This window comes from Pecten maximus, chromosome 7 (assembly GCF_902652985.1).
Source record: "Pecten maximus chromosome 7, xPecMax1.1, whole genome shotgun sequence".
Lineage (NCBI taxonomy): Eukaryota > Metazoa > Mollusca > Bivalvia > Pectinida > Pectinidae > Pecten > Pecten maximus.
In genome coordinates, this window is record NC_047021.1 from 275,044 (window position 1) to 335,991 (window position 60,948).

At 37.4% G+C, this 60,948-nt stretch overlaps 1 protein-coding gene across 2 annotated transcripts; it reads right to left on the bottom strand.

Annotated features, from left to right (window-relative positions):
• Nucleotides 1-19,647: 19,647 nt before the first annotated feature.
• LOC117331264 (betaine--homocysteine S-methyltransferase 1-like) lies at nucleotides 19,648-53,895 on the bottom strand. 2 transcript variants are annotated; one of them, XM_033889863.1, is made up of 7 exons: nucleotides 53,868-53,895; nucleotides 36,344-36,534; nucleotides 31,107-31,301; nucleotides 26,621-26,732; nucleotides 25,990-26,168; nucleotides 25,689-25,770; nucleotides 19,648-20,242 (listed from the first exon to the last, which is right to left on the bottom strand). In XM_033889863.1, the coding sequence occupies exons 1-7, from the start codon at nucleotides 53,878-53,880 to the stop codon at nucleotides 19,965-19,967; spliced, it is 1,050 nt and encodes a 349-aa protein (XP_033745754.1). In that variant the 5' UTR covers nucleotides 53,881-53,895; the 3' UTR covers nucleotides 19,648-19,964. The 2 variants fall into 2 exon arrangements, with proteins under 2 accessions (XP_033745754.1, XP_033745753.1); XM_033889862.1 differs by lacking the exon at nucleotides 53,868-53,895 and adding an exon at nucleotides 52,540-52,637.
• Nucleotides 53,896-60,948: the final 7,053 nt, after the last annotated feature.

A 60,948-nucleotide genomic window follows, 5' to 3' on the forward strand; every position in this document is an offset into this window, starting at 1 on the left:
TAAATGTTCTCATTGTTTTTGATAAAATTTTGCCTAGATATTACCAATACAAAACGTGTTCTCATTGTTTTTGATAAAATTTTGCCTAGATATTACCAATACAAAACGTGTTCTCATTGTAAATAAAGTCCGGCCTAGACATTACGTAAACGAGTTTTCGTACGCATTAAATTGTTAAAGCCAAATAACATTTTTCAAAACCAAGATAGTTCGACGTGTTACTAATATGAGCTTCCGTAAACAACTTGTCAAATAAGACTGTTAAAACACCAAATGGTTTATATGCAATATACAATATATTGCTCTCGTGGGGTCTAAATGGAATTTTTTTTTAAAAAAAAAAATCTACATTAACTAGCGGGACTCAATGCAGTCATTAAATTTACATAATGACATAACAACTCGAGTCTTATGACCCTGATAGTGATTTTGTTAGATAGGACTGCTACAGTCATAAAGACAGCTCAGAGTATATCGACAGCCGCAGTGGATTTCGAAGAGATTACGGGGTGTGCACCAAATGCCTAAATTGATTCAAGAAAAGATACTTTTTAAAAGGTTAAGGAAATGCGTAGATAAATATCAAGGGAAATCTTCAAAATGATTCGCTGACATTCAAATCGATATTTTCCATAGATAATTTGTACATACAGGAAGAAACTATCACTACATGGGGTGTTTGGATAGCTCTGTGATATGTGTCAGAAATTCCTGCTTAGTTGGTGCTATTACCTTCGGAGTATCCGTTTGGTTTCCCAGTGTCTTTGACAGAAAGGATAGTTTTGCCCAATTTGCTTTCAACTAGAAAGGAACGGGAAACAATTCATTACCAATTTCATTATATCCCAGTTTGTATCTGTGTATATATATTCATATTGAATATTGCATGTTCATCTCTACAAGCAGTTTCACATTGAGACCCGTTTGATACTATTAATGTACAGCCAATGATCGATGGACAATGAGACTTTGTTGTGACTTTATGTCGTACAGCTGAGTCTACATTAGTGTAGGAGTTTATCGTGTAGCGGGCGTATATCTCGATTATATTACTCTCGGTTCGTTCTTCATATTTATTAAAGGTGTTTAAAACAAATATGCTGAAGCATACAATAAAAAGTGGATATCTTACAGTGTCTTCAGTAAAACGCGCACGAATAAAAATATAAAAATATTAGCCACACGAGAATTAATGAAGATTCAAAGGTACGTCACAGTGACATCGCCTATTGTATTTCATACAATAAAGACAATACATAATGTCAAAATTGATAATTTATATGAATATCTATAATACATGTTCAATTCGCATCCATGTATGTACATGTAAATACATTGCGATCCAACTACATATTATATTCATATCATCTAATAGACGACTTCCACTATGATCATGTCAGGATATCGGGCCGACCATCACTGCGCCATTGAAACATTCTTTTCAGACGCCGATGTGTCGCGCAGATATAGGCTGTGGGTATTTCTGGTGCCGTAGATCAGGAGTTTGAGACCCGGTCAGGGCAGGAGTCATTAAGTTTTCTTTGTACATTATGTACAATATCTGGTAACCTAGATATATAGGTCGACACTCCTTTACCCGCCTCTCCATGTCCTGAGTCATTCCTGGCAAATAAAAGCGTCCATGTAGCAGTGACAATGTCCTATCACGTCCGGAGAATCCGTCAGAATTGTGAAGTCCTTATCAGGATTGTTTCCAAATAGCAGTCATTGCTGATCTTCCGTGACTCTATCCATGGATAGATCACACCCTTCTCGGTCCTAAGTTTGTCGAATGAACGTAACGATCACTGTTGGTAAGGATCTGTCGTCTGTCTGGCCTCCGGTTATTCCGAATACAGAATATCATCTGCCGGAGTGCTGCATCGCAAATAGCCGTGACAGAATATATCCTTAACAGATATAGACTCCTAAGTCAAACGCAGATAATACAGCCAACAATCTGTGTCCTGTCGCGTCCAACTTGGCAGAAGTTAAAACATATGTCAGTGGATTGTTGTCGGTGGTAAATATTAATGGGACATGAAAATTCCGCTCAGATTTTGTCAATCCTCTGCTTGCATAAGCAATGACACGATGTCTTCCATTCTGATAAAATATCTCACCTAGACCATGTCTACTTGCATCTGTATGCACTTCACATGGGATGTCATATAATGGATACCTAAGACGGTGAGGATAAAACACTTTGTGAGACGCTGTTTCCTGTTCTGTCTCCCATTTCCATTGGTGAAAGCAGTCCTCGACTTATGTTCCTCGTGGAGTTCGACCTGATGACCATACCAAGTGTGGAAAGTATATTCATCCCAGAAATATTTCACTGTTCCTCACTATAATCTCCACCCAGCGCTGAACCCATAACATCATGATCATCTATGATAGGGCTTGTTTGTCCAACCCTGCCTACTGGTGTCCCAAGCTTATAGGCGTTCGAGCGTTTAACGACTTCCTGTGGTACTCGACAATCTTGTCCTGGCTGTCCACATCTCCAGCATACTAGTCTATCACTATCTCCTCTATAAGGTTTGTCCTGCCTCCTATAGTCATGAGGTACCTTATAAGGTCCACGTACAGGTAGACGACCATGGCCTGATTCCTATAGTCCTGAGCTACCTTATAAGGTCCATGTAAGGTAGACGAGTATCGCCTGACTCCTATAGTCCTGAGCTACCTTATAAGATCCACGTACAGGTAGACGACCATGGCCTCCCTCCTATAGTCATGAGGTACCTTATAAGGTCCATGTAAGGTAGACGAGTATCGCCTGACTCCTATAGTCCTGAGCTACCTTATAAGATCCACGTACAGGTAGACGACCATGGCCTCCCTCCTATAGTCCTGAGCTACCTTATAAGGTCCATGTACATGTAAGGTGGACGGTCATGGCCTGACTCCTATAGTCCTGAGCTACCTTATAAGATCCACGTACAGGTAGACGACCATGGCCTCCCTCCTATAGTCCTGAGCTACCTTATAAGATCCACGTACAGGTAGACGACCATGGCCTCCCTCCTATAGTCCTGAGCTACCTTATAAGATCCACGTACAGGTAGACGACCATGGCCTGACTCCTATAGTCCTGAGCTACCTTATAAGATCCACGTACAGGTAGACGACCATGGCCTCCCTCCTATAGTCCTGAGCTACCTTATAAGATCCACGTACAGGTAGACGACCATGGCCTGACTCCTATAGTCCTGAGCTACCTTATAAGATCCACGTACAGGTAGACGACCATGGCCTGACTCCTATAGTCCTGAGCTACCTCATAAGATCCACGTACAGGTGGACGACTACAGCCTGACTCCTATAGTCCTGAGTTACCTTATAAGATCCACGTACAGGTAGACGACCATGGCCTGACTCCTATAGTCCTGAGCTACCTTATAAGATCCACGTACAGGTAGACGACCATGGCCTGACTCCTATAGTCCTGAGCTACCTTATAAGATCCACGTACAGGTAGACGACCATGGCCTGACTCCTATAGTCCTGAGCTACCTCATAAGATCCACGTACAGGTGGACGACTACAGCCTGACTCCTATAGTCCTGAGTTACCTTATAAGATCCACGTACAGGTGGACGACCACGGCCTGACTCCCTATTCTTCTATAACGCCATTAAATCCTGTTGGACACTCAGTGGTAAGGTACCTTGGACACCCAGTGGTAAGGTACCTTGGACACTCAGTGGTAAGGTACCTTGAACACTCAGTGGTAAGGTACCTTGGACACTCAGTGGTAAGGTACCTTGGACACTCAGTGGTAAGGTACCTTGGACACTCAGTGGTAAGGTACCGTGGACACCCAGTGGTAAGGTACCTTGGACACTCAGTGGTAAGGTACCGTGGACACCCAGTGGTAAGGTACCTTGGACACCCAGTGGTAAGGTACCTTGGACACCCAGTGGTAAGGTACCTTGGACACTCAGTGGTAAGGTACCTTGGACACCCAGTGGTAAGGTACCTTGGACACTCAGTGGTAAGGTACCTTGGACACTCAGTGGTAAGGTACCTTGGATACCCAGTGGTAAGGTAGCTTGGACACTCAGTGGTAAGGTACCTTGGACACTCAGTGGTAAGGTACCTTGGACACTCAATGGTAAGGTACCTTGGACACTCAGTGGTAAGGTACCTTGGACACTCAGTGGTAAGGTACCTTGGATACCCAGTGGTAAGGTAGCTTGGACACCCAGTGGTAAGGTACCTTGGACACCCAGTGGTAAGGTACCTTGGACACTCAGTGGTAAGGTACCTTGGACACCCAGTGGTAAGGTACCTTGGACACTCAGTGGTAAGGTACCTTGGACACTCAGTGGTAAGGTACCTTGGATACCCAGTGGTAAGGTAGCTTGGACACTCAGTGGTAAGGTACCTTGGACACTCAGTGGTAAGGTACCTTGGACACTCAGTGGTAAGGTACCTTGGACACTCAGTAGTAAGGTACCGTGGACACCCAGTGGTAAGGTACCGTGGACACTCAGTGGTAAGGTACCTTGGACACTCAGTGGTAAGGTACCTTGGACACTCAGTGGTAAGGTACCTTGGACACTCAGTGGTAAGGTACCTTGAACACTCAGTGGTAAGGTACCTTGGACACTCAGTGGTAAGGTACCTTGGATACTCAGTGGTAAGGTACCTTGAACACTCAGTGGTAAGGTACCTTGGACACTCAGTGGTAAGGTACCTTAGACACTCAGTGGTAAGGTAGCTTCATTTCCTCAACGTCCTGGTTGTGTGGTATGGCAACCTTAACATATTTAGACTTCTCTAGTGAGACACCAGTATGATCTATTTACATTAAAACAATGCGAAGTCTGCCATAGTCCTGACTGGTATCAAACGTGTGACCTGTAGAATCAAGCAGCAACTTATCAAGCCCACTCCAAAACTTTACGTAACATTTCCTGTGGCTGGGCTAGCTCACGTCTGGTCCTAGTTTTTGTCTAAAATATCCAATAGCATTAAGTCTGCTAGACTAGGATGTCACACCGTATCACCTTGCATGGCAGAATAAAAGTTAGCTAGTAAGTCTTCAGCTACAGCTTGTTAAATAGCTGCTGAAGGATTGCTGTAAAACCTACGGCCATATTGAAACAGAAGAGAAACCCGTTCTTCGTGGACCTATGGAAAACAGAGGAGAATCTCGTTCTTCGTGGACCTATGGAAAACAGAGGTGAATCTCGTTCTTCGTGGACCTATGGAAAACAGAGGAAAATCACGCTCCTCGTAGGTCTATGGAAACAAAAGAGGAGAATCATGCTCATCATGACCCTATTGAAAGAAATAAGAGATCACACTCCTAACACCCATGTGGAAACAAAATAGAAGAATCACGCCCCTTGTAGCACTATGGATAGGTTTGGTGTAAAATATCAATAGTGTTAGTGTCATGGATATGTTGTATGTAAAATGTCAATAGTGATAGTGTCATGGATATGTTGTATGTAAAATATCAATAGTGATAGTGTCATGGATATGTTGTATGTAAAATGTCAATAGTGTTAGTGTCATGGATATGTTGTATGTAAAATATCAATAGTGATAGTGTCATGGATATGTTTGGTGTAAAATATCAATAGTGATAGTGTCATGGATATGTTTGGTGTTAAATGTCAATAGTGATAGTGTCATGGATATGTTTGGTGTAAAATATCAATAGTGATAATGTCATGGATATGTTTGGTGTTAAATGTCAATAGTGATAGTGTCATGGATATGTTTGGTGTAAAATATCAATAGTGATAGTGTCATGGATATGTTTGGTGTAAAATATCAATAGTGATAGTGTCATGGATATGTTTAGTGTAAAATGTCAATAGTGATAGTGTCATGGATATGTTGTATGTAAAATATCAATAGTGATAATGTCATGGATATGTTGTATGTAAAATATCAATAGTGATAGTGTCATGGATATGTTTGGTGTAAAATATCAATAGTGATAGCGTCATGGATATGTTTGGTGTAAAATATCAATAGTGATAGTGTCATGGATATGTTGTATGTAAAATATCAATAGTGATAATGTCATGGATATGTTGTATGTAAAATATCAATAGTGATAATGTCATGGATATGTTGTATGTAAAATATCAATAGTGATAGTGTCATGGATATGTTTGGTGTAAAATATCAATAGTGATAATGTCATGGATATGTTGTATGTAAAATATCAATAGTGATAGTGTCATGGATATGTTTGGTGTAAAATATCAATAGTGATAGTGTCATGGATATGTTTGGTGTAAAATATCAATAGTGATAATGTCATGGATATGTTTTATGTAAAATATCAATAGTGATAGTGTCATGGATATGTTTGGTGTAAAATATCAATAGTGATAATGTCATGGATATGTTTGGTGTAAAATGTCAACTGCGACAATCCATGAAAACAAACTGAGCATCAATCAGTGATGACTTGATATACTTCTAACACATGAATGAAAAATGAATTGTTACAATAAGCAATAATTTGCCTCATGTTCTGGGACACGCGACATGGCAATACACCGGGGAAATCCCTGTCAATCAATATCCTCGTCATAAAGTGGCAACATTGTATTTTTTTCCGCTTTTATTGTCTTTTGTCGTGTATAAGGGGCATTAAAAAACAACTCTGTCAAAACTAGATAGCCGGGAGCATTGTAGCCGTTCTGTAAGGACCTTAAACATTGTTAAAACCTCACCCTACCGGAAACGGAAAAAAGTATCGACTTTTCCCGATTTTGTTATTACTAATATCTTCACCGATTACGCACATGTTGTACATGTTATGATTGGTGTTACTCTATTGTATTACAGCTAATAAAATAATGTTTCTGCTAAATTCCCTATATCACCTTCAGACCTATTAAACATGGATTGTTTTAGAAACCAAAGCCAGTGAATATCCTTTATAGAAACTGCTTTTAAAGACTCTTCATATAAAAAGTGCGCTTCTTTCTTAATTTGTCGTAGGTCTTTCAATATGAGGCCGCTTCATGGCATTTTGTACATGTCGGTTCTCGCTGTGCCAGGAACAAAACAGATTTGATGCTTTAAGACATGTCCAGAATTTAGAGGTAAATAACTTTGTTAAAGTCGACATGTTTAACTGTTACGTTGCATTGTTTCTGCATGACAAAGTGCAATCAGCGTGTAACATAGCAGTTGATTCGGATGTTTTGCCAACACTTTATTGGACCCAGACATGTCGAACTATGTTAGACTCTCATCATTTTTACCATTTATGATTATTCCGGCTGCCAATACGCCATGTTTGTGGAGTAAATTACTGACGGAAGCTACGGTCTGATGTATATAACCAAACTGATGAGTCCGACTTTTGTAACTTCTAAAGGATCTCTGTATTTTATTACTATATAAATCAACACAGGAAGCCCGCAGCGAAACACCATCTCTTTTGTACCTCACGCCACGCGGGATTTGTAGAGTAACTTGATGGCAGCGGAATGATTGACCCAATACCATGCCATGAAGTCTTTACGATGATGATAGTGAAAACTACCAACGTTTACAGATGCATTAGATGATTGTCTGCTTCATGCTAATATCATTTTTAAATCACTTCTACTTTTCACTTCGTTGAATTAAAGAAGTTCAAAAATGCTGCTGTATATTCATTTAAAGCATAAATACTGTATACCAAATATTACAATGTAGCCACTGCCTTGGATCTGCCTTTAAGAATGTAGTATAACATGGATATTACTGACTACATATGATCGAGATGTAGCCGACGTGGACGTGTTCCCTTCAGTAACGCACGTTCTACTGTTTAGCCAATACATGCTCAGGTTTAGTATCAATCGTTTTATCCTATGTTGTCATCTATTAATGTGTTTTATTATTTCTATTTACACTCTTGTGTCATGATTTATTACCACGTGCCAACAGTCCTCCTTCTTTAAACAACAAAAATACGTCACATTGAAAGTACTTAATCGTATTAGTTCTAACCATAATAACGTCACAATCAATATATTAAATAGTAATAGTTCTAACCAAAATAACGTCACAATCAATATAATAAATAGTAATAGTTCTAACCAAAATAACGTCACAATCAATATAATAAATCGTAATAGTTCTAACCAAAATAACGTCACAATCAATATAATAAATCGTAATAGTTCTAACCAAAATAACATCACAATCAATATAATAAACAGTAATAGTTCTAACCAAAATACCGTCACAATCAATATAATAAATCGTAATAATCCTAACCAAAATAACGTCACAATCAATATATTAAATAGTAATAGTTCTAACCATAATAACGTCACAATCTATATACCAAATCGAAATAGTTCAATTTCAATTTCAACAAATTTTATTGACATGGATGAAAGTCAATAGGATTAGACATCAGGCATAGCCTATCTAAGTCTTCTCCTTAGTAACAACATAGACATCAGACATAGCCTATCTAAGTCGTCTCCTTAGAATCAACAGGTGGCAAGAAATACATACAAATATAATGTATAATTATGTACACATTGATATGACAAATTGACTTAAGGGGAAGTAACTCCTTGAGGTTGATAGACTTATTCAATATTGTTTAGGAGAGTAACCCTTTGGCAAAGGGTACTTAATTTTAAATACTAGGTTATTATATTATCAGTGAATAATAGAAAGTAATAAAATATTAATATTCATATATACGTATATTGTTAAGAACAAATATTTGTTGAAATTGAATTTATCCCCCAAACAGATACAGGCCACACATAGTTCTAACCAAAATAACGTCACAATCAATATAATAAATCGTAATAATTCTAACCAAAATAACGTCACAATCAATATAATAAATCGTAATAATCCTAACCAAAATAACGTCACAATAATATAATAAATCGTAATAATCCTAACTAAAATAACGTCACAATCAATATAATAAATCGTAATAGTTCTAACCAAAAAAACGTCACAATCAATATAATAAATCGTAATAATCCTAACTAAAATAACGTCACAATCAATATAATAAATCGTAATAGTTCTAACCAAAATAACGTCACAATCAATATAATAAATCGTAATAGTTCTAACCATAATAACGTCACAATCAATATAATAAATCGTAATAATCCTAACCAAAATAACGTCACAATCAATATAATAAATCGTAATAGTTCTAACCAAAATAACGTCACAATCAATATAATAAATCGTAATAGTTCTAACCAAATTAACATCACAATCAATATAATAAATCGTAATAATCCTAACCAAAATAACGTCACAATCAATATAATAAATCGTAATAATCCTAACTAAAATAACGTCACAATCAATATAATAAATCGTAATAGTTCTAACCAAAATAACGTCACAATCAATATAATAAATCGTAATAATCCTAACCAAAATAACGTCACAATAATATAATAAATCGTAATAATCCTAACTAAAATAACGTCACAATCAATATAATAAATCGTAATAGTTCTAACCAAAATAACGTCACAATCAATATAATAAATCGTAATAATCCTAACTAAAATAACGTCACAATCAATATAATAAATCGTAATAGTTCTAACCAAAATAACGTCACAATCAATATAATAAATCGTAATAGTTCTAACCAAAATAACGTCACAATCAATATAATAAATCGTAATAATCCTAACCAAAATAACGTCACAATCAATATAATAAATCGTAATAGTTCTAACCAAAATAACGTCACAATCAATATAATAAATCGTAATAGTTCTAACCAAAATAAACAGTCACAATCAATATAATAAATCGTAATAATCCTAACCAAAATAACGTCACAATCAATATAATAAATCGTAATAATCCTAACCAAAATAACGTCACAATCAATATAATGAATCGTAATAATTCTAACCAAAATAACGTCACAATCAATATAATAAATCGTAATAATCCTAACTAAAATAACGTCACAATCAATATAATAAATCGTAATAGTTCTAACCAAAATAACGTCACAATCAATATAATAAATCGTAATAGTTCTAACCAAATTAACATCACAATCAATATAATAAATCGTAATAATCCTAACCAAAATAACGTCACAATCAATATAATAAATCGTAATAATCCTAACCAAAATAACGTCACAATCAATATAATAAATCGTAATAGTTCTAACCAAAATAACGTCACAATCAATATAATAAATCGTAATAATCCTAACCAAAATAACGTCACAATCAATATAATAAATCGTAATAATCCTAACCAAAATAACGTCACAATCAATATAATAAATCGTAATAATCCTAACCAAAATAACGTCACAATCAATCTGATCAATCGTAAGTCGAGGGCGTCATGGGTCCTGTTATTAACTTTAACCAGTTTTCTTCTTTGTTTTTAGGGTTTAACGTCCTCGTATCAACTTTAACCAGTTGTCGTCTTTGTTTTTAGGGGCTTAACGTCTACGTATTAAATCTAACCAGTTGTCGTCTTTGTTTTTAGGGGCTTAACGTCGTAGTATCAACCTAACTAGTTGTCTCCTTTATCAGGGGTTTAACGTCCACGTATTATATCTAGCCAGTTGTCTTCTTTGTTTTCAGGGTTTAACGTCCTCATATTAAATCTAACCAGTTGTCGTCTTTGTTTTCAGGGGCTTAACGTCCACGTATTAAATCTAACCAGTTGTCGTCTTTGTTTTTAGGGGCTTAACGTCCTCATATTAAATCTAACCAGTTGTCGTCTTTGTTTTAGGGGCTTAACGTCCACGTATTAAATCTAACCAGTTGTCTTCTTTGTTTTTAGTGTTTAACGTCCTCATATTAAATCTAACCAGTTGTCGTCTTTGTTTTAGGGGCTTAACGTCTACGTATTAAATCTAACTAGTTGTCGTCTTTGTTTTTAGGGGCTTAACGTCGTAGTATCAACCTAACTAGTTGTCTCCTTTATCAGGGGTTTAACGTCAATGTATTATATCTAGCCAGTTGTCTTCTTTGTTTTCAGGGTTTAACGTCCTCATATTAAATCTAACCAGTTGTCGTCTTTGTTTTCAGGGGCTTAACGTCCACGTATTAAATCTAACCAGTTGTCGTCTTTGTTTTTAGGGGCTTAACGTCCTCATATTAAATCTAACCAGTTGTCGTCTTTGTTTTAGGGGCTTAGCGTCCACGTATTAAATCTAACCAGTTGTCTTCTTTGTTTTTAGTGTTTAACGTCCTCATATTAAATCTAACCAGTTGTCGTCTTTGTTTTAGGGGTTTAACGTCCACGTATTAAATCTAACCAGTTGTCTTCTTTGTTTTAGGGGCTTAACGTCCTCGTATTAAATCTAACCAGTTGTTTTCTTTGTTTTAGGGGCTTAACGTCCTCGTATTAAATCTAACCAGTTGTCGTCTTTGTTTTAGGGGCTTAACGTCCTCGTATTAAATCTAACCAGTTGTCGTCTTTGTTTTAGGGGCTTAACTTCCACGTATTAAATCTAACCAGTTGTCTTCTTTGTTTTAGGGGCTTAACGTCCACGTATTAAATCGACGGCCGGTACCAAGTAGACACCGAGAGTAAGACCAACAAAGAACATAAAGACAGATTAGTGATGGAGAAAAGGAAAGATTTAAGATCCCAATTGTTGTAATTAGTGTAGAAAATATATGTAAGTGTCTTCAATGTCCCCTAAATAAAAGCCCCGATAGTTAGGGGACCTAAATGATTTGTCTTCTATCAACACGCATTTGGATATACAGGGAACTTATTATTGGGTTCTGCGGATTTTTTGTCTTCTCTTAGCTACAATACAATGATGACGGTGTTAGTAGTTTGTAGACTACAATGCGCATTCAGTTTAGCCGTTGTATGTACCACACAACAAGCAGCTGACTAAACTTACACATATACAATTTACAATAACACACTTGAAAGTTTATATGACAACATTTGCATTGATACAAACATCATCTTATATGTGAAGTCTATATCTTTATAATCTTGGCAGCAATCATGTACAATGTATATAACAGAACAGCTGTTAAGATGTACTTAAACCATATACAGACCAGACAGAATTGGGCAGTCCTAACCTAGGTCAAAAAGATAGAAAGGCGGTGTTATTGGACAGTCCTAACCCAGTTCAAAAAGATAGGTAGTCGGTGACAGCATTAAATCAAATATTGAAAACTAGTGTGGATTTTTAGTGAAATATCATGATTTTCATCTGAACTAGTTGAACGTTTAAATCCTTGTTTGACCAAATACTAATGTTCGCTCCTTATTTTGTACGTACATGTACACTCTATTTCTTTATTGAGGTTATGGTTTATAGTTACTTACTTAGATATCATATCTATTTTTATACTTTGTCTCTCTCATTGTCTGACAGCAGTACGTGTTTTCGCATAGCTTTCTATTAAATACAAATAATAAAATGTTGACGGTTTCATCTAAAAATATTGTTTAAGTGCAAGAACAAAGTACACGTTTGTAATAGTCATCAATCAGAGGTTATTTTACAGGGGCGGAAGTGTTGCGCTAACAAATACCCGTGAGATGCTCTAGAGCAAACACCTTTCTGATCCAGATGTTGAAAATTGGGTCCCGTGTGGATATTTGCTATCGCCATGTATCAAACCCTGCAACTCTGCTCGGCTATATTGCGATAGAGTTGGTCAATCTATATTGTCTGGCGTGTAATACGGCTAGATATATAGGGTCAGGTAATATATCAGTTGTTACCAAAGGCAATATTTCAAATGCTCTGTTAAAGCATCGACTATTCTCATAGAATCAATGTAACAAGTGTTACTTACCAGTAACAGTAATATATCTAATGTTACCTACCAGTGACAGTACCAGACCTAGTGTTACCTACCAGTGACAGTACCAGACCTAGTGTTACCTACCAGTGACAGTACCAGACCTAGTGTTACCTACCAGTGACAGTACCAGACCTAGTGTTACCTACCAGTGACAGTACCAGACCTAGTGTTACCTACCAGTGACAGTACCAGACCTAGTGTTACCTACCAGTGACAGTACCAGACCTAGTGTTACCTACCAGTGACAGTTCCAGACCTAGTGTTACCTACCAGTGACAGTACCAGACCTAGTGTTACCTACCAGTGACAGTACCAGACCTGGTGTTACCTACCAGTGACAGTACCAGACCTAGTGTTACCTACCAGTGACAGTACCAGACCTAGTGTTACCTACCAGTGACAGTACCAGACCTAGTGTTACCTACCAGTGACAGTACCAGACCTAGTGTTACCTACCAGTGACAGTACCAGACATAGTGTTACCTACCAGTGACAGTACCAGACCTAGTGTTACCTACCAGTGACAGTACCAGACCTAGTGTTACCTACCAGTGACAGTACCAGACCTGGTGTTACCTACCAGTGACAGTACCAGACCTAGTGTTACCTACCAGTGACAGTACCAGACCTAGTGTTAGTAACAGTACCAGACCTAGTGTTACATACCAGTGACAGTACCAGACCTAGTGTTACCTACCAGTGACAGTACCAGACCTAGTGTTACCTACCAGTGACAGTACCAGACCTAGTGTTAGTAACAGTACCAGACCTAGTGTTACCTACCAGTGACAGTACCAGACCTAGTGTTACCTACCAGTGACAGTACCAGACCTAGTGTTACCTACCAGTGACAGTACCAGACATAGTGTTAGTAACAGTACCAGACCTAGTGTTACCTACCAGTGACAGTACCAGACCTGGTGTTACCTACCAGTAACAGTACGAGACCTAGTGTTATCTACCAGTGACAGTACCAGACCTAGTGTTAGTGACAGTACCAGACCTAGTGTTAGTCACAGTACCAGACCTAGTGTTAGTCACAGTACCAGACCTAGTGTTAGTCACAGTACCAGACCTGGTGTTACCTACCAGTGACAGTACCAGACCTAGTGTTAGTGACAGTACCAGACCTAGTGTTAGTCACAGTACTAGACCTAGTGTTAGTCACAGTACCAGACCTAGTGTTAGTCACAGTACCAGACCTGGTGTTACCTACCAGTGACAGTACCAGACCTGGTGTTACCTACCAGTGACAGTACCAGACCTAGTGTTACCTACCAGTGACTGTACCAGACCTAGTGTTACCCACCAGTGACAGTACCAGACCTAGTGTTAGTGACAGTACCAGACCTAGTGTTACCTATCAGTGACAGTACCAGACCTAGTGTAACCTACCAGTGACAGTACCAGACCTAGTGTTACCCACCAGTGACAGTACCAGACCTAGTGTTAGTGACAGTACCAGACCTAGTGTTACCTACTAGTGACAGTACCAGACCTAGTGTTACCTACCAGTGACAGTACCAGACCTAGTGTTAGTGACAGTACCAGACCTAGTGTTACCTACTAGTGACAGTACCAGACCTAGTGTTACCTACCAGTGACAGTACCAGACCTAGTGTTACCTACCAGTGACAGTACCAGACCTAGTGTTACCTACTAGTGACAGTACCAGACCTAGTGTTACCTACCAGTAACAGTACCAGACCTAGTGTTACCTACCTGTAACAGTACCAGACCTGGTGTTACCTACCAGTGACAGTACCAGACCTAGTGTTACCTACCAGTGACAGTACCAGACCTAGTGTTACCTACCAGTGACAGTACCAGACCTAGTGTTACCTACCAGTGACAGTACCAGACCTAGTGTTACCTACCAGTGACAGTACCAGACCTAGTGTTACCTACCAGTGACAGTACCAGACCTAGTGTTAGTGACAGTACCAGACCTAGTGTTACCTACCAGTGACAGTACCAGACCTAGTGTTACCCACCAGTGACAGTACCAGACCTAGTGTTACCTACCAGTGACAGTACCAGACCTAGTGTTACCTACCAGTGACAGTACCAGACCTAGTGTTACCTACCAGTGACAGTACCAGACATAGTGTTAGTAACAGTACCAGACCTAGTGTTACCTACCAGTAACAGTACCAGACCTAGAGTTAGTGACAGTACCAGACCTAGTGTTACCTACCAGTAACAGTACCAGACCTAGTGTTACCTACCAGTGACAGTACCAGACCTAGTGTTACCTACCAGTAACAGTACCAGACCTAGTGTTAGTGACAGTACCAGACCTAGTGTTACCTACCAGTAACAGTACCAGACCTAGTGTTACCTACCAGTGACAGTACCAGACCTAGTGTTACCTACCAGTGACAGTACCAGACCTAGTGTTACCTACCAGTGACAGTACCAGACCTAGTGTTACCTACCAGTGACAGTACCAGACCTGGTGTTAGTGACAGTACCAGACCTAGTGTTACTTACCAGTGACAGTACCAGACCTAGTGTTACCTACCAGTGACAATACCAGACCTAGTGTTACCTACCAGTGACAGTACCAGACAGTGTTAGTGACAGTACCAGACCTAGTATTACCTACCAGTGACAGTACCAGACCTAGTGTTACCTACCAGTGACAGTACCAGACCTAGTGTTACCTACAAGTGACAGTACCAGACCTAGTGTTACCTACCAGTGACAGTACCAGACCTAGTGTTACCTACCAGTGACAGTACCAGACCTAGTGTTACCTACCAGTGACAGTGAAAATGAGTTATCTTTGTGCCATGAAGATCGCCGTAAGTGATCTTTGTGTCATGAAAATTGACATGAGTGATCTTTGTGTCATGAAAATTGACATGAGTGATCTTTGTGTCATGAAAATTGACATGAGTGATCACTGATCCATGAAAATTGACATGAGTGATCTTTGTGCCAGTAAAGTTTACATAAGTGATCACTGATCCATGAAAATTGACATGAGTGATCTTTGTGTCATTTTCAAAAGCAATGACTATTTGAAAAAATTAAGAAGGCAAAATACCACTATTCTTTCTGAATGTTTAGTGGTTACAGAGAGAATCATTTTCTAGATGAGAGACTTAACATTAAATTATAAAAGTTGTACTCTTGAGAGTATTTCATTACACTGAAATATGGATCTTTGAACATTGAATGAATGAAATGATAGATTACATGATTACAAAAAAATATTGATGATAGAAGAATAGAAGGGTGATGAGAAAAAATCAACAACAGTGTGGCTTTTATTATATTCACATAACGAGTAGTCTCCCTTGAATATTTGTTTACCTAGATCTGTCGTTTTCCTGGTATCACAAACCAATATGCACCAGCGCTCACAGGGGGAACAACTCTTACAGGCTGTACTCTAAGGTAAACCTGATGTTTGGTTGGAAATGTTTTTTCTCATGAGATAGTATAGTCTTCCACGTCCCATTAAGTTGTTTTCCCTTCGTTTCCTTTTCTTGAAACAGAGATTTCGTATTTGGTGTTGTTAGTGTTTACATTTGTCCCGACTTCCCTCCTTTGTTGTATTACTTCCAATATTTCGCAGTATAAATTTAACAATTGTAGCAATACGTCCTTCGTAAGCGTAATTTATTTCAAAACAAAGCAGACATTCAAGTTGCTCTTCTGTCCACGGACCTATGAAACGTTAATCATATATTGACGCTGAGTAGACCTGTTTGTCTTACACCCTAACCATGTCTCCTCCCTTGTCACAGCTCTGTCGGTACTTATTACGGTCTTCATTTTGGCCATTACTAAAAATTCTTCGCAATATGTATTCTTTTAATTAAACATATACCACGTGCCTAATAGGTCATAGATCTTTAAAATATTCTGACTTGTATTATAAATCTTAAACAAAAAGGGTAAAATTCCCCGTATATCAAAACATTGACGTCACTAAGTTAAAATCAAAGATCAGCCGAAAATTCCAGGAAAAAGAAAACAGTTCCTCATTCATTCGTTTTTGACAAGAAATATTTCATTTTACACTTTCGCAAAGCTGCTCTAATTTTTCGTAGGACAATATTGCATGCGTTTCTGTACCTATCCATCAAAATGTCGACAACAGACTCTTTCCAGATGTTATTGCACTGGAAAATTAATCACTTTTCTGTTACTTTCATTTAAGTCAGGTGAGGTCAATTTGTTTTTCAGACACATTTAAGAGGTGAAAATATTGTAAGATACGGTCGAGGTCAATGTGTCTCCGAGACAGCTTACAGGTGAATTATCTATTGAAGAACAACAGTCAAGAAACACATCGTATCTACTCTCCCCTGTGAAATGATTATGAATAATTCATGAACATTCATGAATAGTTCATGAATTATTCATGAACAAAATTCATGAACTTAAAATTTCATGAATAATTTTTTTTCAAATTACGTTCATGAGGATTCATGAGTTATGTAAGAAAGTTTTTCATTCGTGAAATCAACATAGTTCATGAATGTTCATGAACTTTTTCTTTCATGACCGTTCATGATTAGTTCATGAATATTGATGAACTTAAAACTATGATGAATATTGATGAACTCAAATCTATGATGAATACTCATGAACTTTTTCATTCATGACAATTCATGATTAGTTCATGAATATTCATGAACTTAAAACTATGATTAATATTCATGAATGAAATATTTCATGAACATTCATTATTCCTGAAATCAAAATTTTCATTCATCTAATCGTCATAGTTCATGAATATTCATGAACTTTTCTATTCATGACAATTCATGATTAATTCATGAATGAAATAACAATCCAAAAAATTGTTGTTGTTTTTTTAATTCATGAACATTCATGAGAATGAATTTGCATGCATGTCACCACTTAATTTCATCAAAGTTTGTCATGAACTGTATCACTATGCATGTTTGACAATATCCTTGTAGTCCTTCCATTAAAAATTGCATTCAAATTGATCCATCTCTTTCTTCAAATTTTTACCTGTTTGAAATGGGTATTGTACACAATCATGTGGACCAAAAATCCTTTTAATTTTCTTCAGATAAGAGTGATTTATGTTCATTATTGCATTCATTCTCATTGTACATATGATGTATATTTGTACAATTTAGTTAAATGGGCAATATGCAATTTAAGAAATGCCAAAGCTGTTTGAATATTATGTGCACTATCTGAAGTTAGGTCACATACATGGTGATTGGTTTCAAGTTAATTCTTACCTATAAACAGGTGAAGTAAGTTGAATATTTCATTTCCTGGTCTAGTCTGGTATTGATCTTTAAGTCATGGCATGAACGATAAATACTTCCCTTCGTTTGTAAAATAACATGTTGTTCATCTGTGTGAGAAAAGCCTCATGGCTGTTATGTATTGGAACTCTCCTGGCGGGAAAATTTGGCGGAAATTTGAATTCTTATTGTAAAGGGGTTTAGTAAGCCTGTACAGTTTCTTCATTCTTCTTTAAAGCCAACAACAAAATTGTAATATAAACATGGACATTTAAAAACATTTTAGATATTAATGATATGTGTTTTTTGTGTGTGTGTTTCTTTTTTCACTTTTTAGTCTTCTCATATAACAATTTCATTACTTTTAATAAGAAAAAGATAGATAAAAGAACCATTAAGTACCTACATCTAGGAGAAAGTGCAGCTGATATTTGTTTAAGTTATTCAATTAAAAAAATAATAAAGAAAATGTTCAATTCGAAAGTAAAATTCTAATTCATTAAAATTCTTCAAAATTCATTATTAACTGTTCTTACTATTTTAATCACTTTGGTGAATTTTAATGAATATCATCTATGCATAAAAATACATGAATAGTTCATAATCACATAAAATTCTCATTCATTAAAATTCTTCAAAATTCATTGTCAACTATTTTTACTATTTCATTCATTTGTTTGCTAACTTTTGAACACGTAGATATTTCTAATTATATACACACACAACCGTTTTGGGTAACATATTCTGTGTATAGGCCGACGTCTTTACTGTTTTGGGTAACATGTTCTGTGTATAGGCCTACGTCTTTACCGTTTTTGGTAACATATTCTTTGTATAGGCCGAGGTCTCTACTGTTTTGGGTAACATGTTCTGTGTACAGGCCGACGTCTGTACCGTTTTGGGTAACATGTTCTGTGTATAGACCGACGTCTTTACTGTTTTGGGTAACACATTCTGTGTATAGACCGACGTCTTTACTGTTTTGGGTAACACATTCTGTGTATAGACCGACGTCTTTACTGTTTTGGGTAACATGTTCTGTGTATAGACCGACGTCTTTACTGTTTTGGGTAACATGTTCTGTGTATAGGCCGACGTCTTTACTGTTTTGGGTAACATGTTCTGTGTATAGGCCGACGTCTTTACTGTTTTGGGTAACATGTTCTGTGTATAGGCTGACGTCTTTACTGTTTTGGGTAACATATTTTGTACACAGACCGACGTCTTTACTGTTTTGGGTAACATGTTCTGTGTATAGGCCGACGTCTTTACTGTTTTGGGTAACATGTTCTGTGTATAGGCCGACGTCTTTACTGTTTTGGGTAACATGTTCTGTGTATAGGCCGACGTCTTTACTGTTTTGGGTAACATGTTCTGTGTATAGACCGACGTCTTTACTGTTTTGGGTAACATGTTCTGTGTATAGGCCGACCTCTTTACTGTTTTGGGTAACACATTCTGTGTATAGGCCGACGTCTTTACTGTTTTGGGTAACACATTCTGTGTATAGGCCGACGTCTTTACTGTTTTGGGATAACATATTTTGTATACAGGGCGACGTCTTCATATCTAAGAACAAGCAAACTTATCGTGAAAACACCAAATATCATTGTCATATTTACTTCAATCTGAAATGAAACAGGTTTTGCATAATTCATTTTTATATGAGCACTTAAGGACAGTCATTGTCACTGACTCTACACACTCACCTACTTTAAATCATTCCGATTACAAACACAAATGAGTTTGTTTTTTCTTTTATTATTTTTAGTCGCAGTTGCTTGCCACATCAGTAAATGGGCTGAAATACCCCCACCACCTGTACTTTGATATTTAATTTTTTCTGTAGCTATGAATCCTGAAATATCCCCACCACCTGTACTTTAATATTGAATGATTTCTGTAGATATGAATCCTGAAATTATTTAGCGACGATTTTAGATTTAGCGTTTTTCGTGTAATAATCTTGAAACTCTGACTCATCGCCAAATATAAAATGCTTGTGCATTTCAGGGGCGTGTTTGTTTGCTGGTGGGTTTTTGCCGTACACATCTGCCACGATTCTGAGTGTGTGAGAGGTCCCCCCACAGCACAATCCGATGTAGGTCACCCCTGCCGCCTTAGCCTCCTGCGCAAATGTCCGGATCTCCTCGCGAGAACTTAAGCACGTCAACAGTTCTAGCGGAAAGGCAGGCTTTTCTGCAATGTAATGAATAAAAATCTCATTTCTACAATATAACTCACATACTCATTGTGTTGATGACAGTTGTACCTGCATTTATAATAGAACTTCATTTGCAGAAAATAAAGACATGCAGGCCCGCAACATAATTCTATTTTTTTGTGTTTCTAACACAAAATTTAGGTTAACGTTCTACTAAAGTAACGACTACTTTAAGCCTTATCAATTTGCATCATAGCAAATTTGACAGCAAAACAAATATTTTTTTCTACAGCAAAAACCGAATATACCTTTTTTATATTTTTTTATTCCATTATCATCAGGATTTTGTTTTCAATTTACACTTTTTGTTTTGGTTTTGTCCACTCCCTGATTATATTGTTTTGTGTGCCAATTACTGGCTAATTAGTATCTGTTTGACCACTACGTTAACTAGCCAAACCTGACCAACACTTTAATTAAGTCTCCTTTCAGAACTTTATACACCATGAGTCTTCTCTGTAATTAAGTTTGAGCGAAATATTAAATCCTAACTTAACAGCTGATTTATTTACTGCAGTACTTTACCGGAAGTGATCTTGAGCATGTACTTCTACGACAAGTGTGTTACACGAAGGATACAATCAAACTGCTCGAACCTTCTACACCGCTCTGTTAAAGTCAGCGGAGACTGATCACATTAATACCACTGTATTCAGCATACTACTTGGGGGGGTAATAACTTTATATATATATATATTTCTCAACAACTTGGATTAGTGTTGTTTGTTAAGTGTAACGAATGTAAACATCCGTCATCCCACAACCCCATTTTGTTTCACCGTTTACTGCATACTATCCTTATTCTTGTTAAACTAAAATGGTTCTCATTAAATATTCAGTCATTTTAACTTTAACATTCTAAGATCATCATTCGATACCATCTCTTTCACATTGACATTGACTTTTACATGATGTAGAAACAAACTATAATTTAACTTTAACATTCTGTAGTAACAGACCATAATTTGGCTATAAACATTATGTAGTAACAGACCATAATTTGACTTAAACATTATGTAGTAACAGACCATAATTTGACTATAAACATTATGTAGTAACATACCATAATTTGGCTATAAACATTATGTAGTAACATACAATAATTTGACTATAAACATTATGTAATAACAGACCATAATTTGGCTATAAACATTATGTAGTGACATACCATAATTTGACTATAAACTTTATGTAGTAACAAACCATAATTTGGCTATAAACATTATGTAGTAACAGACCATAATTTGACTATAAACATTATGTAGTAAAATATCATAATTTGACTATAAACATTATGTAGTAACAGACCATAATTTGGCTATAAACATTATGTAGTAACAGACCATAATTTGGCTATAAACATTATGTAGTAACAGACCATTATTTGACTATAAACATTATGTAGTAACAGACCATATTTTGACTTAAACATTATGTAGTAACAGACCATAATTTGACTATAAACATTATGTAGTAACAGATCATAATTTGTCTAAAAACATTATGTAGTAACAGACCATATTTTGACTTAAACATTATGTAGTAACAGACCATAATTTGACTGTAAACATTATGTAGTAACAGACCATAGTTTGACTATAAACAATATGTAGTAACATACCATAATTTGGCTATAAACATTATGTAGTTACAGACCATAATTTGACTATAAACATTATGTAGTTACATACCATAATTTGACTATAAACATTATGTAGTAACAGACCATAATTTGACTATAAACATTATGTAGTTACAGACCATAATTTGGCTATAAACAATATGTAGTAACAGACCATAATTTGACTATAAACATTATGTAGTAACATACCATAATTTGACTATAAACATTATGTAGTAACATAACATAATTTGACTATAAACATTATGTAGTAACAGACCATAATTTGACTATAAACAATATGAAGTAACATATCATAATTTGACTATAAACATTATGTAGTAACATATCATAATTTGACTATAAACATTATGTAGTAACAGACCATAATTTGGCTATAAACATTATGTAGTAACAGACCATAATTTGGCTATAAACATTATGTAGTAACAGACCATAATTTGACTATAAACATTATGTAGTAACAGACCATATTTTGACTATAAACATTATGTAGTAACAGACCATATTTTGACTTAAACATTATGTAGTAACAGACCATAATTTGACTATAAACATTATGTAGTAACAGATCATAATTTGTCTAAAAACATTATGTAGTAACATACCATAATTTGACTGTAAACATTATGTAGTAACAGACCATAATTTGACTATAAACAATATGTAGTAACATACCATAATTTGGCTATAAACATTATGTAGTTACAGACCATAATTTGACTATAAACATTATGTAGTAACATACCATAATTTGACTTATTTATTATGTATTACCAGATACCAGTTTGTGCTTTACATAGTTAGTCAGAGGCCATAATTTGCCTTTAATGTCCTGAATTAACACTTCAGAGTTTTATTTTAACATTATGTAGTAACTGACAACAATTTGACATTAACATTATTTAGCAGCAGACCATATTTTGATTTTAACATTATGTTATAAAAATTAGTTTAACATTTGAAACATAGCATCAATCTTGAGGCATGGATTGATGAAGAATTATTACGTAACGTGATTTCAATAATAGTTGAAGTACAATATTGGAACTTTTTTTCCCCTTGCGATATCAAAATTAATCACATGTCAAATGCCTGTGATCGAGTCTCCTGTTGCCGGAGAATGCATCTATTTGAACGCACTGGCTTGTCATTCTTAGAAGAATTATTGAATGTCAAGGAATGTCGATCTGACAAAAAAACAACAACTTTCTAGATATTCCTTAACAACGGCATTGAATCGGTGATCGTTACTGTATATGTCTAGTAGCCTAGGGAATCGGTCTTATGGTCCTCGTTTAGTCGCTGTTACTAGCAGCAAGGCGGCGATAAAACGTCAGCATTGTATCCAGCGAACTCATTGTTTCTGGCCAGCTTACAGAACTACAACGTCACCGAGCGAATTAACAATTTTCTGTTGTTTGATATCTGTGTTGAATGAGATAAGTATTGAAAAGGGCATTTACTCCGAGTTCCCACTGGTTATAAAGCTGCATGACATCCATATTTCTTACATTGTACTAGTATTGTACTTATGTTGTACTAGTTTTGTACTTATGTTGTACTAGTATTGTACTTAACACGATTTTAGTGTCAACCACCTGATTTGGACCCGCCATAACTTCGTTGATGTTTATATAATTTACAGGTGTTACATGAACATGTTCAGTGTATGTTGTACTGGTAAAGTACTTATATTGTACTGGAATAGTACTTATATTATACTGGTAATAGTACTTATATTGTACTGGAATAGTACTTATGTTGTACTGGAATAGTACTTATGTTGTACTGGAATAGTACTTATATTGTACTGGAATAGTACTTATGTTGTACTGGAATAGTACTTATATTGTACTGCAATAGTACTTATATTGTACTGGAATAATACTTATATTGTACTGGAATAATACTTATATTGTACTGGAATAATACTTATATTGTACTAGAATAGTACTTATATTGTACTGGAATAATACTTATATTGTACTGGAATAGTACTTATATTGTTCTGGAATAGTACTTATGTTGTACTGGAATAGTACTTATATTGTACTGGAATAGTACTTATATTGTACTGGAATAGTACTTATATTGTACTGGAATAGTACTTATATTGTACTGGAATAATACTTATATTGTACTGGAATAGTACTTATATTGTACTGGAATAGTACTTATATTGTACTGCAATAGTACTTATGTTGTACTGGAATAGTACTTATGTTGTACTGGAATAGTACTTATATTGTACTGGAATAGTACTTATATTATACTGCAATAGTACTTATATTGTACTGGAATAGTACTTATGTTGTACTGGAATAGTACTTATATTGTACTGGTAAAGTACTTATATTATACTGGAATAGTACTTATATTGTACTGCAATAGTACTTATATTGTACTAGAATAGTACTTATATTGTTCTGGAATAGTACTTATATTGTACTGGAATAGTACTTATGTTGTACTGGAATAGTACTTATATTGTACTGGAATAGTACTTATATTGTACTGGAATAATACTTATATTGTACTGGAATAGTACTTATATTGTACTGGAATAATACTTATATTGTACTGGAATAGTACTTATATTGTACTGGAATAGTACTTATATTGTACTGGAATAGTACTTATATTGTACTGGAATAGTACTTATGTTGTACTGGAATAGTACTTATATTGTACTGGAATAGTACTTATATTGTACTGGAATAATACTTATATTGTACTGGAATAGTACTTATATTGTACTGGAATAATACTTATATTGTACTGGAATAGTACTTATATTGTACTGGAATAGTACTTATATTGTACTGGAATAGTACTTATATTGTACTGGAATAGTACTTATATTGTACTGGAATAGTACTTATATTGTACTGCAATAGTACTTATGTTGTACTGGAATAGTACTTATATTGTACTGGAATAGTACTTATATTGTACTGGAATAGTACTTATATTGTACTGGAATAGTACTTATATTGTACTGGAATGGTACTTATGTTGTACTGAAATAGTACTTATATTGTTCTGGAATAGTACTTATATTGTACTGGAATAGTACTTATATTATACTGGAATAGTACTTATATTGTACTGGAATAGTACTTATATTGTACTGGAATGGTACTTATGTTGTACTGAAATAGTACTTATATTGTACTGGAATAGTACTTATATTGTTCTGGAATAGTACTTATGTTGTACTGGAATAGTACTTATATTGTACTGGAATAGTACTTATATTGTTCTGGAATAGTACTTATATTGTACTGCAATAGTACTTATATTGTACTGGAATAGTACTTATATTGTACTGGAATAATACTTATATTGTTCTGGAATAGTGCTTATATTGTACTGCAATAGTACTTATGTTGTACTGGAATAGTACTTATATTGTACTGGAATAATACTTATATTATACTGGAATAGTACTTATATTGTACTGCAATAGTACTTATGTTGTACTGGAATAGTACTTATATTGTACTGGAATAGTACTTATATTGTACTAATATAGTACCTGTATTGTACTAGAAAAGTACTTATGTTCTACTAGTAATGTACTTATGTTGTATGTATAACATGCTAGTATTGTACTTATGTTGTATTTATAATATACTAGTATTCGAATCAACTTTCAATTTCATGTTGACATTGTTCTATATCAGAACACTCAGTGATTTCTTTAACATCTGTTTTAGTTTTGTTTTGTTATAGTTTTTTACTGACTTTGACCATAACGTCTCTAAGTAACATACCGGATCCTGGAACTGTTAAGGAGAAGAATGTAGGTTTGGCAGGAGACGTTCTGTAGGTTACCGGCAGACAAGCAATAGGTCCCTGTCGGATATAAGAAGGTATTACCTAGTTATTATAAAACGATAACATTTTTGTTGATCGGATGGTTGTGTCCTTACATATCAGACTATTGAATAATGTAGTGTAATGTATATAGGAGGTGATGAATATGTTAAATGGTAGCATGAACCTTTTTTATCTGGTTTATACTGCAATGTGCTCTCGTTAACTGACGCTCAATCCAGCAGTAATATAACGTACCTTACATGCCTTCCTAACACACTTAATCGTCTCCATGATGGTGACAGGACCACGCCCACAATTGAGTCCCACTACATCGGCACCGTTGTTCTCCAGCATACGACATGCTTCTCCGATATTGATACCGTCCTGAGTGTCCAAACATATCGTGGGTTGAAGTGTGATCACGGCAGGTAAACCTTACAAAAATGAAAACATATATAGTATATTTAACAACATGTTTGTGCTTTGATAAGCTTGTTATGAAGAAATATAACTAGGGAGTATTATGATTAAATATAACTAGGGATTATTATGATTAAATATAACTAGGGATTATTATGATTAAATATAACTAGGGATTATTATGATTAAATATAACTAGGGATGATTATGATAAAATATAACAAGTGATTATCAAGATTGAATATAACTAGTGTTTATTAAAGGAAATCAGGAAATCTCAATTTGGTTTTCATTCGAACGTTTCCCTGGAAAATTTTGAAAAATCAAAAATGGCCCATTATTCAACAATTATCTGTATTTATAGATGGCAACATTATCGGTAATTGATAAACAACGAAACTTTGTTTGCAATTACGTCGCCTTTTTCTCTAATACTCATCTTACATGTTACGCAGCAAATACGAACCATTTCCATATTTCTTAATGGCTTCCAGAGCGAGAGCAGCTTCGCCATACTCTCCAAATGTCTCACCCAAAATAAAATCGGCTCCACCCTTGACCGCCCACTCGACCTGTTCCTGCCAAAATGAATAAAACTTGAGTCAACTTCCGTCTTGGGAGCCAGTATACCACAAATAACTGCGCCGTGGTGTTAGTGTGTATATCACTAAGGGAATTGATCCATTATAGTATTGTTGAAAGATACCAAGGACAAATGTCTCATTCTGACAGCCGATCTTATGTCAAAAACAAACCTTGTCTTCATGCCGACAGTCAATCAATAAAAGAAAACTCCTGAAACATTTCAAATTAGGTTTATTCTTGGATTACTTAATAAATCTGCGGTTGTAGATGTTTTCTTTCCTAAATGGCGACAATGTCGTTAGTGACATCTTGCCGGCAGTGTATAAAGGAGTTAAATGAAGTTTATGGCAGTAAGTTTTGAAATGACGGCAGTGTATACAGGAGTTACATATAGTTAGGCAGTGTATACAGGAGTTACATGTAGTTAGGCAGTGTATACAGGAGTTACATGTAGTTAGGCAGTGTATACAGGAGTTACACGTAGTTAGGCAGTGTATACAGGAGTTACATGTAGTTAGGCAGTGTATACAGGAGTTACATGTAGTTAGGCGGTGTATACAGGAGTTACATGTAGTTAGGCAGTGTATACAATACAGGAGTAACATGTTGTAAGGCAGTGTATACAGGAGTTACACGTAGTTAGGCAGTGTATACAGGAGTTACATGTAGTTAGGCAGTGTATACAGGAGTTACACGTAGTTAGACAGTGTATATAGGAGTTACGGCAGTGTATATAGGAGTTACATGTAGTTAGACAGTGTATACAGGAGTTACATGTAGTTAGACAGTGTATACAGGAGTTACATGTAGTTAGACAGTGTATACAGGAGTAACATGTAGTTAGACAGTGTATACAGGAGTTACATGTAGTTAGGCAGTGTATACAGGAGTTACATGTAGTTAGACAGTGTATACAGGAGTAACATGTAGTAAGGCAGTGTATACAGGAGTTACATGTAGTTAGGCAGTGTATACAGGAGTTACATGTAGTTAGGCAGTGTATACAGGAGTTACATGTAGTTAGGCAGTGTATACAGGAGTTACATGTATTAGGCAGTGTATACAGGAGTTACATGTATTAGGCAGTATATACAGGAGTTACATGTAGTTAGGCAGTGTATACAGGAGTTACATGTAGTTAGACAGTGTATACAGGAGTTACATGTAGTTAGGCAGTGTATACAGGAGTTACATGTAGTTAGACAGTGTATACAGGAGTTACATGTAGTAAGGCAGTGTATACAGGAGTTACATGTATTAGGCAGTGTGTACAGGAGTTACACGTAGTTAGGCAGTGTATACAGGAGTTACATGTAGTTAGGCAGTGTATACAGGAGTTACACGTAGTTAGGCAGTGTATACAGGAGTTACATGTATTAGGCAGTGTATACAGGAGTTACATGTAGTTAGGCAGTGTATACAGGAGTTACATGTAGTTAGGCAGTGTATACAGGAGTTACGGCAGTGTATACAGGAGTTACATGTAGTTAGACAGTGTATACAGGAGTTACATGTAGTTAGACAGTGTATACAGGAGTTACATGTAGTAAGGCAGTGTATACAGGAGTTACATGTAGTTAGACAGTGTGTACAGGAGTTACATGTAGTTAGGCAGTGTATACAGGGAGTTACATGTAGTTAGGACAGTGTATACCAGGAGTACACGTAGTTAGGCAGTGTATACAGGAGTTACATGTATTAGGCAGTGTATACAGGAGTAACATGTAGTTAGGCAGTGTATACAGGAGTTACATGTAGTTAGGCAGTGTATACAGGAGTTACATGTAGTTAGGCAGTGTATACAGGAGGTACATGTAGTTAGGCAGTGTATACAGGAGTTACATGTAGTTAGGCAGTGTATACAGGAGTTACATGTAGTTAGGCAGTGTATACAGGAGTTACATGTAGTTAGGCAGTGTATACAGGAGTAACATGTAGTAAGGCAGTGTATACAGGAGTTACATGTATTAGGCAGTATATACAGGAGTTACACGTAGTTAGGCAGTGTATACAGGAGGTACATGTAGTTAGGCAGTGTATACAGGAGTTACATGTAGTTAGGCAGTGTATACAGGAGTTACATGTAGTTAGGCAGTGTATACAGGAGTTACACGTAGTTAGGCAGTGTATACAGGAGTTACATGTAGTTAGGCAGTGTATACAGGAGTTACATGTAGTTAGGCAGTGTATATAGGAGTTACATGTAGTTAGGCAGTGTATATAGGAGTTGCATGTAGTTAGGCAGTGTATACAGGAGTTACACGTAGTTAGGCAGTGTATATAGGAGGTACATGTAGTTAGGCAGTGTATACAGGAGTTACACGTAGTTAGGCAGTGTATACAGGGGTTACATGTAGTTAGGCAGTGTATACAGGGGTTACATGTAGTTAGGCAGTGTATACAGGAGTTACATGTAGTTAGACAGTGTATACAGGAGGTACATGTAGTTAGGCAGTGTATACAGGAGGTACATGTAGTTAGGCAGTGTATACAGGAGTTACATGTAGTTAGGCAGTGTATACAGGAGTTACACGTAGTTAGGCAGTGTATACAGGAGTTACACGTAGTTAGGCAGTGTATACAGGAGTAACATGTTGTAAGGCAGTGTATACAGGAGTAACATGTAGTAAGGCAGTGTATACAGGAGTAACATGTAGAAAGGCAGTGTATACAGGAGTTACATGTAGTTAGGCAGTGTATACAGGAGTTACATGTAGTTAGGCAGTGTATACAGGAGTTACACGTAGTTAGGCAGTGTATACAGGGGTTACATGTAGTTAGGCAGTGTATACAGGAGTTACATGTAGTTAGGCAGTGTATACAGGAGTTACATGTAGTTAGGCAGTGTATACAGGAGTTACATGTAGTTAGGCAGTGTATACAGGGGTTACATGTAGTTAGGCAGTGTATACAGGGGTTACATGTAGTTAGGCAGTGTATACAGGAGTTACACGTAGTTAGGCAGTGTATACAGGAGTAACATGTAGTTAGGCAGTGTATATAGAAGTTACATGTAGTTAGGCAATGTATATAGGAGTTATGGCAGTGTATACAGGAGTTACACGTAGTTAGACAGTTTATATAGGAGTTACGGCAGTGTATATAGGAGTTACGGCAGTGTATACAGGAGTTACATGTAGTTAGGCAGTGTATACAGGAGTTACACGTAGTTAGGCAGTGTATACAGGAGTTACATGTAGTTAGGCAGTGTATACGGGAGTTACATGTAGTTAGGCAGTGTATACAGGAGTAACATGTAGTAAGGCAGTGCATACTGGAGTTACATGTAGTTAGGCAGTGTATACAGGAGTTACACGTAGTTAGGCAGTGTATACAGGAGTTACATGTAGTTAGGCAGTGTATACAGGAGTAACATGTAGTAAGGCAGTGCATACTGGAGTTACATGTAGTTAGGCAGTGTATACAGGAGTTACACGTAGTTAGGCAGTGTATACAGGAGTTACATGTAGTTAGGCAGTGTATACAGGAGTTACACGTAGTTAGGTAGTGTATACAGGAGTTACATTTAGTTAGGCAGTGTATACAGGAGTAACATGTAGTTAGGCAGTGCATACTGGAGTTACATTTAGTTAGGCAGTGTATACAGGAGTAAGGCAGTATACACAGGAGTTACATGTAGTTAGACAGTGTATACAGGAGTTACATGTAGTTAGGCAGTGTATACAGGAGTTACATGTAGTTAGGCAGTGTATACAGGAGTTACATGTAGTTAGACAGTGTATACAGGAGTTACATGTAGTTAGACAGTGTATACAGGAGTTACATGTAGTTAGACAGTGTATACAGGAGTTACATGTAGTTAGGCAGTGTATACAGGAGTTACATGTAGTTAGGCAGTGTATACAGGAGTTACACGTAGTTAGGCATGGTGTTTCGTCTTTCGGCAGTACAGTGCATCAATATATGTTTTGCACTATAAGTTGGATATCTTGATAGAGTCAGAGTAGTCTTCGTTACTACATTTGTTTACACCGACAGAGATTTTAAGATTATAATTAAAATACTGATTTAGATCGTTTTTTAAAAGAAGCAATAATACATTAATCTGTAACAATTTATTTCCCATTGAAGATCGACTAACAGAACGACTTGATTTCTTTTTCATTTCGAATATATGACACACATAGCTGGAGTAACGTCGACTGTTAATAATCAGTCACAGGAAAAATGTATGTAAATAGTGTCCAATGGAAGCTTTTGTTATTTTTTAACGCCAAAGTAACTTTCGTAACAGCTGCTGTGGTGGGGTAGAGGACCGAAATCCACAGAAGAATTTAACAATTTGTTTGTAAATAACCAGACTCGGCAAATTGTGACAATGTATGTTCTATAATAAAAATCTGTACCTTAAACATCGCTTTAGTCATTGCGATAGATGGTTCGTCGTCCTTCTTGTATATCGTAGAATTGCAAAGGTTTCCCGCCATCAATGTACCAGTGTCGTCTGCGACTTGACGCGCAATTCTGAGAGCCTCCATGTTCATTCTTTCTAGGTCATTTTCCCGCCCAACTAGGCGTAACTTTTCTCTGTGGGCATAGTACTGTAACACACGTCTTTAATCATCGTTTTGCTATTATTTAAGATTTAACAATATTCAATACTCAAAACACTAAAATGGAGGTATTTCATATCGTGTGGGGAAACAAGCTTAGAGGTTAAATTATCAGTGCCATACCAGTCAAGGGTGCCAAGATATTTAGAGTTTCTAATATTTGTACATAGCAAAAAGTCAACATATGAACACTATTATATCAGTTATAAATTATCTAGATGTACTGTTACTCAGTACTTTATATATTCCTGTCTGAACAAAGTTATGGACAGCGACAGTTTTTATTTCATTCAAGTTTATCTTTCTAATTCTCGATATGGGGTGATTTAGCTACAACGCATTCAAATCTACCATGATTGTTTTTAATGAAAGCAAAATTGTCTTATCAAAGATAGCACGCAATTGGAACCTCCGCAATGAAGCTGTCTGTGAATCTATCAATTGTAAACATGTCGGTATCTTTCTGATCAAGTTCAGACAAGGCTGTCAAGATGTCAATGAGATTGTTCACAAGCTACGTGGTCAATGTGTTCCTTTGCTTAATTGTAACTATTTGACTGTGGAATCAACCCTTTGACCGATTCAAAGCTGTATAAATTGTGTCCTATTGAGTAAGTACTCCTCGCAGTGAAGTGAACGTCTCGATGTATGTAATTAATTTTCTAGATTCCAACGTCTACCATGTGACATAGACCATTTACCACTATGGTACATTGCTAAATGTTTCCCTTATCTCAACAAAATCTGTAAAAAATGTCGCAAAGCTATGTGGTATTCCACCTAACTGCGAATTATCACGTGTACAGTGTAACACCTTTGTAGAAGATACAGTTTTCTCGTTGTATACTCGATTGCTATAGTCCCTTGGTGCTAACTTTACGTTACGTACTTTCCACCAAATACAATTATGTGAGTCGACCACTAGCCGGTCCATGTGTACGTATTACTCGCTAACTCCTATCGAGAGATACAAATTGAAACGACCCTGTAATAAAAGATATATTTAAACATGAAGATCGTCTTTTTGCATCATTTGCAAGATATTCGATTTTTGCCGAAAAAAAGTATCCCTTTTTTACGTTTAGTTAACAAAGACAAACTGCTTGTGTATAAACTACATACGCATGTAATATAAATGTATATGGTTTCATAATGGCAAGTTGGAAGCCATTACGTTCTATGCATAACTTCATATTTTCTTATACATTCCAATATATCTCTCTAACTATTAGGTAATCCTATTTTTTTTCTTGCTCGATCTCCTACAGTTATTTTCATTATCACTCTTCATTTTTGTCATTGTATGTTTATCTTTGTAACATATTATTGACGTAATGTTTAGCTTGTTATTTTGTATATTTGGAGGAATAAAGATATGAATGAATGTACAGAGACCTCTGTATCATATCACCTGTGTTATATGTATAGGGAAAATAGTCGGTACCTTACCGTGGAAACGTAAAGTACGATATCTGGGAGAAGACGGCCAACTACCAAGGGCAGAGACATGAGCTCTTAAACATGAATTATAACAAACCATATTGATCCAACAAATGAATTTAACAATGTGATTATTAAGTAAGCGTTACAATGACTGCTTAACTTATTTTAACACGGTAACGAGATTACCACCACTGACCGCTAGTGCAGTGTACCTTCAGTCACATATAAGTTATAAGGCAGTCCAACATCAATCAACTGGAAATAACCGTATTGTCGTTGTAACAACTGACAGTAGTAAATCTTAACATGCTTCTTTAGTACGGTTGCATATACCATTAATCTTTTTACTGACATCTAGATTTTAACCCGTTTTTTACTCATTATGTATACACAAGTAGATACGTTACTTTTGCATGTGTCATTACATGATTAACGTATATTAAAGACTCCCTTCATATAGAACCTACACAATAAGTACTTGAATTTATTGGCATTTTGTCCATATTTACAAAAATCGACATGGATATGTTAGAACACAATGAACATGTCTTTCTTATTTTAGGTATTAAATACACCAAGCCAAAAAAGACGGCCATTACAAACGGAAAGTAGAGGTTTACCACAGACCTATTTTGAAATAGTATTTGTCATTTCCATTGAATTGCAAAAACGTGTTACCTTAACTTTTACCTGATACAAAAAAAATCACATTTTTTTAATATCAAGTCAGTAGAACGATGATTTAGAAATGCTACAAGATGTAACCGCTAACTTTGGGCCCGTGAATAAGTTTGACTTAGAAATGAAGCATGATCGATACCCGTTAAATAAAGAAGACTTTAAGAGTAGTGATAAACTTCTCAATACATCAGGAATCAGATCTCATTCTATGATCAGATTGTGTTAGTGGATAAGCGTAGAATACTTTTCGCTATTAATACCTATAGTTGTATTGGTAGTAGTTGAGTTTAGTAAGTGATGTCACTGGTTCAGAATAGCTTTGTATACCATACTTAATGACATGCTGACTTAGAGTCGAGGTTTCAGAGAGAGCTAGCCGTTTGAGTTTTGATAGATTTTAGAGGGACTTGGAGAAGAGGAGGTCAGACATACAGAGAGCACAGAAAAATGTCGAGTAGTTTAGCTTAGTTTCGTTGTTTGATTATTAAGTTATTGTTTTGCAGTTAATTAAAAAGACCCGTCATGTTGATAATTTTTGATGTTTTTATTTCGGTTTTATCTCAAAGGATTGTGTACGTTTTCAATTTACTGCTACAATTGGAATTTATTTGATAACAGTACATGTTTATTAACTAATGATTGGTGAATATGTCTTCTCCTGGGATACGATACTGGGTAGGAATTTAATCTTAAACCTTGATTGGGAAGTATTTTGAATTAACTTATATTTTAATAAAATGTGTAAGAAGTAACCATAACCATGACCTAGGAAGCACGAACTGGTTCGAGGAGTTCTCATTCTTCACCAATAAATGAAATTCGATTAAAATCATTTCAAAATGAACCTGTTTCAAAACTGAGAAATATTTTCTATTAATAGTAAAAGTAACTGAACTTGACAATTACAAAATGTGAGTACACGTGCGTCGAAGGGAATGTTCCTTACCCGACTATGTGGCGAGGGGATAACAACCAATACCGTCCTACTAACAGGTGAAAGTAGACTTAAAATTGTGCACTGCACGTTACCACAGGCGCTTTCATTGAAAATCGAATTTCACACTTTTTTTATAAATAGCGGCAGTGGTATGGGTACTGTTAAAAGTCTAAGGTTGGCAACGAGCTAAACGACACCCCACCGGCCGTACTTTATACGACCGTCATGTAGAAACATTCATCTTTAACCTACCGTATCACTCAATGCGAATTGCTACATTAAAAACACAGTAATCCTTGAAAACATCGCCGAATTCCTCCTTCACCACACTACTTTTGAAAATGTTCCCACAATTTGTCAAGATTCCAAATACGGGATTGAAGGGTCATGTGCTTATATTATCGGCTGTCGCCAGGTGCACTTTTTGGGGCCATCTCCGCTTGCATTTTACAACCCGCATATTGTCTGGAAAACGGTTAGGCTATTTGAAGAGTTTCGTCTAATTTACGATTATTTGAAGAGTTTCATCGAACACACGATCCTTTATTATCATAGATCATATATTAGTTCAAACGTGAAAGTCCCGTGCACCGAATATGACAGTACACAGGAAAAGCAAACGAAGTCAAAAATGCCAAAATCAAAAAGGGGGGGGGGTGAAATAGCATGTTTTTGCCACAAAGGTAGAACTTAATGCTTATTTATATAATTTACTTTCGTCAGTTTGCTGAAGTCAAAACAAACAAAAAGAAAAGTATTTCACGAATAAGACTGTCATTAGGTTACTGGCACGTGAACCAACATTGCTTACTTCAGACATGTTTATGTATTTCCACAAATTTTACAAATATCACGTCGTCGTCAAAAACGAGTATCATACTTCAGACCAGCCAAACGATTTGTACATTATGTGATCAGTGATCAATTTACAATTTATCTTCACGAGTCCCACAATGTTAGATGTGTGATTATCGAAATATTGAGGATGAGTTTCATTTTATTTTGAACCATTTTTTTATTCAAATGTTGAAACTGTTTTGCTTACTTGACTTCAATTTGTATAAGCTTGATATCATTTTGCCGCGTGTCGACAATTTCAAAGAGTTTAACGCATTGTTAAATATTCTTCGTAATACAGATATGTAATTGCACGCTACTGAACATCGCATGATATGTAAGTTTGATGAATTACTGGATTCACTTATGCAAGTGTAATGGCGTGTGTCAGCACCAACGCTACTCTCATATTATCAAAATCAATTAAGCTGGCTGTAGGGCTTACATAATAAAGAAACTGAATTGAAATGAGAAAGAAAAGATAATACTTAGGAGTATTGCCAGTAGTTATTTTGTGTAAACGCCAGAATTTTAAAGCATTCGGTGCTAACGCCAGAATCCCTTCCACAACCCCCACCTGAAAAGTGACCTGGTGACAGTCGATTAGATAAGCGCATGACATTTCAACCCCGTATGTTAATGAGGAATATGGACAGGCTGAGGGAGCAGTTTGAAAATGGTGTCCTGAAGGAGGAATTCGGCGATGTTTTCACGGATTATTGTGTTTTGGATGTAACAATTCGTATTTGGTGACACGATAGGTTAAGATGAATGTTTCTAGATGGCGGTAGTATATAGTATGCGCCGTGTCAGTTTTAATAAATGTGTATTTTAGTCGATTGAAGTGAGGTGGGGACTCGTTTTGCTCGTGACGGAGTTTCTGGCCTTGTACTTTACAGTACATTGTACACATACCACTGCCATGATAATCACATTTTACAATGCAAGCGCCTGTGCCCGTTACTAGTGTGAATGTTTCACGGCCATGGTTGTCTACCTATAGTCCGCTAGTAGTGCGGGGTGGGTAAAGGTTAGTCTACACACTGTGTACCTCTCATTAAACATACAATGACGCCAGTAAAGTGAGATTATAACAAACTACTATTTGAAGATAATAATAATAAAAACGTACTGTAAACGCCAACACAACGTCACTTCCTGCATGAACAAACTCTTCGTGTAAACTCTTCACGAGCTCTGGATGTTCGAGAATAACTTCTGGTACAAATGTTCCTGCTGTTAGATACCCTCTTCTTTCGAATTCAAATATGTAGCCCTCCGCCACCACCACGCTTTCTCCGTCTCTCAGACGCTCTAACAACCCTGTGGGGGAATACAAATGCATCGTTAACATTTTTCAAGTTGATCGCGTAACACAACTTGCCGCAAATCTTTCAACATTGGGGTGCTTCAAAGACATGCCTGATACGACATGTTTATAAATATTTTCGTACTTTGACGATTTGAAAAAATTCCATTGAACGAATTAAGTCATTTGTTAGATATAATTAAACTCATCATTTCACACTCTGGTTGTTTTTATTTGTCATTATTTTTCTTCTGTATGAAGCGGAATCGAACGTTAGGGTTCCCCCTAAAATTTCAAATCAGCGAAAAATAATCAATATTTCTCTCCAAATTGTACTCGCCTGCATTGGTTCTTTGCGATTGATGGATGGATTTAGAGGTCAAAGCAGTGCTTTTCTTTATTATAATGTTTGACCGACAACAGACATTTTATTAATGTAGTTCATGGCGTCGCTTTTATGTCTCCTATTGTCTAATGGTACAAATTCTATCCGTGGCCTTGTCCTAAGTTAACAGGATGTCCGCCTGTCAAAGTACGTACGACGTATCGAAGGAGTTATGACAGCTAGAATGAATGAAGTCCTATCTTATTGTGAAGATTGGCTTTGATGTGTTAATGGTACTAGACGCGTGTTGAATAGTGACACATTACCTATAATGTATTTCATACGTCGACGTGACAATGAAGTGTTCGCAAATAAATACAGAAACGCTTATAGACAAAGGTGTTGGTTCCTTATGACGAAATTCCATTATGTCTATAAATTGTTCCCATTGAAAAAGAAGTGTGACAGCATCAGTCGTGATGTTTTTGTCTGATAATAAATCATCTTCAAAGTAAACTGTCGGTTCATCTCGCACACTCTTCGGTTTGTTAGTCATGACAGAGTCAAATAAACTTCAAGGGGAATTCATCTCGTGCCATGCCATGAGTATTTCCGTCATTGCTGTTTGGTAGAAGATACATTATCATTGGCGCGTTCAAAATTAATTACTGTACCATACCAAGTTAAACGTCCATAGTTATTGACGTATTGTGACGATTAGTTACTGTACCATACCAAGTTAAACGTCTATAGTTATTGACGTATTATGACGACCTTTGTGGCAATGAAAGTCGGCGATGTTCATTGTTTCCTAAACAAATTTAAGAAACTTGCTGAAAACGACGTATGGACGGACTGTCCTTGACCTTTGATTGGGAATCTATTTCATGGCAGAAGGACAACATATTAACGAAGAGGTCAAACGAACCTTATGCATTGTTAGACAAACAAGTCTATACTTATCTTCAGTCTACCTTAAACCCTGATCAATCTTAAATAACGGATATCGCAATCATTCTGTAGAGGTAGAAATATTGTTCTCGGACTCAATATCTTAGAATATGGACTTCATGTTTAAGTAAATCGTCTTGACATGTTAGTCTAAATAAACTAGTCTATAGCCATGACATGTTAGTCTAAATATTTTAGTCTATGACCCTGACATATCAGACTCAATGATTTGGTCTATGACCCTGATATATCAGACTCAATGATTTAGTCTATGGCCCTGAAATATCAGACTCAATGATTTAGTCTATGGCCCTGACATATCAGACTCAATGATTTAGTCTATAGCCCTGACATATCAGACTCAATGATTTAGTCTATGGCCCTGATTTATTTACTCTAAACTAAACAGCTCCTTAGCTTACTTGATTGTCTACATGCCCTAGACAGTACAGAGGAACTGACATAAATAACTGTTAATAGCCTGTCTTTAGTTTCCACTGGAATCAAATGAAGATATATGCAGACCTTGGAATGCGCAGTAGAGTGTAATTTTATTAGCTTTGATATACCTCTTTCGAAATAATAAGGATTGATCGCTCTTAAACATATCTTCTGGGAATTAGTATTATGCATTTCTACAAATACACAAATACGATCTGTTATTGCGCTAAGATAAGAATGGCTCCACATTTTCACAAACGCTGATGGCCATGACGGATGTCTACATCATTATATAGACAAGAAGTCCATTCACGGTTAACTCAGTTCTGAAAAACATACTGAAAATTTACGGGTTTTGTTTTTGAATTTAGAATTTTACATATTTGACCAGTGCTACTTTTAAGCCAGATCAACTTCAATGGGACAAACTTGTTCAGTTTGCTATTAAAGCATGGCACTATCCAAGTAGCATGATCTCGGTAATTGAGAAGTCTTTGAAAATATTTCAACATATTTGATCTCTTTTGCCTTGTAAGTGCATCAAGGTCATTCATTTGAACACATCTGGTAACCCTCCATCCCAGCATGCTGCTTACACAATATCATACGAGATGATTTCTTTCAAATGTTTTGATATATTTGACCTATGTGACCTTGAATGTATGTCAAGGTCATTGATTTGAACAACTATGGCAGCCCTTTATCCCAACATGCTACTAGCCCAATATCATGGCTCTCGGACTCTAGATTGTTTTTCTTGTTTTTATAATCTCTACAAATAAAACGCAGGAAGGAAGGCAAGGGTTGATAAGCTACGGGATCCTTCCTTAGTTTTGAAAAATTAATGAGTCATTTCAACCTTTGTACTTTTCATTCATATATCAGCTTTTATACATCTTATATGCATTTAACTAATGATAATAAGGTGTTAAAAGAATTTAATATATTTGACCCCTGTGACCTTGAAAGTTGGTTAATGTCATTGATTTGAACAAACTCTGTAGCCCTTTATACAGGCATGCTACTGGTTCAATATCATGGCTCATGGCCTCTCATATATTGAAAAGAAGTTTAAAAAAAATCAATTGTTCACGCGCACGACGGACAACGCCGAACAAAAGGCGATCGCAATAGGTCACTAGATTGAATCGAATAGGTCCATACGTCTTTAAATAAGCAGATCAGTAGAACACGGACAGGTCAACAAGAGACCCGTTGTTTGGAAATATACTAGCGTGAAAAAAACCCGTTTATTTTAGATATCTATTATTTACAGGTTTCGTTGATAATGTGTTGTTCATGGTGTAGGTTTCTAGATTATTTCATCGTTGCTGAATACATTTTGCTGATTTTTGTTATCCCATCACAGACAGTGTTTGCTTGAATACTGTTTAATCAAGGTTACCCCACGCCGTTTCCTTGTCCAAATTAGTAGCATGAGTGCCCACCCCTGGCATCACTAGCCCTCCACCTCTGGGTTGCGAGTTCAAACCTACGTGGAGCAGTTGCCGTTACTGACCTTAGGCCGTAGGGCATCAGCCTCTGCTCTTATATAGACCCCATTAAGGTGTTTATTGCCCTTTGATGAACAATGATTCCACTCCTGAATTGAGGCCTGCGTGAGTTGACGCGCTTCCTTACCCTCCTGTCTAGCTTGTCCCACAAATGCTTGATTGGGGACATGTCTCGACTATATGGTGGCCAATTAAGAACTGGAACGTTGTTTTGAGTCAGAAAATTACGACAACCCTAGCAACATGGGGCCTCATGTTGTTTTACTGCAACGTAAAGTTACGTTGAAGAAGAAGAAGAAGAAGAAGAAGAAGAAGAAGAAGAAGAAGAAGAAGAAGAAGAAGAAGACCAACTTATCCACCATCCTCTTGACAAGGCAGAAATCCTTAACAATCACTTTGCTAGTATCTCTACCTCCACACCTGATCTTGAATTACCCCAAACAGCACAACCCTACACTCCCTACTGACTAACTAACATTCATATTACAGAACAAGATGTGTCTGACCAACTCAACACTCTTAATGTAAATAAACCCTCTGGTCCTGATGGTATAATCCCTAAAGTTGTTAAAAAATTGAGTAACTCCCTTGCACTACCCCTCTGTCTTTTATTTAATAAATCACTTAACACAGGAATATTACCAGTTAGCTGGAAACAATCAAACATAAATGCTATATATAAAGGGAATGGTTCAACAAATGATATTTCTAACTATAGACCAATCTCAATAACCTGCTGTTTCAGTAAAATAATGGAAAAAATTGTATTTAAATATCTCTATAACTACTTAACTGAAAACTCTATTATAACTAAGCATCAATCTGGATTCATACCTGGTGATTCTACTGTCAATCAACTACTTTTTATCTATAATGAAATTGTTAGTAATATGGACCAGGGAAAAGAGCTTAGATTTATCTTTTGCGACATAAGTAAAGCTTTCGATAGAGTCTGGCATAAAGGTCTCCGGCATAAATTGAAAACATATGGAATTAATGGGAATCTGCTTTTATGGCTTGAAAATTATCTTTCTAATAGATTACAAAGAGTAGTCACTGAAGGCTATCATTCACAGTTTAAGGTAATAAATGCAGGAGTACCTCAGGGATCAGTTCTTGGACCATTCCTTTTCCTTCTTTATATAAATGATGTAACTGACAACATTACTACTAATATCAAATTATTTGCAGATGACACATCATTATATGTTATAATAGATGAAAATCCAGTACAAGCAGCACAAAGTTTAACTAATGATCTCTCTAACATTGGGGAATGGGCAGCCACGTGGGACATAAAATTTAACCCCAATAAAACCAAATCTGTAATTTTCTCTAGAAAACATTATAAAAATCACCCCCCAATAACATTCCAAGACAGCCCAATCATTGACACACCAGACCATAAACACTTAGGATTGACTTTTAAATATGACGCATCCTGGAAACAACACATTTTAAATATTTATGAAAAAGCTTATAGTAGCGCCAACATAAATATGTTGTGTAATGTTAATTGTTGCATTCCGGAATTCCGGACCCGGATCCGGCTTTATATGTATCATGTTTATTGTACTCTCTCTTGTTTCCGCCTTGCTGTGAGTAAAAGCCTATCGTTGTGTCAGTGACTTGTTTTGTGGTGATTAACCTTACTGGCGTGGTGGCAGCGACCTTAGAACCCATGTTGTCATTTTAAAGACATCACAGAACGTTTTCATCACATAATTTGTGTCAGCAAAGTCACTCCGTAGTTGATTTCTACCGTGAGCACACGATCGTCAACAGCATGGCCCACACTCACAGGGCACCTAAGCAGTGGTGTCTAACGACATCAGAAACAGTAACATCCTTCGAGAATTGGCGACAAAATTTAATCTACACCTTATCACTGGACGCTAACTTCGCCAGATTTCTCGCCGAAGGTTTTTTCTGGGAAAAGAAGGTAAGGAACACACCGTTCAGGGGCTTCCTAAATGACGACGTTAACATTCCAGAGAACAATAGACTGACTAGAGAACAAAAGGCTAGTATGCTGGAACTGATGTTAGGGCAGATTGCTAACTATTGTCCTGTCATTTCCCGTAATACGATTGTGAAAAATTCTACGTCATTGGAGAACATTTGGCAAACTATACGACTCCATTACGGTTTTCAGACAACAGGGGCACATTTTATTGATTTCGCCGGCATCACCTTAGGACCTACAGAAAAACCTGAGGATCTTTATCAAAGGCTAATGGCCTTCATGGAGGACAATTTACTTCGCAGGGATATGGGTATAACCCATCATGGTGAGAATATTGCTCAAGATGAGGAACTTACTCCTACGCTGGAGAACTGTGTGGTCTTAACGTGGCTCCGCTTAATTCACCCTGATCTACCGAAGTTAGTAAAACAGAGATATGGTACTGAACTTCGTTCCCGAACACTTGCTTCGATTAAGCCTGAGATCTCGCAGGCACTTGAATCACTCTTAGAGGAAATCCATTCCGTCGCTGATACTAAGGCCATGCGTGCCGAGATCTCCCGAGTTGAGTTATCGCACACCGAATCGTCACGAGCTCCGAGAACCCCCTCAGGTAAACCCCGCAATCGCAAATTGTGCCCATTATGCAAGGCAGCTGGTAGGCCGGATACCCATTTTTTGAGCAAATGTGTATACTTACCCAGTCAAGACCGACAATTCTTTGCCAAGGTCCGACAGGTTACTGGACTAGAAGATGATTCTGGAGAGGACACTGATACAGAGGTGAAACAGGACCGTCCACGCGACGATTCGCCCTACATTAACCGGGTACGCGTGCGTCAGTCTCCGTACATAGATGCTTTTTATGAGCACCACTCTGTTCGCCTAACTATTGACAGTGGTGCCACTGGCAACATGATTCGTGCCTCCTGTGCTAGAAAGCTTGGTGTTCGCGTTACTAGCAGTTCCCAGTCCGCTCATCAGGCTGACGGGTCATCTCCGCTGAAAATCATCGGAGAGACACGATTTGTATTTACATGCGGTAGACACCGTCTGTATTTTGAAGGTCTAGTCGTTGAAAATTTAGATACAGATGTGTTGGCTGGCATTCCATTTATGGAAAAAAAATGACGTGTCAATTCGCCCGTCTCGACATCAAGTCATCGTTGAGGATAGTGTCTACACATATGGCTCAATCGAAACTGCGATGGACAAACATGCTATCCGAAGGGCTCATGTTCTGAGGTCCTCCTCACCCACAACAATCTGGCCTGGTGGTTTTATTGAGCTTGACCTTCCCAGTGACCTCACAGAGGCTGGTAACGTTTTTGCATTGGAGCCCCATGACACACGTGCAGACGTGAAGTACTCGTCCACCTGGCCAAAGCCCTCCATCGTAACAAGCGTTGCTGGGAAAGTTCGCATACCGAACCTCACGGACCAGCCCCAGATTGTTAAGCGTAATGAACATTTCTGTAAAGTTCGAGCTGCTGTCGTACCTAACACAGCGGAGCCTAATCCTCAGTGCCCAACTTCCTCAACTGTGTCTACACCAGCACCTTCTAACATGACATCACAAAGGCATTCTGCAAATGTTAACCTTGACCCGGACAACTTGATGCCCCCTAAAATGAAAGACAAATTTCGTGAAGTTTTAAACGAGTTTGACTCTGTGTTCAACCCACATTTCAGTGGCTATAACGGTGCCGCCGGCCCATTTGAGGCAAAGGTCAATATGGGTCCTTCACAACCACCTCAAAGGAAAGGTCGCGTCCCTCAATACTCCCGTTCTCAGCTCGTAGAACTACAAGGGAAATTCGATGAACTTGAGAAAATAGGTGTTTTTAAGCGCCCTGAAGATATTGGTATCTGTGTGGAGTACGTCAACCCATCCTTTCTAGTTAAAAAACCTAACGGTGGCTTTCGGCTAGTCACAGCCTTTGCAGATGTTGGGAGGTACAGCAAACCCCAACCATCACTTCTGCCAGACGTCGACTCAACCTTGCGCCAGATGGCTCAATGGAAATACATAATCGCGTCTGACCTGACAAAGTCGTTCTATCAGATCCCTTTGAGTCGCGACTCAATGAAGTACTGTGGTGTGGCCACACCATATAAGGGAGTACGAGTATACGTGCGTTCGGCCATGGGCATGCCCGGGTCCGAGACTCACTTGTCGGGTTTTAGGAGACTTTGTTGAAGCCGGATGCGTAGCTAAAGTTGCGGATGACTTATACATTGGTGGCAATTCCTTTGAAGAACTATGTCAAAATTGGGGAAATGTTTTGCAAGCCTTACACCGTTGTAACTTAAATCTGTCTGCCACAAAGACTACTATTGCCCCGAGGCAAACGACCATTCTTGGCTGGGTGTGGCGACTTGGCACCCTTCAGGCTAGTCCGCACCGTCTTGCGGCTCTCTCAACATGCAGCCCTCCTACTACAGTTTTCGGCCTCCGATCATTCATCGGCGCATACAAGGTTTTAGCCCGCGTTGTTAAAGGTTGTTCTGCATTGTTATCACAGCTAGATGAAATTGTAGCTGGACGTGAATCGAAAGACACCATTCTGTGGGCTGATGAACTACTCGAGACATTCAGAAAGGCCCAGGCAGCCTTATCCCACAGTCGCACTATTACGCTACCTCGCCAAAATGACCAGCTCTGGATCGTTACTGATGGAGCTGTGAGAAACCCCGGACGCGACAATCGAACAGAACTTGCTGGGTATTTCAGTGCTAAGCTACGCGGTAACCAAGCAACCTGGATGCCTTGTGAAATTGAGGCTTTATCTATCGCTTCGGCTGTCAAGCACTTTAGTCCATATATAATTCAGTCATCCTTGAAACCATGTGTTCTTACAGACAGCAAGCCGTGTGTCCAGGCTTTTGAGAAGCTGTGTCGAGGTGAATTTTCAGCCAGTCCTAGAGTCACCACATTTCTGTCGACAGCTAGCCGTTTCCAGGTATCCATCCAGCATGTGTCTGGATCAGCCATTCTGCCATCGGATTTCGCTAGCCGTAATGCCCCGGAGTGCGACTTTCCTACATGTCAGATCTGCACGTTTGTTAACTTAGAGAGTGGCGCCGTAGTTCGAACCGTGAACATGAATGAAATTCTGGACGGATCCACAAAGTTGCCATTCACAAGCCGCTCCGCTTGGTTGAACATACAATCTGAATGCTCCGATTTGCGTCGCACATGTGCCCATCTACGACAGGGAACACGCCCCTCTAAGAAACTTACTAACATAAAAGATGTCAAGCGTTATCTTAATGTTGCATCCCTTTCTAAAGATGGCTTGCTTGTCGTGAAGTCGACTACCCCATTCTGTGCGTCGAAGGATCGAATCATCATTCCGCGGCAGGTGCTTGATGGTCTGTTAACTTCGTTACACATCAAACTTGAGCATCCTACCTGTCATCAGCTTAAGACGGTTGTCCATCGTTATTTCTTTGCCTTGGATATGGATACAGCTATACAGCGGGTTACTGACACCTGCCATCAGTGCGCGTCGCTCAAGAAAGCTCCTTCCTTTGCCCTCGAGCAGACTTCACAAGACCCACCTGTATCTGTCGGGTGCATGTTCGCAGCAGACGTTGTCAAACGGGAAAGGCAACTTATTTTGGTTGTCCGCGAGTGTGTCACATCATACACGGCTACATCTCTACTTGAGAACGAACAGCGTGAGACTCTACGAGATGCACTTATACGTCTTTGCATTGAGCTTCATCCTCTTGATGGACCATATGCAGTTATACGCACTGACCCCGCTCCCGGTTTCAAAGCTCTTGTCAAGGACGATTTGCTACGGAAATACAGGTTGACATTGGAATTGGGAAACCCTAAGAACGTAAACAAAAACCCAGTCGCGGAACGTGCAATACAAGAACTCGAGGATGAGATCTTACGTCAAGATCCAATGTGTCGCGCGGTAACCCCTCTTGTCCTTTCACTTGCCACATCTCGGATGAATACGCGCATCCGGAGTCGCGGGCTATCTGCACGAGAAATGTGGACCCAGCGAGACCAGTTCATGAACAGACAAATCCCTATTAGTGACCAGGACTTAATTATGTCACAATATGACCGCAGACTGTCCAATCACCTGTCTAGTCAGCACGCCAAGGCTCCAAATGGGCGTGTACCAACTGTTCCTTCTATCCAGGTTGGTGATCTGGTTTATCTTTACGCGGATCGTAATAAGTCATCAGCTCGCGACAGGTATTTGGTGTCAAAGCTTGATGGTTTGTGGTGCCAGATACAGAAATTTGTTGGTAACCAGTTACGTGCCAACTCCTACAGAGTGAAGAAGTCTGACTGTTACAAAGTAACTGAGTGTGGCACAACTCGTAGCTCTAGGGATACTCCCACTGAAGACCTAAGCGTTGATGATGATGATGATGATAACAACTCAGTCGTACCTATTGCAGCACCTCCAACCCCAACTCCAGACATTCCAGTTGTCATCTCGATGCCACCCCCGGATACCAGCTCTCGGCCGTGTTGTGATGATCTAAAGGGATCAGGGATGAGCCCAGAATCTATTACCAGCGATGATGTTTCCCCTAGTTCTTGTAGTTTGGACAATCAGACCAGTCGTCCGAGACGCCAAAAGACTGTGCCAAAACGTTATGATGACTATATCCTTTATTAGCGTTAAATGTTAGTGTTCAGCGTGGTCCAGTTGTCTTTATTCGCTAGACATATTGTGCTAACGACTTTAGTTATTACCTTGTGCAGAAAGTAAATATACCGTTCAGTAAACTTGTAAAAGATGTTTAAAAAAAACTTTTAAGTTTGCACCCTTCCATAATGTGCAGGACTTTTATTGTATTGAAAAAGGGTGGCGCCAACATAAATATGTTGTGTAATGTTAATTGTTGCATTCCGGAATTCCGGACCCGGATCCGGCTTTATATGTATCATGTTTATTGTACTCTCTCTTGTTTCCGCCTTGCTGTGAGTAAAAGCCTATCGTTGTGTCAGTGACTTGTTTTGTGGTGATTAACCTTACTGGCGTAGATTAAACATTCTCCGATACATTAAAACTAAAGTAAGCCGTAAAACACTAATCAAAATTTATATAGCATTTATTAGGCCAATTTTGGAATATGCAGACATAGTATGGGATAACTGCACTCAACAATCTGAGGAACTCCTAGAATCCGTCCAGTTAGAAGCAGCCAGAATCATAACAGGGCTAAGATCAGGGACTTCACACAATACACTTTATAATGAACTTGGTTGGGAAACTCTATCATCAAGAAGAAATAAACATAAACACATAATAATGTACAAAATAATGAATGGGCTGTCACCTGACTACTTACAGAATGTCCTAATTCCTTTTATTAACAATCAAAATAACAATCCTCACAATCTCAGACAAACAAGACTCTTTAATCCACCAATCTGCAGGACTAACAACTATTTTGACAGTTTCTTTCCTCTAATGTGTCGCACTGCAAACACTGAAAATGATATATTTAACTCCCCCTCTATTACAACCTTCAAACACAAACTAAACAACAATACTGTTACTGATAGTGAATCAGCTTTAATTTTTAAGTCTGATGGTGATAGAAGAGCAAATATTATCTTATGCCAACTTAGAAATTTTTGCAGTAATTTAAATTTTGATCTGTTTAAAGACCACTTAACTAACAACCCTTATTGTACTTGTTCCTTTGAATATGAATCAGTTCATCATTATTTTCTTGAGTGTCCAAAATATATCGATCTTAGACGTACACTTTTAAATTCTGTCAATACTTATGGAAATCATAATCATACTGATGTAAATATCTTTCTCAGGGGTTGTCCTGGTTGTGATGGAGTTATAAACAAGCAGATACTTAAAGATGTATATTTATTTATTGGTAAATCCAGGCGTTTTAATCTTTACATGATCTAACTACATAAATATAGTCTTTGACTTATATTGCATTTTGCATTTTGCACCTGTTCTCCCTGTTTCTTATATGACTAAGACATTGAATGTCTGTGGCTGAGCATGTTTGGTTTTGTCTAGATGTCTTTTGTCTGTCTTTGTTTTCTGTGTTTGTTTTGTTTACCAGTCTGTCTTGTCTTGTTCTCACAGTGTAAATACATATATGCAAACTATCATATTTATATATTGGTACTAGCTATTGGTAACACTACCTTGTGCATAAAAGCACATGGACTTTTGGGTCAGTGTTTACTTTATGGCTTACAGTACATAATAAACTTCCTTGTATATTTATGTATATATGAAATATGAATATCATTATCTTAATGTGTCCTGAATGTGTGTGAAGTGTGGATGAATATTTATGTTATTCCTTTTAATTAAACACTGAGTTGCCTCCCTTTATTCATATAATAATGTATATATGTTATGTTCTTTCTTTTTTCTTTCCTTGTAATTTTTCATTTCAAATATACCGGTAAATATAAAATAATTAACATATATAATTGATATCTTTAAATTTCACATAATTACATTGTCCATTTATCCTGCCATCTACATTATGGAGAGAATTTACATAGGCATAGCCTGTTATTCAATCCAATTGACTATATTCCATCATTTTTGTCAATAAAATTTGTTGAAATGAAATGAAGAAGAAGAAGAAGAAGAAGAAGAAGAAGAAGAAGGAGTAGTCTCGAGACCTGATCCCGATAAATAACTGTTGTAATATTACCATGGATAACCACATGAGGTGTTTTCATACCTTAAAATATCTCTACCCATACCATAACAGACCCTCCCCCGAATCTGTCGTTTTCCATCACGTAAGCGTCAGAATATCGCTCGCCACTACGTCGATATACACGGTGTCGTCCATTTGACATATAAAGCGTAAAGCGACACTAGTCAGTGAACAACACGTGTCTCCAATGGGCCAAACGAAACCGATCAGGTACATGTGCAGGCAGCCACTGCATGCGACTTTGGCGTCGGACAAGTATAGAGACGTCGCGGCTTTTAATGAAACTCCTGCAACCGGTTCCTAACCGTTCTTGGACACATTGGCCGACTATGAGTGCCGACAACTTGACGTGCCGTCGATTACGGAGGTGCGAGAGACGTATGCCTCTACCTTGATGTCGGGACGTAATACGTCCGCTCTTGGTACGGTCATCAAACGTTGCGAATACCCCTGCATTGATTAATGACATTATAACAAAATTTTCATCAGTAAATATAATACCCCTCACCCAGTGCCCTTAACATTTGATCAGTTGATTAATGCCGACCAACTTTGATTCATCATGACATAAGTTATTCTCGCTAAAAAGATAAAATATTTGACCTTGTCAGACAGCACAACGACAGATTTCTATATTATTGATCCAAACCCCTGTCTCCGATACGATGCACTAATGAAAACGAAACACAACCTGTATATCCTTATTCCGATGTCAATACCATACCTAACCATCAACGTTATTGGTTTATGTTGTTTATGATCATTCAAGGATCTTATAAGTAGACCATCGTCCGCACAATCCTCTATATTTCCAGTTTACAAAAGGAGATAGATAGGTTTGTAGAAAACCGGGAGCCTTACCTACATATTGTCCAATTTCCCCTTGACAGAATGCCAGACAATCCCGGCTCAGCATTGCAATCTTCTAAAACGTGATGGGGCAGAGTAATGAGTTTCACATCCCATTTTCCACTCTGTACACTACAATGGCCTATTCCAATCTGACGGAACGCCTTCCGTATCATGACATGAGAGCTACCTTTTCCAAGATAGGCGAAATGCAATACATGGATATTGTTTTGAACTATACTGGAACAAATTTCGTGTAACAAGCTAATGAGGCAAAGATTAGATATACCAACCAAGGAAATGTGATCATCTTTCTTCGAACAAACCATATAATTATAATTATCTTTCTTCGAACATTATATTTCATATCTTTGTTAGAATGATCTGCCTAGCATTTGGCAAACTTGCGTACAAGGCCGACCTCAAGACGAGTAACAACGCCAATATGTTTTAATGCTTATGTTAATCAAGCCAGAATGAATATCGACCAATATCAGCGACTGATGGTCATGAAGATGAAGGGTCCAGGCCGACCCTGGGGACTGATAGTCATGACGATGAAGGGTCCAGGCCGACCCTTGGGACTGATTCTTGTCCGACTGCAAGGTTAAGGTAAGTATAGGGCACTAACAGCCCTTCAAGGGAGTGGTCAACCTCGAGGACAGACAGCCCCTTAGCGTCAAGGTTAAAACTAACCTTGAATCAAAATCACTATGATAATTTAACGGTATGTGTAATCAGTAGGTTCTACAAATACGCGCCTCACGCGCATATTCGATTTTATTATTACATTATACATGTATTATCTTTATTCAAGATGTCAAACTTAACATGTGTATTCAGTAAAAATATAGAGAAGAAAAAAGAAAAAGAAAACTAACCTTGAGGAAGATAGTCCACCTTGGCTAGATCAAAATTACGTTAAAATGACACCCTCGGTATTCATTATAAGAGCAGAGGAGGTAAATACTCTGAGACAAAAATCTATCCTGCTTATGAAAAAAAAATATTATGAATATGCTTACAATCGGTGAAAATATTCTGTCGAATGCTCTCCGTTTCCTCCGAAAACACAAGCTATTTCCCCAATTTTGAAAGAATCCATTGGATGGTGGCACCGTAATTTTCATGAAGTTTAGCTGCCGGGACACCTCGAGATTAACAATCAACGGAGATATTCAGAAATTAATATATAAATTTAGCGTTAGTTCTTCGCATCTAGGTGTGCTCTGTCAACGCACAGGGTGTGTGGTTTTGGAGGAAACAGAGGATGATAATACATTCTACTTGTATACGAGATGTTAATGAAAGAAAAACCATCCATCTTTACATCGGTCATAAGCATACTTTTTCTACACTCAACAAAAGTCTTTTTTCTTACCGACAAACGTAGCGGGGTTTTACTTTCTGGCAGAGAGTAATTACCACACTTATCCATATAATTCATATAATGAAACTCGGGATGTCTTCTATTCCGGAGAAGGTCAAAATACATGAAGACTGTACCAACTACAAGGTTACTGACTATCCTCGGGAACGGAAAATCATGCATCTATAATGCCAACTTGAACGTTACAATTACTTTAAGTATTCCAGCCTGTCAGATCTTTGTGAGGCAAATCATAATAGAATTAGAAAGACTCTTTTTTAATTATTAGACATAGTTCTTTGTTTTAAACATAATTTTTAATTGCACACTGGTGTAACCGTCACCTAGCCAAGCCTATAGATAGTGGATAGCTATTACACTGGACATGCTATTCCTGAAGAGATTGCAGTCCCAAGATAAGGCCTCCGTTTACATACTTTACCCAATGAGAAAGACGGAAGCCAGTTAGGGTCACAGCGAAAAAATATATTATGTCGTAAAAACGACATAGTATCTCGTAATAACGACTTAGCTATGTCGTAATAACGACTTAGTATCTCGTAATAACGACTTAGCTATGTCGTAATAACGACTTAGTATCTCGTAATAACGACTTAGCTATGTCGTAATAACGACTAAGTATCTCGTAATAACATAGCTAAGTCGTTATTACGAGATACTATGTCGTTATTAATATATTTTTTCGCTGTGACCCTAACTGGCTTCCGTAGAAAGAGCACCTGCGCACAAAATTTTGAGATCTTCCTGGCTAAAGACTACAAAACATTACATACTTACTATTCAGTGTACGAACCCTTCAATACTTCTGACAGGTTTGTAGTTATCGGATCTGAATTTCTGCATCTTTTCTCAAAACAGTCAAACCTCTTCGTCAATATAGTGATAGCAAGTGCCATGGAGCAAACTGATGCGAGATGGACAATATATAAAGCAACATTATATGAACTTACACATTCTGTTACACGATATCAATTCAAATTTCGGTCTGTAATTCCTCAAATTGATAATTTGCTCCGGTATGGGGAAACAACAATTTATAATTAAGTTCTATTACTCTCTGTAATATAATCAAAATAAGTGGCAGCATAAGTCGTTTACGTATGGACAGATCGTAGATGTCCTCCCTGTAAAATGCCAGCGAAACACTTACATTTCGATATTGGTCAGAACTAAGCTGTCAATTATTTTGATGTATTTTGTTTTAATGTAACTTCCTGTTTATCTTTAGATAGGGATATTAATACCCACAAGGATATACGAATGATGTATAAGCTTTAGGCAATCAGCCGTATGCAATGTACAGTTCAAATCGATAATTATTAAATTAACTGCGTGCTGTTCGATTTCGCCAAATATGTAGTAGATACTGAAGCATGTATAGGTAGAAATATATTTTAGGCCGTGTCAGGTCTCGGACTCAATAAGTATAACGCTTGGTGTTCCGGTGGGACTCCCAAGGAAATTCGTATGCTTGTTCCCTTTGTAAATGTTTCGAGCCAACTTATGTATATTCATTTAATTGTGAAGAACTGGAATACAACTTTCATGTCGGTATTATTTTTCATCTCCATCATTACATTCAACCAAACTTTGGAATCCACCCTGTGATAAACGGAAGCATGCTGTATACGTTACAGACATGTGTTGATGCAAAGCAAACGAAACCGTTCATTTCGCAATATCACTGATTCTCTAAATTCACACCAAAATAATCACTCTTTCTGAGTAAAAAAGAAAATACACCTATATAGTACAGAAATTGTTCTAATTGCACAATGAGCTAATTTGTAAATGGTTTGACGAAGCAATATAGAACTATTCTGCTTGATTTGGGTTCGTATACAAGGTCTAATTAAAGTCTGTGTTTTATATAATTTGATGTCCTACCTTTTGTCGACATTTCTCGTTCTGTCGGTCTTAAGTCACTCTCACGTGTACATGTACTGTGTCGACAACACAACAAAGGAAAAACTGCATCGCTTATCATCGTGAGAGTATACAAACCTGTAGCAGCATGAGCTGTCATTGTAGTTGTATCGTGACAATAAATACAGATATTGTTTAACTAGATATCCCTGCTGTACTTCGATTTCAAGTCACCAACGTTGACTACCATTAAACTACCTAACAGTGTATTTTGATCAAACGAGTTTCGACGTGAGACACAAAAAGTATGCTATGTGTTTTTCCTCATTGACCACGTATGAGTTCGTGTGTTTGACATGATCGTAGAAATGTAAAATCCTGACAGGTACTACATTTCATAGGTAGAGATACAATGCTCGGTGTTCCGGTGGGACTCCCCAGGAAATGTGTATGCTTGTTACCTTTGTAAATTTTCTAGCCAGCTTATGTATATTTATTTTATGGAGAACTGGAATACAATTCAACTTTCTTGTCGGTATTATTTTTCATCTCCATCATTACATTCAACCAAACTTTGGAATCCATCCCGTGATAAACGGAAGCATGCTGTATACGTTACAGACAGGTGTTGATGCATTGCACACAAAACCGTTCATTTCGCAATATCACTGAATCTCAATATTCACACCAAAATAACATTACAACCACGAAATAAACATTCTTCCTGAATACAAAAAGAACATATATCTATATAGTACAGACCTTGTTCTAATTTCACTATTAACTAATTTATAAATGGTTTGTTGAAGCAATAGAGATCTTAAATTGACTTCCCAAATCCAAATTTTAACCCCAAAATAAAATAGAATAAAATATTATTCTCGTAACCACAGGGATTGTTGAGATGTCTATATTACCATGCAAATACATTTGATGTTTGTTTGGGAAAAAGCTAATTTCCAGAGTCACTGATCTAACAATTCTGACTGACATTCCGTAAATGAAGGATGTGTTTAGATGTCTGTTATGTGAACTATGTACCTTTTTGTTATAGTTGGACGTATACTTTTTGAGCAACAAATCTTAACGCAAGACTTGTCACGACCGGAAAAATAACATCTTAGTCTCACTTTCGCGTTTTATGGTCGCAGGCCAGACAGAACTTCTGCTCACGATCAAACATGCTACTGTAGTTCACCAAATCTTACAGAAATCTCCTAAATAGACTATAGATGAACACCAGATGCTTGTCAGAATACTTGTTTTTTGTTGATTCACTATTTTGCTTGATTTTGGTTCGTATACAAGGTCTAATTAAATTCTGTGTTTTATTTAATTTGATGTCCTACCTTTTGTCGACATTTCTGGTTCTGTCGGTCTTAGGTCACTCTCACATGTACATGTACTGTGTCGACGACACAACAAAGGAAAAACTGCATCGCTTATCATCGTGAGAATATACAAACCTGTAGCAGCATGAGCTGTCATTGTAGGTGTATCGTGCCAATAAATACAGATATTGTTTAACTAGATATCCCTGCTGTACTTCGATTTTTTCGATTCACCAACGTTAACTATTAATCAAACGTGTTTCGACATGAGACACAAAAAATATGCTTTGTATTTGCCCTCATTGACCACGAATGAGTTGTTGTTTTTGACATGATCGTAGAAATGTACCATCCTAGATCGTGAGCGATTGAGGGCCTCTTCCGACATGATGTATACTGACAGGTTCCACATATGGTGCAGATGTTTACTTCCGACGTTTTGCCGGGCTCCTTGTGTGTTTTGTTATTGTATCTCCTAGATTTCTGCTGAATCCTAGAATCGATTTTATCCCAGTTTTCTATATTGTTAAGTATTTTACGTACACGATGGATTTGATACATGTTCAGCTCTCGGGATCTTTTGCATGTAGATAATATCGGAATTATAGACAAATACAAAACACAACTTCAATCTAGATGTTGACATATTGTATATCCCCGTTCTATATCACGACTTATTTGCTATTTGATGGACGCGATACCAGCAAGCCTAGGATATATTCGTTACTTGGACACCGTACCAGCTAGTCTAAGATATAGTTGTAGCTTGGTGGACACCGTACCAGCTAGTGTAAGATATAGTTGTACCTTGGTGGACGCCGTACTAGCTAGTGTAGTGTATAGTTGTACCTTGGTGGACGCCGTACTAGCTAGTGTAGGATATAATTGTAGCTTGGTGGACGCCGTACTAGCTAGTGTAAGATATAGTTGTACCTTGGTGGACGCCGTACTAGCTACTGTAGGATATAGTTATAGTTTGGTGGACGCCGTACTACCTAGTGTAGGATATAGTTGTAGTTTGGTGGACGCCGTACTAGCTAGTGTAGTATATAGTTATAGCTTGGTGGACGCCGTACCAGCTAGTGTAGGATATAAATGTACCTTGGTGGACGCCGTACAAGCTAGTGTAGGATATAGTTGTAGTTTGGTGGACGCCGTACTAGCTAGTGTAGGATATAGTTGTAGTTTGGTGGACGCCGTACTAGCTACTGTAGGATATAGTTATAGTTTGGTGGACGCCGTACTAGCTAGTGTAGGATACAGTTGTACCTTGGTGGACGCCGTACTACCTAGTGTAGGATAAAGTTGTACCTTGGTGGACGCCGTACTAGCTAGTGTAGGATATAGTTGTAGTTTGGTGGACGCCGTACTAGCTAGTGTAGGATATAGTTATAGTTTGGTGGACGCCGTACTAGCTAGTGTAGGATATAGTTGTACCTTGGTGGACGCCGTACTACCTAGTGTAGGATATAGTTGTACCTTGGTGGACGCCGTACTAGCTACTGTAGGATATAGTTATAGTTTGGTGGACGCCGTACTACCTAGTGTAGGATATAGTTGTAGTTTGGTGGACGCCGTACTAGCTAGTGTAGTATATAGTTATAGCTTGGTGGACGCCGTACCAGCTAGTGTAGGATATAAATGTACCTTGGTGGACGCCGTACAAGCTAGTGTAGGATATAGTTGTAGTTTGGTGGACGCCGTACTAGCTAGTGTAGGATATAGTTGTAGTTTGGTGGACGCCGTACTAGCTACTGTAGGATATAGTTATAGTTTGGTGGACGCCGTACTAGCTAGTGTAGGATACAGTTGTACCTTGGTGGACGCCGTACTACATTGTACCTAGTGTAGGATACAGTTGTACCTTGGTGGACGCCGTACTAGCTAGTGTAGGATATAAATGTACCTTGGTGGACGCCGTACTAGCTAGTGTAGGATACAGTTGTACCTTGGTGGACGCCGTACTAGAGAGTGTAGGATATAGTTGTACCTTGGTGGACGCCGTACTAGAGAGTGTAGGATATAGTTGTACCTTGGTGGACGTCGTACTAGCTAGTGTAGGATATAGTTATAGTTTGGTGGACGCCGTACTAGCTACTGTAGGATATAGTTATAACTTGGTGGACGCCGTACTAGCTAGTGTAGTATATAGGTATAGTTTGGTGGACGCCGTACTAGCTAGTGTAGGATATAGTTGTAGTTTGGTGGACACTGTAACAGCTAGTCTAAGATATAGTTGTAGCTTGGTGGACGCCGTACCAGCTAGTGTAGAATATAGTTGTACCTTGGTGGACGCCGTACTAGCTAGTGTATGATATAGTTGTACCTTGGTGGACGCCGTACTAGCTAGTGTAGGATATAGTTGTAGCTTGGTGGACGCCGTACTAGCTAGTGTAGGATATAGTTGTAGCTTGGTGGACGCCGTACTAGCTAGTGTAGGTTATAGTTGTAGTTTGGTGGACACTGTAACAGCTAGTCTAAGATATAGTTGTAGCTTGGTGGACGCCGTACTAGATAGTGTAGATTATAGCTGTAGCTTGGTGGACGCCGTACTAGCTAGTGTATGATATAGTTGTACCTTGGTGGACGCCGTACTAGCTAGTGTAGGATATAGTTGTACCTTGGTGGACGCCGTACTAGCTAGTGTAGGATATAGTTGTACCTTGGTGGACGTCGTACTAGCTAGTGTAGGATAAAGTTGTACCTTGGTGGACGCCGTACTAGCTAGTGTAAGATATAGTTGTAGTTTGGTGGACGCCGTACTAGATAGTGTAGATTATAGCTGTAGCTTGGTGGACGCCGTACTAGCTAGTGTATGATATAGTTGTACCTTGGTGGACGCCGTACTAGCTAGTGTAGGATATAGTTGTACCTTGGTGGACGCCGTACTAGCTATTGTAGGATATAGTTGTACCTTGGTGGACGTCGTACTAGCTAGTGTAGGATAAAGTTGTACCTTGGTGGACGCCGTACTAGCTAGTGTAAGATATAGTTGTACCTTGGTGGACACCGTAACAGCTAGTGTAGGATATAGTTGTACCTTGGTGGACACCGTAACAGCTAGTGTAAGATATAGTTGTACCTTGGTGGACACCGTAACAGCTAGTGTAAGATATAGTTGTACCTTGGTGGACACCGTAACAGCTAGTGTAAGATATAGTTGTACCTTGGTGGACACCGTAACAGCTAGTGTAGGATATAGTTATAACTTGGTGGACACCGTAACAGCTAGTGTAGGATATAGTTATACCTTGGTGGACACCGTAACAGCTAGCGTAGAATATAGTTATAACTTGGTGGACGCCGTGCCATATATCTGTTTAATCCTCTACACCAGATTTGATGTAAATGGTTATAAAACGGACCAATAATCAAACTACTGAACATCCTGAAATGCTTATATCTTACATCTTATATCTTATATCTTATATCTTACATCTTACATCTTATATCTTACATCTTATATCTTATATCTTACATCTTATATCTTATATATCTTATATCTTATATCTTATATCTTATATCTTACATCTTATATCTTATATCTTACATCTTACATCTTATATCTTATATCTTACATCTTACATCTTATATCTTATATCTTACAGAAAAAAACTGTTACACACTAGTAGCCCTTTAATTACAATTAAGTATTTTTAGTGGAAGGTAAGTATTTTTACAGATAAGTCTGTTTATTTGTCGATTTTTCCTATCGAATTTATGCTGGATAAGAACCATATTGTTAGCAAACTCACAAACTAAAATCAAACAGTTAATATGTTTGTACTCCAGATCTTATTTCTTTTTGTCTACTGTGAACTTATTTATGTCTGTGTAATCTTGAAAATGGGCCAAGGTCAAATGTACTTAAAGAAACGTTAAAGACATTCATCTGATCATGTTGTTGTAAGCACATCAACTGCATCAAATACGGAAACGTAACAAGGAGGATTCGATCAAATGCTGCTTATAAAGCTACATGTCACGTCATTTAAAAGCAAGAAGAAAGATATTTTGTATTTAAATGTCGCAGAGGAAAACATCATAATTAGAGCCTACAAAGCTTAAGGAGACCGAGAAGACCTGTTACATATAAAACACTGTCCACTAATGGATGGTGACTGTAGTAACGAGCCATGTCACTAGGGTCATTCCCATCAATTAGCCACGGAAATGGCCATTATAATCCAAATTTGAATAGAACTCACACAGAACTAGCTGCCATTTTGCGGAATCAGCTAAATCAAACACACGATAGGTAAATATTACACTCGAAGGCTGAAAACGCGACCTTCCTTTATTTTCTTGATTTCCGAGAAGGCTTAAAAGACATTTTCCCAGATGTCGATTTCGATAGGCTCTTAGAATGTAGATACCCGCCATTCCGAAAGCCAAGTAGTACAATTCCGTTGCAAAAATGTCCCGCTTTGGGATACATTTTGAGAAATTTGACAAGACTTAGTGTTCACAATAACATATCACATGAATGAAACAAATCTGCAGTATCAAATCGAAGAATCAAATTAAATTTGAACATCATGTTTTATTTATTGTTTTTTTTTTTTTTTTTTTTTCAGCTGAAGATAGCCATGATAGAATAGAATACCATGTACATTCATGGCTTGTCCAAACTTTGTATGTATCTGTAGTCGTGTAACGTTCATACCCACATTATCTGTCTCCGCATAGCTCCGATATAACCGGGTTAAACGAGTAGAAATAGATAAGACCGACGATACAACCTGTATCATGAACCAATTGCTCAATAGGTATATACTAAATGTTGAAGCCATGATATGAGCTACTTTTGTTCATGTAAATTTGATGTTTGTTTTAAGGGTCATCTATACAGCAAAATAACGTTGAATTTCAAACACGAATAAATATCTTTTAAAAATGCACAAAATAGTCACGTAATATACCAAAATGTTTGAAAATGTACTTTCTTAAAATCAACCAATAATTTCCTGTAGATGCTAACAGAGTTATTTTGTGGTAAGGAGCAGCATGGAATAATTTTAAGTCATAAACATGACCAAACTTGAAAAATAGCCAAACTGTTTTGACTTTGAAATGCAAATGGCGGCTGTAAATAATATTACACAAATAAGGCATAACGGGGGGCATTTCAATCTATAAAAATGCTCCTATGTCAATCTTTAAGACATCTGATCATAGTAAGAGGACCTTTTTAAAATTGTTTGATTGGTGAGTTTGGGGCCTAACCCTACAGAAATATGCATATTTTACCCCCACCTCAATGATTGAATACTTTTTTTCTAAAATTAGTCTTCTTGCCATGTCAAGAGTCCTTTATATTGTCTAATAAGAGCATCTTCGATGTTTAAAATACCTCTCCTAATATGCCATATTTGAGTGATTTCATTCATTACCGCCATTTGCATTTCAAGGTCAAAATGTCAAAATAAATAACAGTGTTTATACATTTAATAAAGTCAAATTTGGCCAAATCGAATGCTCCGATATATATTGTTCTTTAGACTCTTGTGAGCAATAAGACATGGGTATTGTATGCAATATATGCTATACAAATGAGTTTATTATGTCCCCCTGAAATATACATTTTTGCAGGTTTTGTTGAAATCTACTAACAGCTTAACAAATGGTTAGCCATGATACATACTAAAAGTTAAACAAGTTACTTCTGTCAAACTGCACCATAGTAGGCATTTAGGCTAGTAAAATATCACAGTTTTGACTTGATTTGCTGTTTAGATGCTCCTTAGATGTCTTCAGAGATGTGTTATGAGTCAAAAATGGCTCCTCCTCCAAGTACCTCATGGGATATGATGGAGGCGAGGCATTCTTTGAAATAAAGAACCGGGGGAGGCTAAGAGGGTATCACATAGCATATTCCTTTAAGAAGGCATATTTTGTTGATAACAAACCCCATCAGAATGGAAAGTGCAAACAGAACACAATGCATCTAGCCATTGACAATATCGGTGGGTAGATACCCCTCTTAGCCTCGGGCTATTTAGTTTAAAGAATGCCCCTCCTCCATCATATCCTATGGGTTACTTGAAGGAGTGGTCATTCTTTTACACTAAGCCCTCGGCTTACGAGGGTATCACACAGCACGGTCAAAGCACTATCAACAAAATAAAACAACAGTGTTACATAAACTTCAACATTTTAATAAACTGAAAATCACTTCTGTGGAAATTAAGACACTGACATCTGAGCCATTCGGTGACGACTTGGTTAACAGGTAACCACTGAAGTCCATCTTGTCACAACAATGTCTCACACATGTCTATGTGTGACTATATTACAACAATGTCCCTTACATGTCTATGTGTGGCTATATTACAACAATGTCCCTTACATGTCTATGTGTGGCTATATTACAACAATGTCTCATACATGTCTATGTGTGGCTATATTACAACAATGTCTCACACATGTCTATGTGTGACTATATTACAACAATGTCTCACACATGTGTATGTGTGACTATATTACAACAATGTCTCATACATGTCTATGTGTGGCTATATTACAACAATGTCTCACACATGTCTATGTGTGACTATATTACAACAATGTCTCACACATGTGTATGTGTGACTATATTACAACAATGTCTCATACATATCTATGTGTGACTATATTACAACAATGTTCCTTACATGTCTATGTGTGGCTATATTACAACAATGTCTCACACATGTGTATGTGTGACTATATTACAACAATGTCTCACACATGTCTATGTGTGACTATATTACAACAATGTCTCACACATGTGTATATGTGGCTATATTACAACAATGTCTCACACATGTCTATGTGTGGCTATATTACAACAATGTCCCTTACATGTCTATGTGTGACTATATTACAACAATGTCCCTTACATGTCTATGTGTGGCTATATTACAACAATGTACCTTATATGTCTATGTGTGGTTATATTACAACAATGTCTCACACATGTCTATGTGTGGCTATATTACAACAATGTTCCTTACATGTCTATGTGTGGCTATATTACAACAATGTCTCACACATGTCTATGTGTGGCTATATTACAACAATGTCTCACACATGTCTATGTATGGCTATATTACAACAA

Bases quoted from the DNA above. Each gene is read 5' to 3' on its own strand.
- LOC117331264 (XM_033889863.1), bottom strand. The intron at 25,771-25,989 runs GTACGTTATATT...TATATCCGACAG, and splicing joins GTGTTAGGAAGGCATGTAAG to GGACCTATTGCTTGTCTGCC. The intron at 20,243-25,688 runs GTATGTTACTTA...ATTACATTGCAG, and splicing joins CTTAACAGTTCCAGGATCCG to AAAAGCCTGCCTTTCCGCTA.